The 72,089-nt window shown below is 46.2% G+C and overlaps 1 protein-coding gene across 1 annotated transcript; it reads left to right on the top strand.

Annotated features, from left to right (window-relative positions):
- The first annotated feature begins 12,751 nt into the window (after positions 1 to 12,751).
- On the top strand, positions 12,752 to 53,742 carry LOC146829987 (vomeronasal type-2 receptor 26-like). Its single transcript, XM_085604010.1, has 2 exons — positions 12,752 to 12,866; positions 52,838 to 53,742. Exons 1-2 carry the CDS (start codon positions 12,860 to 12,862, stop codon positions 53,740 to 53,742), a joined length of 912 nt encoding a protein of 303 aa, XP_085460136.1. The 5' UTR covers positions 12,752 to 12,859.
- Positions 53,743 to 72,089: the final 18,347 nt, after the last annotated feature.

The following is a 72,089-nucleotide window of genomic DNA, read 5'->3' as shown; positions in this document are numbered from 1 at the left end:
TATTGTGTGCTTTGCAAACATCTTCGTGGTGATGATACTGTGACATACTTTTAGTGTGTTATATACATAAATACATATTTTTATAACTATTGTGTGGTTCTCTTTTCGTTTAATCAATAGTATAAGTTTGCATCCTGGTAAAACAAGCTGCTCAACATTCCTTAAAGACTAAGACTGAAGGCTGCTCTCCACATCTACCACTTGGACAGCTTTCTAAGTTTATCTTTGACCTCTTAAATCACAGGGTGCCCATTTTAATTAGTGGACAGCATATACCAGGCCAACTTCAAACAGCAAGTAACTGGGAAAGTAGTTAAAGTCAAAAGTGAAGAACAACAGGCCCCCAATAAAGCTAATTTCATGGAGTATAAGTTAGATAGTGCAGTTGAAAATTCAACTAGAGGGGGAAGGTTAATATTGAGAAAGTCTGATGTCTATATAAATAATGATACATTCATGATTAACAATGAAATCTCATTTTTATTGACAAATGCGACCATTATGAACTTCACGTCAACCCTGGATCAGAAATACATAGGCAGGCTCTGAGACCCAGGTCCGAGGTCACTGATTGACATGTCACAGGTGGGGTGGCATGTAGCCGGTAGACAAACATGGGACCCCAATAAAGCACACATGGCTGGAAAGGTTCACGTTCTCCTAAAATACCATAAAGTCAGATGCCATATAAGTTTAGAGACACATAGCCATTGAGGACATAGCACACAGAGTACAAACAGTAATTACGCGCACCCCATGCCGTACATCTGGACATGCAAGGTTAAGGCCCACCTGGATTACTCATCCAATACATTAATTTATGGGGATACTCTATCGTTTGGTCTCATACCTGATGACGCTGCACATTTCGTCTGCCCTGTGGTCCTGGGCTTGGTGCTGTGGACCTGCACCTGCTGACATCTACACTCCTCGCCGCACCCGCTTCGCGGGTGCCGCTTCGTGCAGCCCGTGGTGACGCTGCGAGGCGGTTGGCAGATTTTATCTGGGGAGGAGCATCGCGCAGCAGGGACTCAATCTCCCAGGAGTCCCTGCACGGCCCCTGACACCTGGCCTGCGCACCCTGTGAGCCACGCCCCCAGATCGGCACCTTGTTAAAAGGAGCAGCCTTTCGTGACTCTTGTGGGATACTCTATCGTTTGGTCTCATACCTGAGGACGCTGCACATTTCGTCTGCCCTGTGGTCCTGGGCTTGGTGTTGTGGACCTGCACCTGCTGACATCTCCACTCCTCGCCGCACCCGCTTCGCGGGTGCCGCTTCGCGGGTGCCGCTTCGCGGGTGCCGCTTCGTGCAGCCCGTGGTATCGCTGCGAGGCGGTTGGCAGATTTTATCTGGGGAGGAGCATCGCGCAGCAGGGACTCAATCTCCCAGGAGTCCCTGCACGGCCCCTGACACCTGGCCTGCGCACCCTGTGAGCCACGCCCCCAGATCGGCACCTGGTTAAAAGGAGCAGCCTTTCGTGACTCTTGTGGGATACTCTATCGTTTGGTCTCATAGCTGAGGAGGCTGCACTTTCGTCTGCCCTGTGGTCCTGGGCTTGGTGTTGTGGAACTGCACCTGCTGACATCTCCACTCCTCGCCGCACCCGCTTCGCGGGTGCCTCTTCGTGCAGCCTGTGGTGACGCTGCTAGGCGGTTGGCAGATTTTATCTGGGGAGGAGCATCGCGCAGCAGGGACTCAATCTCCCAGGAGTCCCTGCACGGCCCCTGACACCTGGCCTGCGCACCCTGTGAGCCACGCCCCCAGATCGGCACCTGGTTAAAAGGCGCAGCCTTTCGTGACTCTTGTGGGATACTCTATCGTTTGGTCTCATACCTGATGACGCTGCACATTTCGTCTGCCCTGTGGTCCTGGGCTTGGTGCTGTGGACCTGCACCTGCTGACATCTCCACTCCTCGCCGCACCCGCTTCGCGGGTGCCGCTTCATGCAGCCCGTGTTGACGCTGCGAGGCGGTTGGCAGATTTTATCTGGGGAGGAGCATCGCGCAGCAGGGACTCAATCTCCCAGGAGTCCCTGCACGGCCCCTGACACCTGGCCTGCGCACCCTGTGAGCCACGCCCCCAGATCGGCACCTTGTTAAAAGGAGCAGCCTTTCGTGACTCTTGTGGGATACTCTATCGTTTGGTCTCATACCTGAGGAGGCTGCACATTTCATCTGCCCTGTGGTCCTGGGCTTGGTGTTGTGGACCTGCACCTGCTGACATCTCCACTCCTCACCGCACCCGCTTCGTGGGTGCCGCTTCTTGCAGCCCGTGGTGACGCTGCGAGGCGGTTGGCAGATTTTATCTGGGGAGGAGCATCGCGCAGCAGGGACTCAATCTCCCAGGAGTCCCTGCACGGCCCCTGACACCTGGCCTGCGCACCCTGTGAGCCACGCCCCCAGATCGGCACCTGGTTAAAAGGAGCAGCCTTTCGTGACTCTTGTGGGATACTCTATCGTTTGGTCTCATACCTGAGGACGCTGCACATTTCGTCTGCCCTGTGGTCCTGGGCTTGGTGTTGTGAACCTGCACCTGCTGACATCTCCACTCCTCGCCGCACCCGCTTCGCGGGTGCCGCTTCGTGCAGCCCGTGGTGACGCTGCGAGGCGGTTGGCAGATTTTATCTGGGGAGGAGCATCGCGCAGCAGGGACTCAATCTCCCAGGAGTCCCTGCACGGCCCCTGACACCTGGCCTGCGCACCCTGTGAGCCACGCCCCCAGATCGGCACCTGGTTAAAAGGAGCAGCCTTTCGTGACTCTTGTGGGATACTCTATCGTTTGGTCTCATACCTGAGGACGCTGCACATTTCGTCTGCCCTGTGGTCCTGGGCTTGGTGTTGTGGACCTGCACCTGCTGACATCTCCACTCCTCGCCGCACCCGCTTCGCGGGTGCCGCTTCGTGCAGCCCGTGGTATCGCTGCGAGGCGGTTGGCAGATTTTATCTGGGGAGGAGCATCGCGCAGCAGGGACTCAATCTCCCAGGAGTCCCTGCACGGCCCCTGACACCTGGCCTGCGCACCCTGTGAGCCACGCCCCCAGATCGGCACCTGGTTAAAAGGAGCAGCCTTTCGTGACTCTTGTGGGATACTCTATCGTTTGGTCTCATACCTGAGGAGGCTGCACTTTCGTCTGCCCTGTGGTCCTGGGCTTGGTGTTGTGGAACTGCACCTGCTGACATCTCCACTCCTCGCCGCACCCGCTTCGCGGGTGCCGCTTCGTGCAGCCTGTGGTGACGCTGCTAGGCGGTTGGCAGATTTTATCTGGGGAGGAGCATCGCGCAGCAGGGACTCAATCTCCCAGGAGTCCCTGCACGGCCCCTGACACCTGGCCTGCGCACCCTGTGAGCCACGCCCCCAGATCGGCACCTGGTTAAAAGGCGCAGCCTTTCGTGACTCTTGTGGGATACTCTATCGTTTGGTCTCATACCTGATGACGCTGCACATTTCGTCTGCCCTGTGGTCCTGGGCTTGGTGCTGTGGACCTGCACCTGCTGACATCTCCACTCCTCGCCGCACCCGCTTCGCGGGTGCCGCTTCGTGCAGCCCGTGTTGACGCTGCGAGGCGGTTGGCAGATTTTATCTGGGGAGGAGCATCGCGCAGCAGGGACTCAATCTCCCAGGAGTCCCTGCACGGCCCCTGACACCTGGCCTGCGCACCCTGTGAGCCACGCCCCCAGATCGGCACCTTGTTAAAAGGAGCAGCCTTTCGTGACTCTTGTGGGATACTCTATCGTTTGGTCTCATACCTGAGGAGGCTGCACATTTCGTCTGCCCTGTGGTCCTGGGCTTGGTGTTGTGGACCTGCACCTGCTGACATCTCCACTCCTCGCCGCACCCGCTTCGTGGGTGCCGCTTCTTGCAGCCCGTGGTGACGCTGCGAGGCGGTTGGCAGATTTTATCTGGGGAGGAGCATCGCGCAGCAGGGACTCAATCTCCCAGGAGTCCCTGCACGGCCCCTGACACCTGGCCTGCGCACCCTGTGAGCCACGCCCCCAGATCGGCACCTGGTTAAAAGGAGCAGCCTTTCGTGACTCTTGTGGGATACTCTATCGTTTGGTCTCATACCTGAGGACGCTGCACATTTCGTCTGCCCTGTGGTCCTGGGCTTGGTGTTGTGGACCTGCACCTGCTGACATCTCCACTCCTCGCCGCACCCGCTTCGCGGGTGCCGCTTCGTGCAGCCCGTGGTGACGCTGCGAGGCGGTTGGCAGATTTTATCTGGGGAGGAGCATCGCGCAGCAGGGACTCAATCTCCCAGGAGTCTCTGCATGGCCCCTGACACCTGGCCTGCGCACCCTGTGAGCCACGCCCCCAGATCGGCACCTGGTTAAAAGGAGCAGCCTTTCGTGACTCTTGTGGGATACTCTATCGTTTGGTCTCATACCTGAGGACGCTGCACATTTCGTCTGCCCTGTGGTCCTGGGCTTGGTGTTGTGGACCTGCACCTGCTGACATCTCCACTCCTCGCCGCACCCGCTTCGCGGGTGCCGCTTCGTGCAGCCCGTGGTGACACTGCGAGGCGGTTGGCAGATTTTATCTGGGGAGGAGCATCGCGCAGCAGGGACTCAATCTCCCAGGAGTCCCTGCACGGCCCCTGTTACCTGGCCTGCGCACCCTGTGAGCCACGCCCCCAGTCCTGCATATCCTATATTTCAGTAGATCTCTCTCACGCCTCGCAGGACGCAAGCGGGACGCGCCGGGAGAAGCCCGGGACAAGGGCGGGGCCGTCTGTGGCCGTCCGGGGCTGGAGGAGGCCGGGCTGGGCCATCCCCCTAAGTCGCCCAGGCAAGGTTCTGGGACGTGGTGTGTAATATCAGGTGCCCTTTATCTCTCCCTGTGCGACACATTTAGGTTACCCCCTTTATCCCTCTAAGTAGCGCGTTGCTTTAATTCCGTGACATTTGACCATCTCTAAATGCCTATGGCAATAAAGTACGAAGAGGAGGGGGTGACTGTGTGAGTGGCTCCATGGACCAATTCATAACACGTGCCTTTTCTATTGTAGAAAAAGAGATTGTCCGGACGGAGCGCGAACTCTCTCGGGAATCTCTTACCAATAAACGCTCATCCCTTGGCAATCTGGCACTAGCTCCATCTCCCGTTCATGCTCTTGTTCCCTTGATTACTGATTCTTCACCTTATAATGAGCAACGAGTAAATAGAATTAGAGCAAGCCTGGATAGACTGTCTCTTATTGCTCAGAGTGGTACTAACCTAACTGAATCAGATTGTCCCCTAACACTTCAGCTACCCCATCCAGTAGTTACGACTCCTCCCGTGTCCCAGGCCCCTGATACTCTATCCCCACAGCCTGACCCTCAAGTACATGTAGAGGGGGGAGCTGCCGCAGCTAAAAGGAAACGTGTTATCAGCCCTCGCAGGGGGAATTTGATCAAACCCCATAACAAGCTAAGGAAGAAAAATCCCCACAAGGTGGTCGTACCGGGGAAGAGCTCTGGGGTGGGGTTAGATTCCTCAAAAAACCAGCAAGCAGTAGCTGGAGCAGATATTCTCCCTCAACAGTTGATTTTAGATTCAAATTTGGCTCCGCACTTGGGTGTGTCCTTGGAGAATTTCTTGCTCCCGAAGTTTGAATGCTTAGTGAAATCATTATTACTTCCAGTCACAGACCAGCTAAAGAAACTGTCCAAGCAGGTGGATGCTTTTGAACAAACAGTCCTCGACCACTTTTTCTCGGTAAAATCTCTGATTAAACTCAACTCTAAACTCAGAGAGGATGGGCAACCCCCTTACTTGCTATCTGGGCCCCCTGCAAAGAGTCCGGGTTCAACACCACCCATAGCGGGGAAGATAAAGGTTGTAACCAGGGAAAGCATGTTGTGTGAATCCACCTTGCATCTAGAGGGGGGGAGGGAGGAACCAGGGACTTCAACTGTGGTTAACAGAACACAGCCCAAAACCACTGGTAATTTAAAAAAATCTACCAAATCTGCCATCAAGCCCACAGATCACGCAAAACAGGGAAGTATAGCTTTGGCCAAGAACATCAATACTCCTTGTAGTGCTCCTGCTGGCGGGTCATGTCCCACACTCCCAATTTCTTCTTCCTCTACTCCAGCACCTAAGGTTCAGGAAATTGGAGAGAAAGAGATTTTAACTGCACCATACCCGAGTCTTCCCCCTGGTTGCCAACCATTTGTGGTGGTTCTTACTGGGGTCCCCCCATTAAACCCAGGCAACAAAGAATCTTATACTGAGCTAAAAAATAAAACAATGTTTTGGCTCAGAGAAAATAGACCTCTACCTGATAACATCGATGGCCAGGTTATTCATGTAAGACGGGTTGGATGGGTGGGCAATAGGCCAAAGAATCAAAAGGGAGATTGTATTTTAGTCAACTTTAGAGACCCGAGAGCAGCTAGGCATATTTGTAGCCAGGAGTCCGACCATGCCCTATCTGCCATTAGCACTTGTGATCTTGGCTACTTTTATCGGCCTCCACCACCGCACTGGCCTGTTAGGCAGACATATAGAGAGGGGAGGGACTGTTGGCACCCCCGCTATGTTACTCTTGACCCCATTTTCATGTCTCGGAACCCCGGCTCCCGCTCATATTTACCGTGGCAGGATTATTGACGTGATGATCATGGAGCGGTCAATTTGAATTCTCTGGGGACCGCTGGGGCTATATACAGCCACTTGAGTGTGGCAGTATATATTAAGCCTCTTTGTGTCAGCGATCCTTCTCCGTCTCCCTTATTGACCCCTTTGCATCGCAGTCAGAATGGAATAGCCCCTACTGGGACCAGCACTGTCCTAAACGGAATCGAGTCGGCAACAACTGATGCTGGAAGTATCTCCATTCCAACCAGTCCGAACCTCGATTCCCTTCTATTCCATGAAGTGCACACCGCTAACACTGAGAACCTTAAGGTGATCAGCTGGAATGTGGCGGGCATAAGCCGTAACTTAGAGCTGGCTGATTGGAATTCTCTCATTGAATCCTTTGATATTTGTGCCTTTCAGGAGACTTGGTCCATAGAACCTCGGCACAAAGTGGGTTATATGACCTTTTATGTTGCTGCAAGTATTTCTACTACGGGAAGTGGGCGCCCGTTAGGTGGGTTACTTATCTGGGTGAGACTTTCCTCGGGTTTACACGTGAAGCAGCTTAAGACTAACTCCCCTGACCTAATGAGACTGTCTATGAGGGGTTCTCGCAGTGGCAGCCCCCTGGAGATCTTTAATATTTATACTAGAGGTCCAAAAGGAGGTCTGCCTTCCCCGACACTAGTGGCCCTGGAGGATGGGCTAAGGGAGTGCAACCCGAACTCATACATCCTAGTCATGGGGGATTTTAACTGTACGTATGAGCCACTTGCAAGGGATGATGTCCTAGACACCCTAGGCGAGGACACCCAAAGAGGTATTCCACCTCTTAATATAAGTCCAATTAAGAGATGGTCCCAACGTGCAATCCAACTAAATGCACTCACTTTGGAGTTTGGCCTAAGGGCGACCAATGGGAGATCCATCTCTGACCAGAAAGGGGCACATACCTACAATAGGATTGGACATACATCTAGGATAGATTATATCCTCTTAGATTTCCATCTTTGGTCCCACTTGGTAGACATGGAGGTTGTTGCATCCACGGATAGCGACCATAATCTGCTCTCTTTGAGTCTTACTCCCCTATGGTGCAAGAATATTAGCCGTGTAATCCCTCCTGTCACAAGGATGACCGGAGAAGTCTGCCCTTCAAATTGTGGGAGGCGGTTAAAATGGGACAAGTTTTTTCTCGATGAGGAGAAGGTCATGGGCATAAGGGCAATTATGTCAAATATTACACCAAGGTTATCATCCGCTACATTAAATGCTGACGAGGTTTCCTCCTTGTTTAGTAGTACCACTAGATTAATAGGGGACCTTTTTTCCATACCCACTCGAGTGGATGGCGTTCGGAGGGAGCCCCGCCCAAAGGGTAATCCTGGCTGGTACTCCGCCCCCTGTCGGGAAGCAAAGCGAGAACTAATCACGGCAGTGAAGATAGGGGATGGAGGATTAGTATTGGTTGCGCGGAAGAAGTATAGGTCAGTCCAACAGGTCGCCAAGAAAGACTGGGAGGACAAGTTTTGGAGTGACTTGAAAACAGCAAGCACAGAGAAAAATTCGAGGGGTTTTTGGCACCTAATTAGAGCTAAACACAGGCCCATAGATTCGCTCATTACCTGTAACATCCCCGAGGAGTCCTGGTTTGAGCATTTTTCTTCCCTCTATACTGTGAACATGGAGGATGAACCAGATTGTTTTTTTCCACCCTCTTCTGGTTGTCTTGACCCAGGGGTGGAAGTCCCTTTTACAGCTAGGGAAGTTGAACATTCTATTAAATCCCTTGTGCTGATGAAAGCTGCAGGGCCGGATGGTTTGCCTGGGGACCTTTTTCGTCTTAATCCAGGAGAGTGGGTGGTTCTTATTGCTTCCCTGCTTAATGCATCTAGGCAAGGAGCTTCACTCCCAGAGTCGTGGCTGGGTGCAGAGGTCGTCCCGATCTTCAAGAAAGGGTCTCGGGATGACCCATCTAATTATCGCCCCATAAGCTTGATAGACTCGTCTCAAAAAGTGGCAGGGAAAGTAATCTTGAGTAGGGTTCTCCAATGGGCTGAAGAGAATAAAATATTATCTGACTTTCAAGCTGGCTTCAGGGCTGGTACCGGGACCATCGAACAGTCATTTCGACTGCTAATGATCTATTGGAAGGTGGTAGTGATAGGCAAAGGCAGTCTGTATTTGGCATTTATCGACCTGCGGACTGCCTTTGACCTAGTACCCCGGGAGCGCCTGTGGCGGGTTTTGGTAAAATTAGGTATGCCCTCATACCTACTGTGCCTAATAATAAAACTTCACGAGAATAACTGTGCGCAGGTGAGGTGGGGAACCCAGGGTCAAAGGACCGCTCGCATCAAAGTCAATAGAGGTGTGCGCCAGGGGTGCGTCCTCGCACCCACACTCTTCTCACTTTATATAAACGGAGTTGTGGACCACCTCCTTAAAATTCAAGCTGATTCACCATCATTGGCAGGGAGGAAGATACCAACCCTGTTATTTGCCGATGACACCCTGCTAATCTCCAAGACCCCGGTTGGCCTTCAGAGTCTCTTGGATGGCTCTGACCAATTCTGTAAGTTACAGGTCTAAAGATTAAAACTGATAAGACCAAGTTTCTTGTCTTGAACCCTCCTAAAAAACTTGGTCGACCCCCAGTGCTTAATATGGCTCCCTTGGAAAGGGTCAAGGAATTTGACTTTTTGGGCATACGCCTCCTTGAGACCATGAAGTGGGACAGTCATCTCCTTAAAATGATCTTAAGCCACAAAAGGGTGGTGGGTGCTCTTCTGAAGGAGCAGAAAGCATCCTCTATGAAACCTATCGCCCCGGTGCTTGATATTTATGCTGCCAGAGCCGTCAGCACAGCACTTTACGGAGCAGAGTTATGGGGTGCCCACAATATGAGTCAGTTGGTGCGCTCAGAGAACAACTTTCTGAGGGACTTGATGTCCCTTCCCAAGAGCACTCCTACTCTCCCCCTTCTGCTGGACATGGGGTGCCGTCCCATCCAGGATCAGGCTAGGCTGCGCCCTCTTCTATTGTGGGCCCACCTGTGGAGGGTCCCGGAACTGGCCAGTTATGCTGAAGGCCTAAAGGAGATTTTAGGCTTGTCTGGATGGGCAAAAATAAGGTGGTTAAGGGATGTGAAAAGTTTGCTGACCGAGCTTGGCCTTGAAGGGGCTTGGCATTCTCGGTCTGCCCCTCCGAAATCAGCTTTGAAGAACTTATATTGGTCTTGGGCAACAAGCAAAAGAAATACTGATCCCAGTTTGTGTCATGCCTCTAGGGATTTCCTGCTTGTGAAGGAAGTGGCACTGCAGGAACACTACTTGGACTTTATTACAATTCCAAGGGACAGAGCTTTGTTTTTTAAATTTAGAGTTGGTGTGCTGCCGGTGAGATCATTGACCGCCCGGTGGAAACCACCGGCCCAAACTACACCTTACTGTCCCTTTTGCCCATTGGAGATAGAATCGATCCCTCATTTTTTGTTTGTATGCCCAGCCTATAAAGTGCCCCGCTCCAGGTGGCTTAAACCACTGTGTAGGGAGCTGGGCACTCGACAATGTATCGTGGCCCTGCGAATTTTAAGTTCAGATACTCGGTTGCTTTTTGTTTGTGGCTTAGCCAAATACTTAAGCTGGGCATGGCGTATTAGGACAAAATGGCTTTTACTAATTGTTCAATTATGGTTTCTGTGATTTGACCTTTTTAGCTATTTATTGTCTATGTTTTTATAGATTTTAATTCTGTAATGTATCTTACTTCTGTAAAGCTTTTAAAGATATTTTTTGTATCGAAATAAAGCCACTTTGACTGACTGATTAATTTATGACTCCAAAGACAGTGGTGCACATTCCTTACCACTGTTTATGGCAGTCAGTGAACTGTATATACACTCATCTCATACTGACTGTAAATTTAGTCAGTCCTCAGAATCTATGCGTGTAACAGTACTCCGGGCCGCACTGCTTTTTTAAATTAACTGTTCCTGTTTTTCCAAATGCCTCTTTTTTTCCGATGGGATTTCATATTCAAGCAACATTTATCTACCAATGATTCCTCACAGTGTGAGAAAATAAACATTTAAATGCGGAACTATGTCAGCACACCGGTATACTGTCTACATTTTGTGCAGTTTCTTTTTTTTCAATCAATCAATCAATCAATCAATCAATCAATCAATCAATCAATCAGCACATTTGCAAAGTGCACTACTCACCTGTGTGGGTCTCAAGGCACTGGGGGGGAGTAGCCTCCTGAAGGTCAGTAGGTCCTGGGTCTGCCTTAGGAGGATGGGGAGGGTGTTTCAGGTCTTGGCGGCGAGGTAGGGGAACGATCTTCAGCCGGTGGTCGCTCTTCAGATGCAGGGGACGATGGTGAGAGAGAGGTCGGCGGAGCCGAGCTGGCGGGTCGGGGCGTAGAAGGTGAGTTGTCTGTTGAGGTATGCTGGTCCGGTGTGGTGGAGTGCTTTGTGTGCGTGGGTGAGGAGCTTGAAGGTGATCCCTTTGTTGACGGGGAGCCAGTGCAGGTCTCTCAGGTGGGGTGAGATGTGGCTGTAGCGAAGGATGTCGAGGATGAGGTGTGCACAGGCGTTCTGTATGCGTTGCAGTAATTTCAGGAGTTTGGCCGAGGTTCCCGTCTAGAGGGTGTTTCCGTAGTCCAGCCTGCTGCTGACGAGGGCATGGGTGACCGTTCTTCTTTTTTCGGTAGGGATCCACCTGTAGATGTTGCCGGGCATTGCATAGGGTGTTGAATCAGGAGGACAAGACGGCGTTGACCTGCTTGGTCATGGAGAGTGTTGAGTCGAGGATGACCCCCAGGTTGCGTGCGTGGTCGGTGGGTGTCGTGCTACTCCCAGTGTAGTTGGCCACCAGGAGTCATCCCAGGTTGACGGGGTGGAGCCGAGGATGAGGACCTGCGTCTTGTCCGAGTTCAGCTTCAGTCGGGTAGTCTTCATCCATTCGGCGATGGCCTTCATTCCTTCGTGGAGGTTGGCTCTGGTGGTGAGGGGGTCCTTGGTGAGGGAGAGAATCAACTGGGTGTCGCCGGTGTAGGAGATGATGTTAAGGTCGTGCAGTCGGGCGACGTGGGCGAGCTGTGCCATTTAGATGTTGAACAGTGTCGGGCTGAGGGATGATTCCTTCTTAAATCTAGGTCATAATTTACATTGATTTGGTGTAGGGCAGTCCAGTAAGTCACCTAATTGAGCTTCCCGAAAGTGAAAAGGCAAGAAGACATTTGTATTTATGCAATACAGTGCAATCTTGTCCTTTCCCTCTGCACTGAAGCCATTTCAGCAGCCTCGCACCGACACAGGGAACCTCACGCCTTGGTTCAAGTTTGGCTGTGTTGTGGGCAGGATTGTTTTTAAGCAGGAAGGGACTCCTTGCTGCAGAAAAACAATCCTGGTTGTCTTTTTCCTCTTTCTATTGTGCTCTGCAGAATGTAGCACACATGGAAATAGGAATAAACGAGGAGAAATACATTTATTTTCATAATTGCTATTTCCTGTGGAGACGTAATGTTTATGTGTACTACCAGGTTTACATGATCTTGTGAATCTGGGGCAGCGTCAAAATCCATGGGTGTTGCATGGGAAAACCCACCTCATCGGCCATGAAAAGCCCACGGAGGGCAGAGTAAGGCAAATCACCAATTTGCGCTGCCTTGCTGTACTCCATATCTATGAGGCCATTCAAAACACTTTGCGTCACCTCATAGATGCGAGTTTGGAATTTCCCCCACTGGAGCATCACAGAAAGTGTAATGCACAATAAAAGCACACTCTGGAATATGTTTATGTTTTCTTATAATGAGGTATGAAATTATCTTTGACTCATAAAATATGCTTTGTTGCATAAAACCCATTTTAAATATTAGTATATTTACCCAGAAAAATACATTTTTAAAACATATATATCTGAGGTTTCAACTAAACAATACAAAATTAAATGGATAACACTTAATGATCTCCAAATCTTTGTAAAGCATACTCAAATCAATTAAAAAATCATGACATTTAAAAAATGTATTTTACTGTTTTGTGCCTAAGCAGATGAGTCTACATGGATGTAAGTGCTTGTGGTGAAAGAAGCATTGCGGGGTGGGAAGCAGCTGCCACTCAACAAATGTATCCCAGCTTCTTCTTTCTTTGACTTCACTTCACAGACTCCTCGCTCTGTCTGCAGTGAGAGCTGCCTCCCAGGGTACCGCAAAGCTCCAAGAGAAGGGAAGCCAGTCTGCTGCTTCGACTGTGTGCCATGTGCGGATGGAGAGTTTTCCAACATGACCGGTATGCAAAAGATTGATGCCCTAAAGACTCACAGTAAATAGATGTTCAATACTGGGGAAAATAGTTATGTGTCAGAAGATGACTAGTGACTGCAACACAAAACCTCAAAAGGAAATAAAACAGTTAGTATAGTATGTTAAACGTATTGTCTGCCACCGCAATTTATGTTATGTAAACTCACTTAGTTAGAAGGATAATGATATAATCTTTACAAATCATAGTCACATCTAGAAAACAGTACAACATTAAACTACCAAATACAACAGTTGTCATCATTTGTGATGATATGATGCAGAAATAGAGGGGTGGAAAAGGGTTCCCTGGTACTTACTTGAGAATTATTACAGAATATTTAGACACAGACCAAGCAAATACGGTGAACATAAGGGAAGAATCTTCACCCAACATTAAAAAATTAGAGGCCCACTCGAGTTTCTATGTAAACCTACATGCGTCCATACGGCACACGCAAATTTGTAAATGCATCAGTTTTTAGTAATAATGTAGTCTCCGATAGATGTTGCTCCTTCAATCTTGTTCTTTACAAGCACTTTATTGTAAATTCCAAATGGTTCTTCACAGTAGTCAACACATGTTTCATCATGATCACAACTTCATCATGGCTACAGATACCAAACCGATAACAGAAAAGAATTGTCTATTCTCAAACAAGCTCATTTGTGCTAATATGATGTTGAACCTCCATCAGCAGCTTGTGGCATGCTTCTTTACTCAAAACACTCCTGGTGGATTGAGTGTGATGTATAGTGTGGTAGATGTGATGTACTTTACTTGCAGGGTTGATTTGGTAAATGTCAGGATTGTGGGACAATCCTTCACTCAGGGACCCACCATAAATTCCCCAGTGAAAAAACCTTATGCTATACTTGTCTCATCACTTTCAGTAGCCTAACTACAAGATGTGTGAGATGTGCATTTCTCTTTATTCTGACACCCCTTCCTCAAGATTAAACACCGTGGGCATTGCTTATAAACTGATGTCTGAATCAGTGTTTTTAAATGCATTACATACGTGTCTCTGAAGTTAAGCCGACCTGCTCATAGCCAAGTTACCAAGCATTGAGCAAGGGAATGATTTTCTGAGACCTATTCTGGGCCCTAGACTGTGTTAGTGGCCTTTTTGCCAGTGGTAGATATATCTTTACCACTACTAATAATCCACTTTCCGACAACTCTCCTCATCACATGCACTCCATCATCCCCCGGGGGCATAGGCAGGCATCCACTTCAGTACCAGTGATGACCAGAGCAAAGGTGCTAGTATTGGCAGTGCAGATGCAGAGGCTGGCCGTCAAGGAGCTGGAGGTGGTTACCATGCAGGTATGTCTGGGTGCAGGTGGGTGAAACAAGGACAATGTGCCAGAGCACAGGTGCACACACTCACAACACGCACCCTGTTTGGTTGCTGTCCCCGCAAATACACAGTGCTGGACTGTTGCACTATCTACACCTTCTCCCACACCATGAAAGCTCCCCATGTGCCCATGCGTAATGTGTACGCCTCACTCTCCCTCTTGGATCTCTGGAGTTTGTACGTAAAACCGGGTGTAGCAGCTATGATATTCATTACTAAGCACTTTAAGTTCAGTTTTTTTATTTGCGTATCATTCCACACTTCTGCACTTCATGCTGTCTTGGCCATAGCCTGCCACATTCCAACACATCATTTCACAGTGGTACCAGCCCTCTTGTATTAGCAACCTACCACTTTAAAATGCCAAGAAGTGTGTGTGACATTTGTGTATTCTTTTAATATGTACATGAACACATAAATGGTCGTAATTTTGCCATGGTCGAGACGGGCCACTAGACTTCCATTCACACTTTGGCTGGAGTCTGTGTGATGTGGGGACTTGTGGCTTCATCAGCACTTTCCTCTGCTTTTAATTATCCTGGCTTTTTGTCACTGGTATTGTGTGGTGCGCTGGTACTGGGAGGTGCGGCCATTCCCCTGTTTTGCTATTCTCAGTGGCAAATCGCACCTAGGCACTGTGTTCAGTCACTTTTGCCCTCTCTAGCCCCATCCTGTGTTTTGTTCTTTTGGTTTACATATGCAACACCAGCGCTGGTGAGATGGACTCCTGGTGCTTCACAACTATCAATCAGTCAATCATGTGCTTGTTAAGCACGACTACTTACCCGTAAGCGTCTCAAGGTGCTGGGGAGGAGGGGTGGTGTAGGTTCCAGTCCATCAAGGAGGAGGTCTATCGATGTTTTGAGGTTTCTCTCGTGAAGATGGGGAGTGATGTCGTCTTTCTGAGGTGGAGCGGTAGGGCGTTCCAGGCTTTGGCCGCAAGGAAGGAGAAGGAGCGGCCTCCCGATCCGGTCTCCCTGGTGCGGGGGACCACGGCATAGGAAAGCTCGGCTGATCGTAGGGTCCTTTGGTGTGTGTGGAATTCGAGTCGGCTGTTCGGGTATGCTGGTACGGTGTTGTAGAGGGCTTTGTGTGCATGGGTGAGAATATTGAAGGTGATTATAGCCCCGATGGGGAGCCAGTGGAGTATGCGCATGTCCTGGGAGATGTGCCAGTGTCTTGGCAGGTTGAGGACCAGTCTTGCAGTGGCGTCCTGGATGTTTTGTATCTTGCTGGTGAGGTTTTCGTTTATCCCGGCATAGACTGCATTGCCGAAGTCAAGTCTGCTGGTAACGAGGGCATGAGTGACGGTCTTTCTGTGCTTGAAGCGGAACCATTTGAAGGCCTTACGTAGGAGGCAGAGGGTGTAGCAGCAGGAGGATGCGACTGAGTTTATCTGGTGGTCTATTTTGAGTTCGGAGTCCAGGATGATTCTGAGGTTTTGTGCGGAGTCCGTGGGGATGGGCAGGCTTCTGAGGGCGGTGGGGCCACCAGTTGTCGTTACAGGCCTCAGGTGTGGGCCCATTATGAGTACTTCAGTTATATCAGTTTTGAGTTGCAGGCAGCTGTTTTTCATCCATTTGGCAACTGCTTCCATGCCTTCTTGAAAGTTGTGTTTGACTGCGTTGGGTTCGTTGGATAGGGAGAGGATGTGTTGGGTGTCGTCTGCATATGAAACAATGTTGAGTCCATGGGTTCTGTCGATGGGGTTGAGCGGAGCCATGTAGACGCTAAATAGAGTGGGGCTGAGGGAGGATCCCTGGGAGACTCCGCAGGTGGTTGGTGTAGGGTCCGAGAGGAAAGGAGGGAGTCTGACCCGCTGCGTTCTACCGGAGAGGAAAGAGTGGATCCAGTCGAGGGCCTTGTCCCGGATCCATGCTACGAGAAGTCTGCATGTTAGGGTGCGGTGAGAGACTGTGTCGAAGGCCGCTGAGAGATCAAGGAGGATGAGGGCTACTGTTTCTCCTCTGTCTAGGAGGGAACGGATGTCGTCTGTTGAGGCGAGGAGGGCAGTTTCTATATTGTGTTTTTTTCTGAAGCCGGATTGGGAGGAATCGAGAATGCTTTGCTCTTCGGTGAAGGTGACAAGTTGACTGTTGATGGCTTTCTCAATGACTTTAGCTGGGAACGGGAGCAGTTAAATGGGTCTGTAGTTTTTGAGGTCTATGGCTTCCGTCGAGGGCTTCTTCAGGAGGGGGTTGATATTGGCGTGATTCCAGTCGTTGGGGAAGGAGGCGTTCGCTAGGGAGTGGTTGATGGTGTGAAGAAGCATCAGTGCGATGGTGTTGGCAGCTCTGTTGAAGATGTGGTGGGGACAGGGGTCCGTGGTGGTTCCGGAGAGGATTGACTTCATTGTCTTCAGTGTGTCTTCAGTGACGAGGACTGTCCAGCTGTCAGTAGTTGGCTTCAGGGTGTCGGGGTGGCTAGTGAAGGTTCAGTCCATCTCCTAAGGTTGGAAAGCCTGGTCTCATTGATGTGGTTGTGAACGGTCTCGGTGCCCACCCAAGACTCATTCATCGGCGTGCTTTTGCGTTTTGGAAGTCAGGGACGGACTGGCCTTAGTGGGCAATGGGAGTTTTCCCGGTGAGCTGGAAGGATGGGGGCTGGTTTTGGACCTGTGCAGCCCTGTTTGGTACAGGAGGTGGTTTTACTTCAGTGCTATAATATCGGCCCCGGTACCAAAAGCAGAAGAAGTCTTTCCCGCCTTCCACGGCCCCTTTCAATTGCCAGGGCTGGTTTGCATTCCGAGTCCAACCCTGTCATTAGTAATGTAAGGTGAACAAACTATTGTTGTGAAGTAAACCAGTGTATTCTGCGTGTGCTATTGTATTTGTGTTTGGCCAACAATTCCAGTTTAGACATAGCCATATGCAAATAAGTCTTGACCCTGTGCCTCATGAGAACAGTCCAGCCCGAACTGCCAAGCCTGGACCGGAACAAGCATCCTAGGACCGGTTTCACCCCCCTTCAGCCAGGATAGCTTGATTCCAGTAACATAGTGAGCCCAGGGCCCACGTCTGGGCATACCTGGTGCACCTAGGGCGAGAAAGCAAAAGACACACAATTAATGGACGAAATAGAGAACAAATCAAAACATTCACCCCCAGTCAAGAGATCTGGGTTAAATCCATCATTCTTTTGCACACCATGCCAATTCAGTTTAGACCTGGCCATATGCAAATCAGTCTTGACCCTGTGCCTCATGGCTTGGCAGTTCAGGTTGAACTGATCCCATGAGGCACAGGGTCGGATTGATTTGCATATGGCCATGTCTGAACTGGGGTGGCGGAGTGAGCTAAAGAATGATGATGGATTAAACCCAGATCAGTTGACTGGGTGTGAGTGCTTGCAATGTTCAGCACTCCAACCATTATTCTCTTAGGTTTTGCCCGAAGTTGGCAGGGTATGCCCAGACGTGGGTCCCTTGCTCACTTTGCCACAGGATTCAAGATATCCTGGCTGATGAGGGTTATGAACCTGAAACCAACCCCAGGGTGCTTGTTTCCGGTCCAGGGAAGACATGGCTTGCCAGTTTGGGCTGGACCGTTCCCATGAGTCACAGGGTCGGATTGATTTGCATATGGCCATGTCTGAACTGGGGTGGCGGAGTGAGCTAAAGAATGATGATGGATTAAACCCAGATCAGTTGACTGGGTGTGAGTGCTTGCAATGTTCAGCACTCCAACCATTATTCTCTTAGGTTTTGCCCGAAGTTGGCAGGGTATGCCCAGACGTGGGTCCCTTGCTCACTTTGCCACTGGATTCAAGATAGCCTGGCTTATGAGGGTTATGAACACAAAACCGGTCCCAAGATGATTGTTTTCGGTCCAGGGAAGATATGGTTTGGCAGTTCGGGCTGGACTGTTCCCAAGAGGCTCAGGGTCAGACTGATTTGCCTATGGCCATGTCTGAACTGGGGTGACGGAGTGAGCTAAAGAATGATGATGGATTAAACCCAGATCAGTTGACTGAGGGTGAGTGCTTGCAATGTTCAACACTCTGTCCATCATCCCCTTTGGGTTTGCTTTGTGCACCCTAAGTTGGCAGGGTATGCCCAGACGTGGGTCCCTTGCTCACTTTGCCACTGATTCAAGATAGCCTGGCTGCTGAGGGTTATGAACCCGAAAACAGTCCCAGGATGCTTGTTTCCTGTCCAGGGAAGACATGGTTAGGCAGTTCGGGCTGGACTGTTCCCATGAGACACAGGGTCAGACTGATTTGCATAATGCCATGTCTGAACTGCAGTGGCGGAGTGAACTAAAGAATGATGATGGATTAAACCCAGTTCAGTTGAATGGGGGTGAGTGCTTACAATGTTCAACACTCTGTCCATCATCCCCTTTGGGTTTGCTTTGTGCGCCCTAAGTTGGCAGGGTATGCCCAGACGTGGGTCCCTTGCTCACTTTGCCACTGGATTCAAGATAGCCTGGCTGATGAGGGTAATGAACCCGAAACCGGACCCAGGATGCTTGTTTCCGGTCCAGGGAAGACATGGCTTGGCAGTTCAGGCTGGACTGTTCCCATGAGGCACAGGGTCAGACTGATTTGCATATGGCCATGTCTGAACTGGGGTGGCGGAGTGAGTTAAAGAATGATGATGGATTAAACCCAGTTCACTTGACTGGGGGTGAGTGCTTGCAATGTTCAATACTCCGACCATTATCCCCTTTTGTTTTGATTTGTTCGCCCTAAGTTGGCGGAGTATGCCCAGACGTGAGTCCCTTGGTCACTTTGCCACTGGATTCAAGATAGCCTGGCTGTTGAGGGTTATGAACCTGAAACCGATCCCAGGAAGCTTTTTTCCGGTCCAGGGAAGCCATTGCTTGGCAGTTCGGGCTGGACTGTTCCCATGAGGTACAGGGTCAGACTGATTTGCGTATAGCCTTGCCTGAACTGGGGTGGCGGAGTGAGCAAAAGAATGATGATGGACTACACCCAGATCAGTTGACTGGGGGTGAGTGATTGCAATATTCAAAACACTCAGTCCATCATCCCCTTTGATTTTGCTTTGTTCGCCCTAAGTTGGCAGAGTATGCCCAGATGTGGGTCCCTTGCTCACTTTGCCACTATATTCAAGATAGCTTGGCTGATGAGGGTTATGAACCCGAAACCGGTCCCTGGATGCTTGTTTCAGGCACAGGGTCAGACTGATTTGCATATGGCCATGTCTGAACTTTGATGGCGGAGTGAGCTAAAGAATGATGATGGATTAAACCCAGATCAGTTAACTGGGGGTGAGTGCTTGCAATGTTCAACACTCTGTCCATCATCCCCTTTGATTTTGCATGTGTCTGAATAGCACAAACGGGGTGATATTGTGGGCAGCCATTTCTTGTTCCCATTTTGTGATAATCCATTGAGCACCTACATTTGAGGCTCAAACGGGAACTGGAACTTTCACCCTCGTCTGATCTTTTAGAAGCATTAGGTCTCCTGGTCATACGTCATGAGTTTTGGTTTTGCTTCAGGTGACCGTCGTAACTATTCTGGCACTTCACCAGTCCTCTGAGCCGTTTCCATTATCAGGGGATCAGCCCAGGTAGGGTGAAAGGGAATGGTATCAGTCATGGCTCGTTCCAGACACAGTAGGCTCGGTGAGACTCATGCGGTCAGGTAGGGGGTGGTTGGAAGGTTCTTCATTAGTAAGTGCAGGTAGGTATTAACAGCTAGTTATTAAACCACAACGTCTGGTCAAGTATAAATAAACTAATCCTTGCTCAACCCATGGCAATTTTACTGATGAACTGTTTAAAGAATGAATTATCACCAGAACAGTAAACAAGACAAAACACACAATACAAATTCAACACCAATTTATGAAACTAGAGAATATTTTAATCTTCAAAATGACACTAAAACAACACATTTCCAAGGTAGGGAACCTAGGATATCAATTTTTAAAGATTAAATGTAAAAATGTGCATTGTAGCAACTAAAGGAGAACAGCACCAACTGTTGCTATTGGGTCATGCAGGACCCTAATTAAAGATAAACTTTCAGGCCAAACTCGATGGAGCGCGGATCGAATATCATGAGCATTAGGGCCCGGTCAAGTTTTTACCTTCTGACATTGCCATTTTTATGTAGCTTTTTATCTTGATGCCACACAATAGGCTTCAGCAAGCCATTATTCAATACAGCAGAGGTGGCCTGCTGTATTGAACAATATGAAATCCATCCACCATAGAGCACCCCCTGACTCATTCCCCTACCGACTCTTCAACCTTAAAAGTGACAAGATAAGTCAACGGCTGAACAGAATCCTCAATCCTTTCATCACCACAGTCACCTTTACTGATGCATGGAAACATGCAAAGGTCAGATACCTTCTCAAGACACCTTTGGCAAACCCCACGATCTCCAAAAGTACAGCTCCATCTTACTTCTCCCGTTTTTCAGGTACAGCCCTGGAGAAGGCCATCAACCTCCAACTCACTGAACACCTGAAGAGAAACAACCTACTTCACTTCTCCCAATTGTGTTTCAGAGCCAGCCACAGCACTGAGACAGCCCTGATGACTGCAACTGATGACATCTGCACACTACTCGAAAGAGAAGAATCAGCTGTCCTGATATTTTTCAGCAGCCTTCAACACCCTCTCTCACCACACACTCATCAGCTGACTACACCAGATCAAAATCAAAGACAACACGCTCAGATGGATGGCATCGCTCCTCACGGAGCACACTCAGAGCATCCACCTACTTCCCTTCACCTCACAGTCCATATGCGGTGTCCCTCAATGTTCATTCCTCATCCTTACCCACTTCAACATCTCCATGACACTGTTAACAGACATAATTAGAGCCCACAACATCATCTCCTATGCCGACAACACCAAGCTTGTCCTCTCACTCTCAGTAGACCCACCACGACGAAAGATAACTTCCATGACTGCATGAGGGGCATCTCAGCCTGGATGAAGGACAACTGGCTGAAGCTCGACAAGACTAAAGTGCATATCTTTGGCAGAAACACTGCTCTCTGGAACAACTCCTGCTGGCTGAAATACCTTGCCTTCAACCTTGCATCATCCTAGACAGTGGAGTCTCCATGAAATGATAGATCAAAGCTGTCTTCTCAGCCTGCTTCTTCACACTCTGCATGCTCTGCAGAATCTTTAAGTTGCTGCTCATCCACACCAGAAAAACAGTGATGAAGGCCCTCAACACCTAGCTCGCCAGACTAAGAAAATGAAGTCTATGCAGGAACCGCCAACAACTCATGAGAAGGCTCCAGTCGATCCAGAAGATGGCAGCCAGATTGATTCTGAACCTGCATAAAAGGACCCACATCACTCAGCACCTGAGAGACCTCCACTGGCTTCCTGTCAAGAAGAAATGCCATTTAAAGCTCCTGACACACGCCTATAAAGCCCTCCATGATCAGGGAACTGCATATGTTCACCACTTTCATCTACCATCCAGAAAAACTCTGCTTTGTCCGACTTTCCCTCATCCAGACACCACACATCCGTGGCTGCCACACCAGAGGACTTTCCTACTCCCACCTCATGGCCAAAGTCTGGAATGCTCTCCCCTCTACCGCCGAACAGCACCATCTCTGACAGACTTCAGGAAGAGACTCAAGACCTGACTCTTTGACTGAATTCCCACAGCAAAGTGCCTGGAAACCCTTGTGGGTGATAAGTCATGCTTTACAAAAACTGATTGATTGATTCATTCATTCATTGATTAATTGATTCTTCTTGGTCCTTGTGAGCTGTCTGGGCTGGCTCCCGTACCCCTGTGCTCTCTCTCTGGTTTCTGAAAGCTTAGCCCACTGTTCCCGGGTCCAAGTTTCCAACATCTCCCTGATCTGCAGTCTGTCACCTAGCAGTCAGGGAGGCCCAGCATCTGTGCATGGGCCTTACTTTTCACCACTGACCAGTCAGAAGGTTCAAGATCATTTCCCAGTAGACATTGTATTGGGGGGCAGGAGACGCAACTATCATTTGATGGTGCTTTTTTGTGCAAGGAGTCTTTTTTAATTTTCGACTGAAAGGAACTGCTCTAGAGTCTCCAACTTTCTGTTCCTGTCTAGCCTGCTCCTCCCAGTGCTTTGTCTATCTCTAGGCACTTTTCATTTGGATTTGGAGCTTGGAGGATTACTCTTGATGTCTGCTGCATATCCCATAGGATTTAAGGACTTTGAATTTGAGATTTCACAAGTAAGATGAAAAAAGCAATGTTGTTTGTTTAAATGGGGCTATGCACCTGGATGTATGTGTACTTTTAATCAATTTTTGAAATTTATTGTGGTGGGAGGCATGCTTTTCAGTAGGGACCTGGAGATTTTTTTACATTTCATTTCTCTTCTTTTTGTAAATATTTTTTTTTCGCAGTTTACTTCATTTCTGACATGTTTTTTAAGACTTTAAATTTTTTGATTGAATTCACTATGTGACCAATTGGCCATCTCGCCAGCAGACCCAGTGGTAGTCATGGGTGCATGAAACAGCAGTTTCTATGGTGTTTACAGCATTTAAGTCAAGGATGGATTTGGATTTAAATACCATATTTGCTTTTTTGTGATAGTTCTTTTTTTTTCTTGGAAACAGTGTATAGGATTCGCGAGTGGGTGGGGTAATGGCTTTGAAGATTGTTTGTTTTAAACATTTTTTTTAGATCAATAATTTTCGTTTTTGGCTTTGCTGAATTAATCATGCTTTCGCTGTTTTCCAGTACCTCCTTTGTCTGGCCAGTGTGTGTGTTTGGGTGTTTGCCATGGGCCAACATTTGCCTTTGCTCCAGAGGCCATGTGCAGTCAGTGCACTGTCTTGGCCTAAGTCTGCATGTGCTGCTTGGTTGTTTTACAGGCCTCCTGCCTCTTGTTGTTGTGCCTTGTGCGTGACCATGTGGCAAATGGCTATTTGTGTAGATAGCCAGTGTACTTTTGCCATAGGCCTGCATGTGTTCTTTGTTCTTGGCTGTAAATATCAAAAAGAGAGAGAGGAAACTAAGTTGAGCTAGTTAATTTCCTCATTTAGACATGTGTAATCAAAAAGAACTGGCTCATAGTTAAAGCCTGAAGTTTGTGTTTGGGAAGCCAATAGGTTTCTTGAGAAAACCCTCACCCACCAACCTAGTTTTTAGGGAGAGGACGGAGAGGAAAAGGCAGGAGAAGAGGCAGACAACATGTACACTAGGGAGAGGAAGAAAGACCAGTAGGGGCAAACACCAGGAGCAAGACGAAGGAGTCCCAACCTGGGCCAAGCAGACAGAGAATATAGATGAAGCTTGTCACAAACAAGACTTAGTATTCAATCTGTCCTCTACAACCCTTACTCTCGTGGGAGAGAGAGTCCTTAATAAAGGACTCAGTTTTGTACCAACGGCAGGCCTTGACAAATTTAAGCTCCACTGTGAACTGGCTGAGTTTTTCAAGAAACTCAAACTAAAAGCATTCTTCGAAAATCAGACACCTTGCAACAGTTCGGAGACCCTAAGTAATACAGGTTTAAAATTGAAAGGACCTTTTGTCCCCCACCTACCTCAACACCAGTTGAACTCATCGCCCTTGAACAGGTGGTCTTCAACGAGATAGAGGGCACAGAAGAAAAAGACACTTTCCACAACCTGAACAAAGAGGAATTGAATGCACTAAAAAACTTATGAAACACTGACACAATTACCATCAAGCCAGCAGATAAGGGTGGAGGTACAGTCATACAGAACAAAGACGATTATACAGTGGAATGCAAATGCCTACTTAATGATAGAAGGAACTACAAAAGACTTAAAGGAGACCCGACCGAGACACTGAAAAAGAAGATCCACAATTTAGTGGAAGAAGGAGAAACATTGAACTACATCTCTAAACAGGAAGAAGAGTTTCTTTGCACAAAAAAGCAAAAGTACAATACTTCTACACAACACCTAAAATTCATAAAAACAAAAGACATCTGAAAGGCCGGCTGATCATGCCTGGCATAGGCTCCCTGCCAGAACCATTGTAACGCTTCTGTGACTTCTTTCTAAACCCTTTGGTACAAAATCATCTACTTACTTAAAGGACTCTAAGCATCTACTATTCAATCTCCCTAAAGACATACCTTTTGGCCCAGTAAACAAACACACTGGTTGGGTTAGATATAGAAGGCTTATACACAAGTCTCCCCCAAGATGTAACCCTAATGGTGATAAATAAAACCTTGGATGACACAACCCCAAGAGAATTGGTGATGAAATATGCATTCCTGGCCCTTAAAGACAATTATTTTGAGTTTGAAGGTGATTCTTTTCCTGCAAACCAACGGGACATCCATGGGCAGCACTTTTGCCCCTAGTATGGCAGGAATCTACGTGTATACCTTTGAGAAAACCAACATTGCAGATAACAACAACCCCTTTAAAAACACAGATTAGGCGTGGCTTCCGCACAAATGGATTGAGACCTGCTTTGTCGAGTCTCCGTACCACTGTGCCCTGTACTCGCTGATAATCCCGGTTGTTGGGCCTACTTGCTGGGGCAGACAGCCTGACTTAATGTGGTGTTGCTGCGGAGGTAGCCATTTCAGCAGTGGGCTGCATCGTGGGTCCTGCAGGCCCAGGCTCTCCGATCCACTGTCCCGCAACTCCCTTCGTCAGCCATCTTGGAGGGCTGCGGTGGCGGAGGCCGACTGGGTGATCGCTGGCCCTGCCCTTGTGTACCGAGAGGGACTGATCTCTGCGGGGGGAGGCCTGATACTGCAGCCTGACTGGCCTGTGCCCTGGAACGCTGATTGGGGTGCCTCCGATCCGCATTGCCCGACGAGGTGCTAGACAATCTTCCTCCCTTCCTGGACGCCCCAGCTCTGCCTGTGAACCCATTGCCTACCTGCCTGCTGCCCCCGGATGTCAGGTATTGGGGAAGCGGTGTGCGCACTTGTCGGCAGCCGGGGGGTCCCACTTGATATGGCCTCCTAACCCAGCGCCCTCGCTTGGTTTGCAGCCTGCGGTGCTCCATCCTCTGCCCTTGTGCCAGTGCCTGTACTGCCAAACAAAGGGCCAGAGATCCACTGCGAGTGAGAGCCCCCACCACAAGTGCTTGCTCTGCCAGGCCTGCTCTTGGTTATACCTTCACCCTACCTTGATTGAGGGACTGCCTGGTGGTGCCCTTGATGCATCTGGACCTACCGAGGAGTTGCAGTGGGTGAGGCCCTCCCACTCTGTCTAGGAGGGGCCTGGAGAAGACCCAGAGACTGCCCTAGCTCCTTAGCCCCACTGCATCCTCTCCTTTACTTTACTGTGGTGCTTGGCTCTTGACTGGGGCCCCCCTGGTGTATCCGGACCTTCGCCGCTGCCTTTGGGGGGGGTCCCATCTTCTGGGGGGTGCGGCAAACCTCCTTCAATATTGACCTGGCAGCTACCTCTTGCCTATGAGCGGCCGGCCTTTTGTGACTTCCCTCCTGGTTCTTGGCCCCCTCGGTGCCCGCTCTTCCTTCAATGTGGAGGACCCTTAGATAGCAGTGCGCGGTGTAGGTCTTCTGCCCTGTTTCAAACTGCTGCCACCCTCCCCGTGACCCCTCTCCAGTCTCCCTATTGCTCCTTCTCTGCTGCCGGGTCCTTGGCCCACCCTGACACTGCTACTATGCCTCCCAAGCACAGGGCTACTAAAGACACGGACTCCGTGGCCACCTGCGAGAATCCAGTTACTTTCCTCTGGTCCAAGATGAATTTGCATCCACAGAAAGGGATGTATGACGTAACAACGCGAGTCATTACAACACGTGCAGTTACATCGCAGTCGTTACAATGAACGCATGTAACCACGCGATGCCATTACAGCGCAAGTCTTTACATCGACTTGCGCTAGATGGCGTGCTAACATTAGAAAAGCGTAATTTACTATTCCAACTCCAGTCCACTTAACAGTAGGGAAGGTGTTGGGATAGTAAACTACACTATTTGTAATGTTAGCACGCCATCTAGCGCAAGTAAATGTAAAGACTTGCGTTGTAATGGCATCGCATGGTTACATGCGTTCGTTGTAACGACCGCGATGTAACAGCATCGCGTTATACTGAATGAGATGTAAACGATGTTTACCACAGAAAGCCTCCCTGCCACCCTCTGGGTTGCCCGCCACAGATGCACCGGTCACTCAGGCCTTTATGTCATCCTTCCTACAGGAAATTAAGATGAGATTGGCTCCCTCCGTCAAGACTTCAAGGCTGGGCTCCAAGACATCTGCAGAGAGATTACAGAGATAGGTGACAGAGTTGATGGTTTTGAACGCATGATGGATACCAGGTCGGAAGATTTTGAAACTCTCTGGAAGAAGGTGGCTGAACTTGAGGACCAATATATTACTCTACAACTGAAGCAGGAGGATTTGGAAAACCGCAGTTGGCGGAAAACCTGCACATCAGGGGGGTTCCCATGGGGACGGAGGGGATGGATAACCTGATGTACACAGAGGACCTCTTGCATGCCATCTGGGAGAATGAGGGTGACTCTCCACCTATGCTTGACCAAACATTATCACAAGAGTGCCTTTCTTTGCTGACAAGGAAGCCATACTCACAAAAGTGCAGGGGATCAAGTCGGTTTCCTACAATGGTCTGTCAATACAAATTTTCCAAGATCTGGCACCATCTACACTCTGTCGGAGGAAGGAATTCATACCTGTAATGGACAAATTGAAAGACCTTGAAGTTAAATATCAGTGGGACCACCCCTTTGCCATGATGTTCACTTGGGAGGGAAGAAGGCGTGTTCTTCTGTCCCTGCGTGAGGCGCAGTGGCTTCTTCATCTTCCTATGGACCCTGATGATGACGAACTCTCATCTTCTCGAGCGCGACGGTCTGGCGCTCTTTGTCCGGAATGGTCCACTGTTCCTCCACCCAGTTCTAGACGCCGATCGCAGGGCCTCGAATCATCGCAAACTAAACAGGACATCATCAGCCACATTCGCTCTCTGAGTTGCTCACCACCTCTTCTGGTCTCACCACCTCTAAATGCATGACTTTTTGCCGCATGGCCTCATTGGTGATCTACACCTGCCGGTTTTTGTAACTACGGCCCGGTGACCTGATTGAACTTTGCTTGGTTTTCTACTTAGCGGGGCGCAGATGGTGGAGATCTTCAATGTCCTATGTGTCAGCCACCCCCCAACTTTGGAGTCCTACGGGAGAGTGACTCCTCTGGAATAGCCCACCTGCAGGATCCCGGGCTGTCCCAGTTAGACTCTGTACTTACCTGGCCCAGTTGGCCGTTTGTTTCTTTGTTCTCTCTATTCTTTCCCTCGCTCCCTCCCTTTCTTCTTGTGCACCATCTTTCCTTGGATTTGTCTGTGATGGGAGCTGTGCTGTTGCAATCCTCTGGGGGTGTGATATGGGATTTCTCTAGGACTTATGGGCCCAGTAGAGTATCTGCCTATGTCTTTCTCTCCTTCTCTGTGCTACTTTCCTTGACTGTTTGCCCTTTCTCCATAGATGCGCGATCTTGGGTGGCTGCCCTCTCCCAATTCTTGGGGGATGATTTTCTGGGGGTTGCTGGGGCATGCCTTGCCGGTGGTGGGGACTGGGCTGTTCTTCGTATCCGTTCAATGCGTTGGCTGGTGGATGAGGGGCTCCGGGGAGTCGTAAGCCCCGGGCGAGTGGAAGCAGTGCGAGGTATTCCCCTTTTTGTATCATGATGACCTCTGTTAAATTCCTCTCTCTTAATGTGAAGGGGCTGAACTCCCCTAACAAGCTTCGCCAGATATCTGCTCCAACATGATCCTGACATGGTTTTCCTTCAGGACACCCACCTGCTCTCCACTGACACCCGCCTTATGTCTCACCCCAAGTACGGCATTCAATATTGGGCATGCTCTCCTTCCAAGACGAGCGGAGTGGCCATTCTTTTTAAGGCAGGCTGGTTTGAAGCGACCCCCAAGTGTACAGCTGATGACGGGGGAGATGTCTCAAAGTCCACATGGTCTGGGGTCGGGGTTCTTGCACTTTTGTTAACATATATGCACCTAACCAGAATCAGGATGTATTTCTTCGTTTGCACCTGGGTACCCTCCACCGCTCTCTCTCTACCCCTGTCGTCCTTGGAGGCGATTTTAATTTGGCTGGAACCCTCACTGGGATCGTACTGCACAGGCGCATCATGCTGCTGGGGCGATGTCAGCGACACTGCGGGATGCCATCACCAACTTTGGTCTAGTCGACGCTAGGAGACACTTACACCCAGACTCTCGTGATTACTCCTTTTTCTCTCACGTGCATCGCTCATACTCACGCATTGACTACTTCTTTCTCTTGATCCCCTTGATCCATATACTATGCAGCGTGGATATCTCTGACATATCTATCTCGGGTCATCCGCACGTCTTGCTTGCACTCCAACCTCCTGATGCTGGTAGAGAACCTCTCCCTCGGTCGAGACTGCCCCCCGAGGCCTTCCGAGATCCTGTGGATGTGGCAGACATCCGCAAGGAGAATGAGGCCTTCTTTATCACCAATTCCCTCTCTGATACCCCTGAAGACGTCCGTTGGGACGCCTTCAAATCCACGATTCGGGGAGTCATCACATCGATCTCCATCGCCCAGTCTAGCTTTAGAATGTAAGGACAATCTCCATACATCCCTTTGCAACAAGCAGCTCCTCGCTAATCTTCGTGGTCAGCTACGCTTACACCGCACCAATAAGGCGGAGTGACTATTAGTCAATCTCAAAAAAAATTCTACATGGGTGGGGATATGGTTGGGGCATGCCTTGCACGGTGCCTTTGGGCACAGACTGCCTGATCCCACATCGCTAGGCTTCAACGACCGGATGGTTCTCGGGCCATCTCAGAGGTGGATAAGAGTCTCGCACTGGAAGCCTTCTATAGGAATCTCTACTTGTATGCTCCCTGTTTTTCAGACTTTGTCAAGGCTTTCTTCGATTAATGCCCTTGGAATCCAATTGATCCCTATTTCATGAAGCTGCTTGATGATCCTATTTCCCATGAGGAAATTGCTAAAGCGTTAAAGCAGCTCCCGATGGGCAAAACTCCAGGCCCTGATGGCCTGCCGCTTGCTTTCTATCACATTTTCTATCCGAAACTACAGGACCATATGCTCCACCTCTTCAATAGCTTCACTGATCTCTCGGGCCTCTCCTCTATGATGAATGAGGTAGAAATAGTGCTTATCTCCAACTCTGGGAAGGACCTGACCCTGCCCACTTCCTTTCGCCCTATAGCCTTGTTAAACACGGATGCTAAGATATTTACAAAAATCCTGGAGAATCGATTGGAACCACATCTTCCGGTTCACATTGACCCTGATCAAGTAGGGTTTATCCGCCTCCCTCTTCCCTGATGATCTTCTCCTGTCCCTGTCCTCCCCATCGACTTCCCTTACTGCAGTGATGACACTCCTGGATTCCTTTGAAGCTACTTCCGGTTATCGGATCAACTGTACAAAATCCCATGCTCTTAATCTTACGCTTTCGGCCCTGGAGGTCCAGGGACTGCTGGACCTGATCCTACTACAGTGGACCGATGTTTCGATTCACTATCTGGGCCTTCATCTGACCCCCTCACTTGCGTCTTGGACCTTGGCTAATTGGCCCAGATATCAGAAGTCTATACGGGAGGAAATGCATAGATGGGAAGGCCGCCCTCTGGCATGTGTAGGACGACTTAACGCTATCAAAATGTCACTCCTTCCTAAAATTCTCTATCTTTTCCAATCTCTCCACATCCCCGTACCACGAGCAGACATCGTGGCCCCTGTTTCTCCTAGCCTTACAACCTCAGGCTTTTGATGCATGGACTGTGGAGGGTCGACGAGTCATGCAGGACTTCTTCCAGGACACCGCCCTCCATACTTTTGAACAGTGGAAACAAACCTTTCACCTCTCGGAAAGCGCACACATGCAATACTATCAGTTGAGGCACTGGCTCAGCTCCCTGACATATGTTCAGAAAGTAACTCGACAGCTTACTCCCTTTGAATACTTGGTCTGTCAGTTTGCGGGGTCACGGTGCTTGATTTCCAAAACGTTCTTGGTCCTGCAGCACGCTCAGCAACTCCCACCTCATAGTTATCAAACACGTTGTACTTCCGACCTGGTCCTTGACATCTCCCGGGAGGAGTGGGCCGACTGTGGAGGGACATTCCTAAGGTTTACCGCAGTATACCTTTGATGAAGGTGTCAGGGTGGTAGATGGGATGTCTTGCACATCTGGTGGTCCTGCCCTGGTCTCACGTTGTTTTGGAAGGAGGTTCTCAGTCACATATAAAGGGGTGGTTGGTTTCCTGGTCCCATCTACCCTGTCATCAGCGATCTTGGGCATTCAACCTGTCACACTGAAAGCCATGACTAACGTTGAATGGCATTTGATCCTTCATTTGCTGGGGATGGCAAGACAATCCATTGCCCCCTGTTGGAAAAAACCCCATCCTCCTCCCATTGCCGCGTGGTTCCTTCGGCTGTGGGATGTCCTGCCCTTAGAACTACTCACGGCGCGGCTTAATCACATCGACAAACAATTTGAGCGCATTTGGCGGCCACTTATATGCCATCTCACCAAGACCGAGCATTCTCGCCTCATGCCCCCTCGGCTGCATGCCCTGCAGCTGTTTGAAGTTTTCCTGGAGCCCTACTCTCGGGGTCTGAAACCAGAATCCCCAGAATGACTCACTTGAACTAGCAGGCAGGTATTTCTGCCCCAGAGTGTACTGGCCCCCATCCTGGGCCTCGACCCCCCAAAGCACATCCAACTCCGACTGTCCCCACTTCGGAGGGGCAAATTCCCTTGCTAGCCAACCCCTTTTCTCTCTGTTCCTCCATTTCTTCTGATTTCCTTTTCTTTCTTTCCCCTGTTGTATGTTTTTGCTTTTTTTCAATATGGTAGAGGCTGTTTAATGGTGTTGCAGCACGAGGTCTCTCCTCTTCGTGAGGTGAGGGTTTCATACTGTATCTGTATCTATGATGCTACCCCACTCTTCCACTGAAAGCCCATACTATGGACTGGCTTTTGTTTTTTTGTTCCTCCCCTATGCTTTTCCTAGACTTAGGACCTTCGGCCCCGTTGTTTGTGATCTGGAAGGGTCCTATGTTTTACATCGCACTTGTTCCACTATACTATATGTGGGTGGGGGGTTGCTTTGATGGGCTACTTCCACTTTGATGTCTTGTTTTATCAGTCTTGCCTATGTTGCCTATCCATTGGTGTTCTTACTGCAATATGTGCCTCTTATATGCTTTTTTTCAATACACAGATGTTAAAAAAAAATGATGGTGATGTTTCATCAACAACATTCTGATGATAGTTGGAAGGCCAAGTGGAGACCCTAAAAACATTTATAACATGGCTTAATGGATGTGACCCATACTTGAACTTCACTAGTACAGCAGACAAGAAAAAACTCACATTCTTGGATTTAACCATTGAGGCAAAAGATGGCTACCTTAAAACAAATAAGTTTTACAAACCAACATCAAGAAATACACTCCTCAGATTCGACAGCTTCCAGCCACGATCTGCATTAGAAGGAACTGCAGCAACCCAGAGGACTACTGGGACCTATCAGAAGATTTATCTTCGAAACTGTTAAATCGGGGTTATCCCAACAGAATAATAGAGAGGTCCAGAAAGAGCGCCAGGAACCAGAATAGGGATGTACTGTTGGAAGAAAACCAGAGGTGAGATACAAGAATCCCTTTAACTTGTGTGACCACCTACAACACGATTTCCAACAAAATTACCAAAATCATTAACAAGCATTGGAAAATACTAAATGCGGGCAAACTGAAGTGGGAAAACCCTTTTTTTTCATTTAAACGAACAGACAGCCTAAATGATCGCCTGATCTCGACATTCCCTAGACTGACTACAAAAACTAAAGAAGCATCAGTCCTTAATGTGTGGAGCCTTCCTAGTGTCACAGGCCACTTTGGAGGATGCAGCGTATGCCACCTAACTACAGCCACCAAAACCCTGGAACTTGAACCAGGCAAGACCTGGTGCTTGAGGAAATATACCAATTGAAACTCTACACATGTGATATACATGATCGAGTGCCAATGTGGCCTAAGATGTATCGGCATGACAAGCAGAAAAATAAAAATACGAATTTGGGAACACAGAAGTAATACGAGCTGCAATAGGAACACCACCAGAATTACTGACCATTTCCTCAAATCGGGACACGCACTGAACAACATGAAATGGGTTGTCATAGAGCAGATTGATGTCACATCTGAAACAGCAGAGAAACTGTTACTAAGAGAGGAAAACGTTGGATCTACCGTCTCTCGAGCCACAAAAAGGGATTGAATGACAACATCCCTTGTAACTCGCTTCATGAAGCATAAAACCACTAAGAAGAGCAAAAGAGACACACGTCCCCATATGAGAGCCTTACCCTATAGCTTTCTGACAGCCCCTCCCTCAGATTGTCGGACACATAACACCAGAAAATAAACATCCAATTACCTTATGCACAGCCCATAGGGATCCTACTACCAATAAAATAAATAATAAACATGCTGCTTGCCTACTTATAAGTTAGGCTCTTGGCCAAAACCATAGATGCATTCTATCCAAACCTATTTCTCAATATACTGAAACTGCTCTTTTGCTCCCCTTTTTATTTCCCCAAATTCTTTTTTTTTATTTACCCAAATCTACCAGCATTTATACAGACTCAACTGACATTAAAAATGTTGAGCTTATCCTGTCAGTACAGACGCATGGAAGACAGCCCCGATAGTCTTTCTTTCAGGTCCCACGACAAAACCACGCCCAGTGTGATGACATCATGACAGGAACACTGGGGACAGGCCTTGGGAAACCTAGCCGGCGCACATCTTCGGGATCCCAAAAGAAGGCTGCCACAGGTATAAGTGGAGGGCAGTGGACCTTGATGATGTAAGTAGAGCCCCTGGTCTCACCTACCGGGACTGCACCGCGCTGTGTGTCACTAAGCAGACACCAGCATGCTCATCCTTTACCCTTGCAATTTCAGCGTGTGACTACAGGCACTGGCCCCTGGCGGGATCCATGCTGTAAACGTTAAAACCGGCAGTAGTAAGCATATAGTTATGTTTTTTAGACAAACACACCGCTCTGCTGTAGGCACAGGGTTCTGTCCTCACCGATTACAATACCTAAACTTTCTTCTCCTCATATATTACGATGCATGCATGTATGTACATCTTGTCACCACCCCATAGAATCTAATATAGCTCAAGCCTGACTCTGCGTATGGCACACAAGTGCATGCCTGTCTCTGGTTGTATAGTATATGTTCCATGTGTGACATGGCGATTATTGTTTGTGTTTTTGTTCTTTTTTTCTTTACAGGATTCACAAAGAAACAGAAGGAGGAAACTAGTAGTTTCCCTCCAACGCATAGCACCTTAGCGAATGCACACTTTTTTGCACCTCAGTCTTGGGAACCTCCCACTGACTTAGTCAGGCACTTTCTTTCACCCCTGCTCCTGACGAAAGCCAGCATAGGATACAGTCTGGCTGAAACATGCAGACCTATATTTAGGATACTTGAGACAAAACATAATACTCTACACATATCTGCCAATCTTTTTAAACCCTGTCATAGGGCCCCACTATTAAAGTTACTTCCACTATCTGAAGGGGACCCTATAGATAGTTTTAACATCACTTATCACTGCACCAATCACAACACAAAATAACCCACTCCGCTGTAGCTCAGGTGTTGAAGCACACCCATGGTGCACTCGCGCTTTGGGTGGGACCCGATGATGAAGCATGCCTACAACTCGTTTGGTGGGTGAGGGTTTTCTTTAGAAATTAATTGGTTTCCCAAACACAAACTACAGGCTTTAACTATGAGCCAATTCTTCATGATTAAACACTTTGCTCTTGGCCTCCACTTTTCTGTTGTAACCATTTGGCTGGTGGCCATTTTGTGTAGGCAGCCAGTGTGCTTTTGCCATAGCCCACCATGCATTCTTTGTTCTAGGTCTCCAACTTCTTGTTGTGACCATGTGGCTGATGGACATTTTGTGTAGGCAGCCACTGTGCTTTTGCCATAGCCCACCATGCATTTTTTGTTCTAGGTCTCCATCTTCTTGTTGTGACCATGTGGCTGGTGGACATTTTGCGGATCCAGCCAGTGAGCTTTCTCAATAGGCCTGAATGTCTTGACTCTTCTCCTTCTTCCCTATGAATTCCTTCCTGTTGAGTGTTGTTATTGATGACTGTGTGGCACTGGTTGACAGCCATTATGTGCATCCAGACAAATTCAGCAATTTTTTGCCATAGGTTGCATAGATGGTTGAGACAACAACACATCACTCACAGAACTTCCAGAAAGAAGGCCTGTGCATTGCGTGACGTGTGAGTGACCCACACATCAGACATCTCTTCAACTTTTGAAGGTATGTGCCACTGTTAAGTGACAGCTTCAAGATGGCCCAAAGAAAGATGCCACTGCTAAGCCACAAACTGCTACTAAGGAAGGAGCCTACTACCACCCCCACCACTGGCATGTCGTCGCAGATGTTTTTGGAAAAACATAAAACTGTGGGCCCGATTCACAAAAGTAATCTGGGACAAAATCCTAACTTTACAACTTTGGTATTCATAAAAGGCATTTAGGAGTGGTTAAGTTAACTGTACTACTCCTAAATGCTTTTTGTGAATACTGAAAGTTGTAAAGTTAGGATTTTTCACAGTTTAGGAGTAGTAAAGTTAGGAATCCTAACTTTACTACACCTACATGCCTTTTGTATATACCGAAAGTTGTAAAGTTAGGATTTTATCTCAGATTACTTTTGTGAATTAGGCCCTGTGACTGGTGCACTGGCCACTGGGAAGCAAGCTGCACCCCAAACCCATGTCTGTCGCAGAGGCAGCCAGTTTAATCACTGCAACGCCGATGAGCAGTAATGTTGACATTGAGTTCTGTCTATTATAAAGTAGTATCATTGGAGGATACTCAGAGATGTGGACAACAATAAGAACAATAGCCACAACCGCCAATAGTATATACGAGGTAGGAGCAGTTCAAGAGATTGATCTTCATGCTGGGGAAGTAGAGGGATCTGCTCCAGAAGATCCATTGCCTTCCAGATCTACAGCTGGAAAAAGGAGGGTTAGTGGTACATCATCTTCTTCTTCAAGCTCTCTTCTGATGATCTACATGCCACTTGGAGTTCCGCCTCAATCTAAGAGTGAGAAACGCCACGAGATGACTCAGATGAGGCTAGAGAAAAAGAAGGTTCTAGAAAGCCTTAGAGTTATGGAGGCAGATGTAGAAGAGGAAGATGACGATGAGCAAGTCATCATGGATGTTAGCCCAGCCCCAGTGGAGACCGACGTTACCGCATAGCAACTTCCCGGGGGGATATGGCAGTGGTACCACTTATCCAATACCCACCAGCTGCCATAAGTGTAAAGTCCTGGCAGCATCTACATCCACAGCTACTTCAGTAGAAGAAGGTATTGCAGAGCCAGAGAGTAAAACATTAAAATGCCCACCTACTACCAGTTCATCTGGCATTGCTAGTGGCACCAGCATCAGAAAGCTGCGATCCTCAGCTTGTGTTTTCTTTTCTGTTAGCCTGAAGAAGGAGAACATTGCCATATGCTTCTTTACGGAGCAAGTGTGAGCTTGGTACATACTATGGTATCAGTGGCCAAACGGCCCATTAGAGAAAGCACCATACGATCCGGTGGGAGGAACACCTTAACAGCCAAAAACCTGCAAGTGTTGTTGGAGAAGGGGGTGAAAGCCACCTGAACAGGGAATCTGAATCCTATCTAATATTGGTGGAAGGAGAAGAAGAGTAAGACATCTTCATTACACAAAGCAGCCCTCTCCCCAGCAGTGCTGTAGTATCACCCACATCAGCAACATCGCAATGGAACAAGACTCAGGTCGAGACTCCAAGGCAACAGAAGACAGTGACTGCCCCGTTGGAAAACACATTGAGCCTACCACCACCTGGCCTCAAGAAGTCACCTGCATCAGTGGCATCAGGAAAGAAAAACATTCAGGCTTCTATTCCTCCCATGTTTAGGCCAGAGGGTCAGTATGAATGCAACCGCCCAATAGTATGTTTGTACAACGTGAAAGTTTCTAAAATGTTAGTGCTGGACCATCACTCCCTTTTTCTTTTGTGGAAGGGGAAGGTTTTAATGAACTTATGGCAGTCGTCTGTAACCCTGGGCGTAGTTCCGGAAGTAGCACTTTGCGAAGCTACGCAAAGTGCAGTTCGCACTACGCGAGCTACGCGTAGCACTTCGCGAACTGCGTAGCACCTTGTTCGCACTGTGCCAGATGTCGTTTTCAATGATTGCACAGTGCGGACAAGCAACCGGCACTGTGCAATCATTGAAAATGGCATCTTGCACAGTGCGAGCTGTAGTTTCCTGCTGCTCGAGTAGATTTTTACTCGAGCGGCAGCTTTCTCAACGCGAACTGGTAGTTTCTCATTGCGAGCGGTCGCGAGCATACGCGACCACTCGCAATGAGAAACCTGACCTCCTCTCGTTGGGAGTCTTACCGGGAGGTTTATTTTCCATGCTTGCGATCGCCAACTTGATGTTGCTGATCGCGAACAAGGAAAAAGTCTCGCCGGGATGTCATTTTGCTTGCTCGCAGTCGCCAACTTGACGTTGAGGACCGCGAGCAAGCAAAAAATAACCGCAGCACTACGCAACACCACGCTACGCGTGTTCGCACTGTGCTAGGTGCAGTTCGCGTAGTGCGAAGTAGCGCGAAGTTCGCAAACTACGCGAGCGTAGCGTAGTGCTTTGCCCAGGCTTAGTCGTCTGCTGAAAATTAAAGGTTCCCAAATGGTCCTATTTTGACAGAGTTGCTGTTCAAGTGCCACATCACAATGTGCTTGAATTGCTTGGACAAGCTTTACAGCAGAGTGGTGTCCAGACATGTGGACCAGTTTTCTAGTGACTGATTACATGTCCATCACTGCACACTGGATCTCTTTTGTCGGGGCTTGAGAAAAAATATCTGCAAGTGTGGACACTGCAGAGGTTTTAATGGAGCTAGGAAGCATGTCACAGTAGCGATGTTCGCAATGGAGAAATCTCATACAGCTGCAAACATTTTGGAAGACATTAACAACAAGGACTTTGAATGGCTGCGACCAAGAGGGCTTAAGATTGGATTTGTTGACACAGATACTGGCAGTAATATCATAAAGGCCATAGCCAATGATGGTTATTTCAGGGTCCTGTGTTTGGCGCAGTGCATCAACATCATTGTACAGGACTTTCTGAAAAAATAAGACCAAGTAAGCGACTTACTGTCCACCTGCAGAAGAATCTGCACTAATTTGAGCCATTCTTTTAAAGCCCAGAAACAGCTGAGGGTCATTCAGCATGATAATAGAATTCCGGTTAAAGCACTTATACAGGAGGTGCCACCATGCTGGAACTCCACATATTGCATGCATGAATGCCTGTTTGAGCAGTATAAACCTAATGAATATGTCATGCAAAGAGGAGATGCAATTGTAAAAGGCATGATCATTGAAATGGACCAATGGGGACTGGTCAAATGCCGGACAGTGATGTTGCTTCCTTTTGAGGTGTTCACACGGGAAGACAGCAAAGAGGACAATACCATGAGCCAAGCTACCCCATTGTTGTACATGCTACAGGAGCAGCTAAAGGAGGATTCTGCAATGTACACAGGTGTGGATGGGAAAAAAGATGCGTAGGACTTGGTACACTGCTTAATCCTTCACTTGTTTGCTAAACAAGGATACAAAGAGACATTGTGTCTCCCAAACATTACATCTCTGCCACAATTCTTGACCCACGGTACAAAGCATTACTGTCCGCTTTTATTCCTTTTTCAGAAGGGGATGTTTAAAAATACAAAACATGGATTACTGAGCAAGGCAGTGAGCTAGAAAATGAACAACAGGGAAGTTCTGTGATGCAGCCTTCACATTCAGATCCTGAGGGCAGTGCTTTTTGCTGACAGCAGCCAAAACCATTGACAAGAACACCATCAACAACACCAAGATCAGGAGCATCAGCCTTCAAATCTACAACTGAATGGTTTCTACTGGCAGGGCTTAAGGTCCAGTGCAGAGGCAAAGGCAAAAGAGGTTGAGCAAAGTGGAGCACCAGCATTGAACAGTGAGCGAATGGTCCAGGACTTTCTGGATGACTCAACAGAAGTCTACCTTGATCAGAATCCATTTGTTCATTGGTATGAGAAGAGGCACCAATGGCCAGTCTTCCGCAGTCTGGCAATAATCTATCTGGCTTGCCCTGTAGCCAGTGTCTTCCCTGAGCGAGTTTTCAGTGCTGCTGGTGCCGTTGCCAGTCTCTCTCCCCAAAATGTGGTGAGATTAACCATAATCAAAATGAATCAGCACTTTATACCACCAGATTACACCATGCATGCAGTACCACAGGAGGGAAATGACAGAAACTCAGGTCATGGAAGTAGAGTGTTAGATGACCTACTTCTGGGTGAACCACCAGAGTTTGAGGATAGGCTCTACTTCCCTGACTACTAGGCTTTATTATTTTGATGCCTCTAAAAAATATATAGTTGGGAAACATTATTTACTTTAGTATTTGTGCCTGTCTAACTGTCTGCTTGAGCAATTCATCCCCACCTTCTTACTCTTAGACACATTTTTATTGCTGGATTGGAGTTGCAACTTTGTGCAGTCAGAGAAGAAGTCTGACTACCGACTCTTCCTCCAAAGCCATTGGCCCTCAAGTCAGACATTGGATTGATAATACAAACTAATGTGTAACTGCTTCCAACCCTGGGCTGAAATTTTTAATGTTTTCCTACCCTAGAGGGACTGCCTCACCCAAATGTGACATTCATAATTATATTTACACTGGCAATTCACTGCTTCGTAAACAAATAGAGGGTCTGCTCTCTGCAATGTACCACCAAATGATCAAAGTGAGCACAGTAGAAGAATGGGTAAATGCTGCCATGCATTTTTAATAATAATAATAATAATACATTTCAAAAAGCGTGACAGCTACCTCAAACAGAGGTGTCCCGGCGCTAACGCAGTCAAGCAGGGCAGATAGAATGTGAGGGGACTAGCCTTGGCTGAATAACCATGTATTTAGCGCTTTCCTGAACTCCAGTTCAGATTGGATTAATCAAAGTCTATCTGGAAGGGAATTCCATAATCTGGTTGTTCTTCGTCCCTTCCGGGACTGTGCGAATTGAGGAACTCACAACAGTTTCTGGGAGTTCGATCTTAAAGAGCGTTTTTGTTGATAGGGGCGAATACGTTTCCTAATGTAGCTGGGACAGATACCTCTCTGGGTCCTGAAAGCTATTGTCAAGGCCTTGAATTCTATCTGTTTAGCAACCGGCAACCAATGGAGCTGTTTGATATGCGGAGAGATTAATTGCCCAAAAGGCACTCTTCTGATTAATCTCGCAGCCACATTCTGCACCATCTGCAGTCTCCTAATTAGATATGCAGGCAGTCTCAGGTAAAGACTATTTGCGTAATGCAGCCTTGAGATCATTGTAGCAAGGACAACCGATCTTCGACAGCTCTCAGGAAGTAAGTGTACAAATGTTCTCAAACCTCTCAAAATGCCGAAGCAGGAGGATGCAATAAAGCATATTTGGATTGAGAAGATGAGGTTGGATTCCCATTTTACGCCCAGACTTTTTGCTGTGGTTGAAGGGCAAGGGGGAGACCCATTTCCTCCGGCCACCACAGTCCTATCGTCGGTGGGGGATTTTTGCTAAAAAATAGGACCTCGGTTTTCTCTGCATTTAGCTTTAGCTTATTATTGTTCATCCAGCTGGATATATCCCTCAGGCATCCCCTGAACCTCGCAAAGGAATTTGTCAATTGGTCCTTGAAGGAGAACACCAGCTGGGTGTCATCCGCATAGGAGATAGTTTTTATTCCCCATTTCACAATGAGCTAAATAGTGGAGCCAGGTAGATATTAAAAAGTAAAAGGCTCAGTGCTGACCCCTGTGATACCCCACACCATAGGGGTTTGGCTTCCGATTTGAAAGGGTGAAGAGTGACCCTTTGCGTGCGGTTGCTGAGATAAGACTTTATCCAGGTGAGTACCGTCCCCTCCACTCCCGCCCACTTAAGCCTAGCCAGTAGAATTGGGTGCTTCATCATGTCGAGGACGGCGGACAAAGCCTGCCGAAAGCCGGACTGCGTTTCATGCAAAATGTTGGCAATAAAATTGGCAAGTTGATGTTGGACCAGTCTTTCCAGCATCTTAGCCGGTACAGGGAGAAGAGAGATTGGGCGATAGCTTTTAAGATCGCCCTGATCAGCATTGGGCTTCATCAAAGGGGGTAGGAGCATAGCATGTTTCCATGACTCTGGAAAGATGCGAGTAGTAAGTGAGCTATTTAATATAAGCATTGTATGCTGAGTGATTGTTGTGATGTGTGAACTTGTTGTGATATGTCATCATCAATAGTTTGAGAATAGATTGAAAAGAGATGAAATGATTCATGTGCTGGCAGCCAGTGTGATACTGGGTGTTTATTTGCTACACTTAATGTGTAAGTGATGAATTTGAGATTCCCAAAATGTTGGTGGCCTAACGGCAGCTGATCAATAATTTCAAATTTCCCCCTGATGATAATTTTTTTCCTTTCCCCTTTGAACGATAGGATAGTGAGATTCCTTCACCAGGTCCAACTCCACTCCACACAGTCCAAACTCCACACTGCTTTGTTTTTTTATTGTTTATTGTTTTTATTTTATATTCTTTATATTTATACTCCTCAAACACTCTGACCCGAACAGTCCCTTAGATTATGCAAAGTTTACAAACACAAATCTAGTCTACACAAAAGTACCTCAATCTTTCCATTCTTGTTGTTCAATAACAAAATTGTACCACTACAAGTCGACCTATTGCACTGAGTTCGGAGACTGTAGGTAGAGATGATGGAATGACTCAGGGCGTGGGTATGGGCGTGAACGCGACTATTGCGAGGACGGCCACCAGATAAAGATGGAAGCTTTCAAATTTACTGAAACCAACTGATTTTGATGATGATGACTTTGAAGTCGCCTAAAGGTAAACAACAGCACCAGACCTATATAAGTCTGTGTAGTGGTGGTAGTGAGTGGGGTGACTGACAGCAGTGCATTGATTTTCTAATTGATAGGAAAAATGGCTCCAATTCATCATTTAATCGGAAGCTAAGTGGTGATTGAGTGGGGGGCCTGTTGTTGAGGTAACTGCCGGAAACAGATAATTAGCCAATTTATTTTTTTATATACAGACCCTGGCCTTTACCCTGTGCCATACTGGAAAAACAATGTAACATACTCACACTTACCTTACCGAATCACATCCGCCAGGCACCCATGATTGATGGACAGTCAGAGAGGAATGCAGAGGCATCACCCAAATTGGCAATACAGTATCTTTTTTTCTCCTTAATCATTACAATTTGTGTGTTGTTTATGTTTGTTACTTCACTCCTATAGATATTTAAATGTTATTGGATATTTTTCAAAGTTCGGTACAACAGTTACAGAACATAATGTAACTTGGGTCTCTCTGGGGGCAGAATGACAATTTGATTTGGTTTACCTGTACTAATACTCATCATCATGCATTTCCTTTTCCTCCCATAACAGATTTTTGATAGTTGGCTGCCAAGATGAATGTGTTGTCCTTGTGTAGTGTTTGCCTTTGTCAAACATTTCCCTCAAACCCTCGTTCCCATCCATTCATCGAACCCCTAACCCTCTACCTCTGGGCTGTGAGATTTATTGAGGAAGTGGAACCTCACTTCTGTATCTGGTGCTTTCACTAGTATTCGATGACTAGTCACAAACATGCAGCTACTCTCTACAACCACCACATGACACCTTGGGAAACCATGCAGCCATCGCTTTGCAGGTAAGAAAAGTACTTTGAGGGATTGTTGAGCAACAATAATCTATATACTAGGGAAATGAACACACCCCCACACCCCCACACCCCCTCTGAGTCCTTAAGAGTTCATAATAGTTGCAGACTGCAGAGACTAGGAGGAGACAAGTGAGGGTACTGCATAACTATCTGTTGGTGTGTTAAGCTATCGGCAGAATTTGAAAACTGGCTGCGGGCTGCGGGCTGCATGTGCAAAGTGAAAGAGTAACCCCAAAAATATATGTACAATCATAAAAAGAATATTTCCATAACAAATGAACTAAAGCCCACAACACCTGGACCACCCGTCTCGATAACCCCAACCAATGTCCAAAGTAAAGAAAGTCCAAATTCAAACAAATGTCTGTAATAAATGCCAAAAAAACCAAGAGTTTCCCAACTCCCACATTCCCACTCTCTCCCCAACAAGACGCAACAACCAAACAAAAGATTAAAAAAGGGGCAAGAAAGACCTAGTGGTTGGCTAGGAGCTTCCTCTTCAAACGGCCAAACTACTCCTCTATCCTGAAGCGCAAAAGGCTCCATTGATTCAATAGGGGGGTGCAGTAGTGGTTGATGAATGGCGGCGGGTAGCTGTCTGACCCAGCGCCGTATAACTTGAGGCACAGGGCCTGGCTGGGACCCTGGGCATTGATGGCTACACCTGCTGCACCTCCTCCTCCTCCTCGGCCACCAGCTGCTGATATTCGGCCCTGATGGCCTCCAGCTTCCATTGCCGGGTCCTGTCTGCTCTCTCCTGCCTGTTGGATAATGGTGGGTTGGCAGGAGTAGCTATACCGAGATAAAAAAATTCAATAGTCTTAGCAAAACAGTAATACATAAAATGATATAGTTTCACAGTAGCACTAGCGGTACATAACATTTGCTTGTATCCTCGATTCTTCGGTTCATTCGATTTTGATGTGATTACAGTTCCAGGCATTAAGCACTATGAGAATACAAGTATTCTTCTTCTTCCTCATTTAGCTACATTAATGTAGGCATGCCAGCTCAATTTGATCCCTGGACAGACAGTTATTTTCCGTTATACTTTACTACTGTCTACAGGTGGGGCAGATGTACCTCACAATTATCTATTTTCCTATCATTGCAGGGACATTGAGCATTTAACTCTGTTGAGTTAAATGCTCAATGTCACTTTCACCCTGACTACAACATGGCTGATGAATAGCTACTAATATATGAATGATAATCGGCATGATGTGAGGTACTACTATTGTAGCAATACCAAAGGGGATGGTGGACGAAGTGTTGAACATTGCAAGCACTGACCCCCAGTCAACTTATCTGGGTTTAATCCATCATCATTCTGTAGCTCACTCCGTCACCCCAGTTCAGACATGGCCAAATGCAAATCTGTCTGACCCTGTGCCTCATGGGAACAGTCCAGCCCGAACTGCCAAGCCATGTCTTCCCTGGACCGGATCAATCATCCTGGGACCGAAGCTTTCTGGCTAAAAAGCCGTCATCAGCCAGGTTAGCTTGAATCCTTTGGTTTTGCTTCGTACTACTATTGAAGCCGGTACACCACTCCTGGCTGACACTGCCAAAATACCAAGGGTAGAGAGTGGGCCTCGGAGGGAGGCGATTGATGATGAAGGGGGGTAGGGGTACATAAATGTTGTGCTTGAAAACTACTTTGGGTCAAGTGAGTTGTCTCAAATACAACCTCACTCAAACCTTTTAAACATGAATGGCCCTGCACTCAAGACAACACGTAAATAGTAAGTGATGGTAAATTATTGTCCATAATCAAGCATGATTTAAAATACAGCATGCAATGGACAAGACTGCTGCATTTTAAATGTATCTATGGATTAAAAGATTAAAAGGAACTGCTTTCCACAATCAAAACAACCATTGCTCTTTTCATTTGGGAAGACACTGATTGATTCCTTAATGCTTGATTATGGACAGTAATTTGCCTTCACTTGCTATTTACTTGTTGTCTTGAGTGCAGGGCCATTCATGTTTAGTTTGTTTTAGTGTTTTTTTACCACTTTCCTTGGGAGGTCACATCCTAGGCTTATTGCACCTTGTTCTATCCATAATTGTAGCAACATTACATGATAACGACTGGTGCAGGATTCTTTGCCCTGATCCTCCTTTTTTGTGTTTTTCACTCAAACCTTTGAATCAAAAAACATCATAAAATAAAACATTCCTTGTTTACTCTTCAACCAGGGAATTTTTTCATTTTTTATGCATTTTTCTTCTAGAATTATTTTTATTCTTCACTCTTGGCTTTGCTACTCACAGTTTAAGTTTTATATTTTCTTAATCCAGCCTTCCCTATGAATTCTAGTGCCATCCATTCATCCAAACATGGCTATCATTCTCAACAAACTTTTTACCAACATACATTTGTCATTTTAACCACCCATGCGTCCTTGCATTGACCCATGAAACCGCCCGGAGGATTCTTTTCACCCATACACTTTCACCCATGCGGGCAGGCATTTCTCTCACCTTTCACCCATCTTTCACCCATGCATGCATCCTATCAGCCACTTATTCATCCTTTCACCCTCGCATACTTCTCTGCCTGTCACATTACATTTCACCCATCCTACCTCCTTCCATCCTTCTTTCCCATCAAGTGATCAAGGTAATGAAAATGTCTCTGATGAGTTGAAGATAGAAGAGGCCACCATTAGTTACTCAACTCCCGCTGTATATGCTATGGCCTAGTAAACAGGGGGTGTCTTCAACTGTTCACAACTTAGAGGCTGATTACGATGTAGTGCGGAAAGCATCCAAATGACAGTCAAATTTTCCTAGACCGTGTCGGAACCCATCCACCTGACTCGGTAGGACCGATAACGATGCTCGCGTTCACAAGGAAATCTGTTGGTTCATACCAAATCGGTTCCGACTGGCGCTAAGAGAATCCAACTCAGTCAGAGCCAATACGTACAGATCTATGGGCAGTGTTTCCAACCGAACGATTCTGCAGCCTTTCCAACTCGGTCGGTCCGACACTAAAAGGCTGTCAGAAACTGACTCTGGGGGCCCCTAGTAGGCTCCCTTCATCCTGTAATCTCCAGTCAGGGGCTGTGGGGGTACCCAAGTGGCCCGTTGTAAAACCATGTACTGTGTGGCAGGCACCATGGGTCACCTGTGACAGGGTGCAAGATTTTCACCATAGCAGCCTGTATTGTTGGTCAGAAAACAGCCTCCCAGTAAAGTCACTGGGAGTCCTTCTTAATAGTGAAAGCCAAAAGCGAAACAGAGTGACAGACTTATTGGATAGCACCTCACTCTATTGCTGTAAATACGATTTTTAGAGTCGTGCACAACTTCTTCAGCACTTGTCACCCTTCTGTGCCACTGAGTACAGATTACAATTTTTGTTGAACAAGGAGGTGCACCGAAAAGATCATATTATTATATTATCAAGAAACGGCGATAAAATTATCCACAATTTTACTCTGGAAACAAAACGTGTTGGCTGTTTTTGGGTGATTTAAAATAAAGAATTTTGGGGCATATTATCAAGCACTGTTTTAAAATTATCACCGCTTTAGCGGCAGAAAACTGCCGCTAAAGCGGCGATAATGGGCTTGATAATATGCCCTTGAGAATTCCCATAGAAGCCCATGTTCTGGTGTCAACATGGGCTTCTATGGAAATTCTCTGTGGCATATTATCAAGCCCATTATCGCCGCTTTAGCGTCAGTTTTCTGCCGCTAAAGCGGCGATAATTTTAAAACAGTGCTTGATAATATGCCCCCAAATTCTTTATTTTAAATCACCCAAAAACAGCCAACACGTTTTGTTTCCAGAGTAAAATTGTGGAACTTTATCAGGGCTGTAACAAATATCTGATGGACATAACTGATCACATAAACAAATTACAACACAGACAATGACATCACCTACTAACGAAATGTTAAACAGAAAACTGTCTGAACCTGAGGACGCACTATACAACAGTTTGGTGACAAGGGTTTATAAGAAACCCACCGATAGGAATAATGCTCTTCATTATAATAGTTTTCGTTCACCTACCCTCAAGAACCGCTTGCCATTGTCTCAATTAATCAGGGTTAGACGAATTTGCTCTGATGACACTCAGGGTAGAGCAAACATTGAGGAACTATGAAAACAATACCTGAAAAGAGATTATCCATCTGAAATTGTAGAGGTAGCTAAACAAAAGGCTGTTAATCTAGATCGTACTCATCTCTTGAGCAAATCAGTTAAACCACAGTCCACTAGAGAGGTATGTGTTTTAAAATACTCCACAGCTGCTACAGCGATTAAACGCTGTATCCAAAAACGATCAGAGATCATTGAGCAGGAGGATGACTTTAGGGAAGTCTTCAGGGGTCGTCCAATTATTGCTTTCTCCAGATCAAAAAACATTAAGGAGATTTTAAATAAGCAGGTGACAACCCACATTCACACGATCACATTGGGTATGCGTAAGTGCCATAATTGCGGTCACTGTGGCAATGTGATCGCAGGTGACAAATTCGCACACCCACATACAGAATTAAACTACGACACACATCTGACTGTAATACGAGTATGGTCATTTATGCCATCAAGTGTTCGTGCGGGCTTTTATACTTTGGCCGCACAACTAGGAAAGTGAAAATCAGATTAACCGAACATAAAAGCATGATCCGTACGGGCAATTTCAAATCATGTCTAGAAGTACATTGGGCCGAAAAAAAACATACCATACCTCAGTTGCGTTTCACTGTATTAGGGCAGGTGTCCGTTTTACCGCATGTTGATGCTGCCAGATATCTGGCACAAAGAGAAACGTTTTGGATTAGGTTTTTAAATACCATGAGTCCTTGTGGGTTGAATGACAAAATTGAATTTAAATGTTTTTTATAATTACAACTTTATTGTTCAAATACGTCATGGGTTGTTTTCAGCATTAGATATCAATCTATTTATGTTGTTCCTTGTTGTTTATGTTAATATTTACCACATCATCACGATTTTTGTATGATATATTTACATAGCATTTACCTTTTAGTTTAGAACCGCGCAGAATGTTCAAAAGTACATATAGAGGATTATGGAGGGAATTTTGACTCTACGTATGCACTTTTTAAATTACTTGAGGTTATTTCTATTTCTCTTTTAATTTTTAACCTTTAACCTTCATTTTACTTCTGGGGTCGGGTTCATTTTCACTATTTTCACTATTTACCATTTATTCGTGCTTTTGTTTGCCTTCCAGGCAGGGCTGTTACACAGTACACGCGCGCTCATTATTTTTCATTTCTTTACACTTTATCACTAACAGAGTTTGCATTTTGTGCACTTAGTTCTATAATATACATGTGGAAACACTGTTCACATGTCATTGATAGAGTCAGTTGTGGAATCTGTTTTCCTTCCTGAATCCTGATACATGAAGATCGACGGCGATAGTAGGGAGTCTGTTGTTCATGTTTAGTAATCCATGACGTCACACGCTGTTTTTTGAATATAACTAACTTGAGATGCACTTCTTACCGTGAATATACTTTTAAAGGTAGGAATACAAAATGTTTTCAGTCTGTTCAGACTGCTATATAAACTTGGTCATTCGGAGTAATTCGTTTTTTTAACTCCATAGCTCAACGCGTCTTGCAAGGTTTAGCTATCGTGGAAGTTTACAGAGTACCACTTCTCCGAGTTGTGAAGTAGGTTTCATTTCGGTCTGGCATGTTTTTTACATTTTTTCACATTCGATTCACATGATTATTTTAATAATTTTTGTTTGTCACTTTCTTAGCGTCGAATTCACGCACTTCATTTTGTGCAGTTTTTGATGGCATACGTTTAGGTGAGTCTTTCATGACTTTCTTTTTGGGGTCACGAGGGCAGAGGTGTGTCTGCGTTCAATTTTGTTTCCACAGTCGCTCTTCGCTATCTACATGGTTTCTTTTGAGCACGGGTTATTGGTACATTTGTTTATTCTGTGCATTTAAACACTTTTTCAATAAACATAGCATACGCTGAGGCAGTGATTTGCCTCTTCCCCTTTCACTGGTTTTCACCGCTTTCTTTCATTTCATTTTTGGAATATTGGCTTGGCCTGTCAATTCAATATATAATTGCTGCAATTTGTCATATTAAATGTGTATTTGTTCCACCATTCTCAAATTAGTTTGAACATTGTAAATACTTGCTCTGTATATATTTTTCACAGCATTCCCCTGACGAAGGTGTTTCACACCGAAATTCATTGGGAACTGTTTTGATGTCGCTTTATGCAATCAAGATATGAAAGACGAAAAAGAAAATAAAGAAGGATACAGTGATTGGAACTGTTAATCTTTGTGTTTGTGCAGTTACTATTGTGATTTATGCATTCACGTTGTTTCTCTGCAATTTTCACTTGCTTTGGGCTACATATTCTCATTGAAAAATATTGTTTACATTCCATCATTTATACATTGTGAAGAGAATTTGTTTACTTGAACATTTTTATGTAATTTTGATTATGAGACATAACAAATCTTGTGAAGTTGAAAGCACAAATAGAGCTTTTGTATAGTGCGTCCTCAGGTTTAGACAGTTTTCTGTTTGACATTTATGAATTTTGATTACCTGACAGGGGCCAGTCAGGTTTTGCTGAGGGCAGCACCGCCAATAATCTATAGAATAAATGCACTATAATCAACTAGACTTGTGTTTCATTTGTCATAAATAGGGTGTGCAGGTTATCTACATACTTTTTTGAGATCACATACTAACGTACATTTTTTCATCATTTGACAAGGATATACATTACAAGGCACTTAAGAGATACTATAAAGACATAGCTAATAAAAAAAAATACACAAACTAGTTTTATGGTTGTGTATGACAATAAATACGTGTACAGGATGAATCACATAAATACTCCCACACGAAGACAGGATTTTTTTTTATAAATCCATAATAATTGAATGAATCGCTATATTAAATATAAAAAACAATTTGAGATAGTGTAGAAGAAGATAAACAGAAAAATATGTAAACATCTGATAAGAAAAAGTGACAGACCCTATGACATATAATCCATATATCAAGTTTAATCTTGACATGATATTAACATAGGTGAGAGGAGTAGAGAAACCGATACATGTAGGAAGGAGACAGGAAGGTGGAAGGGGAAACAAGTGAGAGGGTAAGACAGCTGGGAGTTGATGGGGACCAGTGAAAATGGTGTGATAAAAAAGCAGGCTGGTGCGAGACATGCTCGGAGTGAGTGCAAGAGAAAGGCACTAAGGATGAAGCGACAGACTCGAAAGAGACAATCGCTTGAGGTTGAGAGGATAGGCAGATAGAAGATAGATCATAGACTGATGAAGTAGATGTGGAGACATTTTAGGGAGAGGCAATAAAGAGGCAGACAGGTAAGAGACAGATGAAAGAGAGACAATGGGGGATGTACAGGTGAGAGAAGGTTGTTAGAAAGAGGAGCAGACAGGTCAGGTCAAGTCAGCTGAGAAAGGGAGGTAGGAAGATAGGACAAATGCAAGAGAGATACAGAAAGAGGCGAAAGTAAAATATAGGTAGGTAGATAGATGAGAACTGTCTCTGAGAGAGCAGGGGAGACATGTCTGAGATAATAAAGAGATCAACGGTTGTGAAACAGATGGCTAATGAAGGAGACATTTAAAAAAAGGATTGATACCAGAGGGAGACAGGTGATATAGAAAATGAAGAGTAGGCAGATGATAACATGGAGAAGAAAGAGAAAGGAAGGCAGTAAAGAGGAAGAGATGGGCCAGGGAGAGCAGTGATATGAGAGATGACGCAGGAGAGTGGACAACAACAGAACAGGATAAGAGAGATGTGAAGCACTGCAATAGGGAATATGGGAGGAAAGGATTGGAAATAAGAGAAGGGGAGAGATAGAAGAGAGAGATAGGACACGGAAAGCAGTCTATATGGCACAGTATGATGGTTGAGTGGCACACTAGCATGATCATGGACAGTAGAACAATAATGATGAACACCAGAGCATTCCATATTTTTCATTGGAATTTCAGGCTTTTTTTTTAAATTAGACGCTGCACTTATTTAATGGTTGTGAACTGGGGTGAAATTACTTCCTAGGATAACTTCAGAACAAAGGTTAAATGATGTCCCTTCCTGTGATGTCATTGGGGTCGAAGTTTGTGTGATGTCACTGCTGCTTTCTCTGGAATTTTGGTGAATTGGCATCAATGTGTGCCATGCAGAGGTACAGGTGAGTATTAGGACCTGGAATGAGAGGGAAAATGAAGAGCAATTTGAGATGACCAACAGAGTCCTCATTGTTAAAGCTCCCAGAGAGTCACCAGAGAGTCACCAGGGGCTTCCCTAGAGACATAATCACCAAACTGACGTCCTCGACACAATCAAGGGCATACAATTAAGTGAGGCCAGGAACCTGGATGTGATTAACTTTTTGGGGCAAACTGTGAACCCTTATCAAGCTATCTTGCAGCTACAAATGTTTAGACATGTAGTTGGGATGAAAGGATGAGTCATTAAAAGATCATTGGACCATTGTGCTATTTTGGAGATGGCAGGCTAGACTTTACATCTGAGTGTGATGTGTTCCTCATCTTTCTTTTAAGGACTACATGAGGCATTCTGTTAAATGTTTGAGAAAAAAGAAATTGTTAATCGAGTGCTGGGTCCTATTTGAATGGACTGTACGTCCCATGCGGTCTCCACAGTAGAGGGAGTGGTGGACTTTGAGAATCAACAGGAAGATTCTTCCTTTTATTCCTCTCATCTACAGAAAAACAGTCACTTCCTCATTAATACTTATGAAACAGGATTACTGTAACAGACTTTTTGTTAAACTCCAAAAACAATCTGTGAGGAAGCTCCAAAGCATGCAGGATGCTGCGGCCAGGCATATTTTTGATCTTCCCAAGTTCCATCCGGTTTCAGGCTCCATTAAGGATCTTCACTGGCTGTCAGTAAATAAACCTCTTAAATTCAAGGCATCATGCCTCACCTATAAAGCCTTGCATGATCTAGGTCCTAGTTACCTCAATAATTCCCCTCCTGGTACATACCCAACCTTCGATCAAAAAACTCCCTGACAGTCACTAGCCCCAGTTTTAAGAGACTCAAATGGAGAGGCAGTTGTTTTTCTTCTGAAGCCCCAGCTCTCTAGAACAATCTGCCTATAAATATTAAAGCAGATCCCACATTATTGTGTTTTAGGAAACTAGCAATAACCTGGCTTTTTAACCTCTATCTTCCCTCTGCTCTCACCTACACTGCTATTCGAAACTAGCGCCAAGACACCCATGGGTATTCAAGCACTTTAGAAACATTTTAACATAACAAAACATAACATAACATAACCAACCATCACCATTTCACTATTCCACATAGCCCTCATCTGCACTACAGGGTATCTAGTCCCAGCGGTACACAATCCTCTATACATCCATCTATCAATAAACACAGAGGAGGTGATATACTGTCCTTTTCAGAAGGTATATGACCAGATGAAAATGTCTAGGCCCGATTCCAATTCGGGGTCTCACTCATGGCAGTTAAGATTTGGCCTTGACAGTGGAGTATTCAAACAAGGGGAGGAAGGTGGGGTTTGTACCATATATGAGTTTCAGTATAATATTTGTGCAGTAGTCTCTGTAGTAACGACATTCTCATTTGGCCAGTCTACGTTCAAGAAAATCAGTCACAGTGATGTTCTCTCACTACCCTGCTTCCAGGCACATTTCAGTGTGTGTTAAAGCAGTTGTTGTATGCTTTGTCTACTTCTAGAATCAAAGTAATCTACATAATATCTCCCGTATCCCCAGCCATCGGATCATTTTCCTATTGAGCGTCAGCACTACCTCCAGCAGTTTAGGTACAGGCCCTTAGCATTATTTGTACTCAGCAGGATTGCAGTCCAGGTTCTGCTGGAGTGCTGACTTTCTGTTAAGAATTATCCATAGCAATAAGTTGTTGACCTGGACGGTGTAATGTGCAAGCAGGCAGGGAGATTCCTGCTGTGTTTGGTGTGTGTATATTTGGAATCTGTAGTGACAGTTCTTCACTGCCTCATACTCCATGAGGCCTACCTCACAAAAGCGGGAGGAGCAGCAATGTCTTTTTCTTCACTGCTCCACTGTTGATCACTCCATAAGTGAATATGGCAGTCGGCACAGGCTTCACACACATTGTGTCATCCCATCACCAGCTCTGTCCCTGGTGCTGCTCCACATTACTGTGCAGAATGTTTCTGGGGGGTTTGCATCACTCATTTAATTCATCTGACCACACTGCTCGATCACAGTACCCCCTTAGTGTGATGCAGTAGCAAAGGTGGGGACATGTATCATCCTGTGGCCAGCTAGGATTCTGCAGGTCCTCAGAAGGGATGGTAGCCCATATCCTCACCTCCACTTAATGGAGTTGATTTTCTTAAGGATTTTGGTCTCCTGGGATGGTGCATTTAAGTCATAGGACGTGTAATATCAGCATTATATACTGATGCAATTGAATAGATCCACATCCTCTTTTCTGGTCATAGTCTAGTGTTAAATCATCTAATGTCAAAGAGAGGTGAAATGTGTGGTCATTAAGTGATCACATTTGAGTAGCAAGAGCCTAACTCACACCCTGCACCTATCATCTAAAATTGTCAAAAAGCTACCTTCTGTATTAAAAGTAAAATATTTTTTAAATAAGTTGGGAATAAATGCTTTATTGCACAATCAAATACACATTTCTAAAAAGCTTGAACCCGTACAAATGACTGATTGTGTTTGCATTTTATTGTAGACATGGAAAACTGTATGCAGTGCCCTGAGGACCAGTGGCCGGATGTCAAGAAGGTTGGATGCCTCCTAAAGGACATTGTTTTCCTCTCATACAGTGACATACTCGGCATGATTTTGGCCACTGTGGCCATGATCTTCTCTGCTATCACTGCTGCAGTGCTGGGAATCTTTCTCAAACACCGGGACACACCAATAGTGAAGGCCAATAACCGAGATCTCAGCTATGCACTCCTCACTGCCCTAATGTTGGCCTTTCTCTGCTCCCTCCTATTCATTGGACGCCCTGCAGCATGGACCTGTTTGATTCAACAAGCTGCATTTGGGATCATTTTTACAGTTGCTGTGTCTTGTGTTTTAGCAAAAACTGTGAATGTTGTCATTGCCTTTAATGCCACCAGGCCTGGGAGCAGATTAAATAGATGGCTGGGATCACGGGTGTCCGGCTCTATTGTCCTCTTGTCTGCACTGGGAGAAGTGACAATCTGTCTGTCTTGGTTACTCACCTCTCCACCTCACCCTGGCACTGACACACAGTCTGAGACTGGGAAGAAAATCCTGCAGTGTGACCAGGGTTCGGTGACAGCTTTTTACTGTGTGATTGGTTACATGGGGCTGTTGGCCTTTGCCAGCTTCATAGTAGCTTTCTTAGCAAGGAACCTCCCGGATAAATTCAATGAGGCCAAGCTCATCACATTCAGCATGCTGGTGTTCTGCAGTGTCTGGGTCTCTTTCTTCCCTGCATACGTCAGCACTAAAGGCAGGTACATGGTGGCCGTGGAGATCTTCGCCATCTTAGCTTCCAGCGCTGGACTGCTGGGCTGTTTGTTCATTCCCAAATGTTACATCATACTGTTCAGGCCGCATATCAACACCAGAGAACATTTAACTTTACATTGTCATTTATAGTTTAATATTTGAGTTCAAAATTTACCCAATTTAATATTAAAATGTTGTTTTTCTGGAGGGTTTGAAAGAAATGTATCAATTCGTTTGTATAACCATTTGACTGTCTGCAGGAAAGCATTAATACTTCCAGTGATAAAAGATAGTTTTTAAGGACATCCACTATGGATGATTTTGAGTCCTTCCTGTACTAGCATAGTTCCACTGGTTTTACTACTACTAGTTGGCCTGCAGCACTGATTGTGCCACCCAGAGGATGTGGTGTAACGGCTAGAGTGGCCCACCTTGCAGCTGGGGAACTGGGTTTGAGTCTCAGCGGGAGGCTCAATACCCTGTGATTCTGGGCAAATGATTGGGGTCTCCCCATGCCTAAAAATGAATGTGCCCATCTGTAATACAACTGGTGCTCAGGTAAAGTTCTCTGATACTTTGAGTTGAGTTCACGTTATATAAAATTGAAAAAACAAATAAGCCCTTTTAAACCTTTCTCAGGCTTGCCACTACAAAGCCTGTCTGTGTAGTTTGGCTGCCACCTCGACTTAACATTTAAAACCCTTAGCCTTGCCGTAAATTCACTTTTTATTTCATATGGTAACCCGGAGGTACCCCAAGGAGTATATGATAATCATGTGCTTTTACATTGTACATGGCCTGATAGTAAAAAACTACTAAACTTATTTTTCACTATTGTTAGGCCTACCCTTCTTATAGGATAATTGTGGATTCTTTGCATTTAACAAGCTTTAATTTCTAATTGGGAGCAGATAAATTAATCATGTTTGGTAACTATGAAATTGCAAAGATAAACTCTCTTTAATGGTAGAGTAAGATTTTTCATTACAATTTTGAAAATGCCACTTTTGGAATGTTTGTATGAGCAAGTCACCAAAACTGAAATTATGAAGTTAATACTTTAGATTCTGGGTCAAGTTAATGAATTCTCATGGCCTGTGGATTTATTCAAAGCTATTCTCTCTTTTTATGCAAATATTTCATGAGCACTTAAACATATCTTTCAGACCACAATTAAAATATCAGGCACATTTTTGCATTGGGCAAAAATAAGTAAAAACAGCATTACAAAACATATTATACAATAAATTAACCATTAACTACAAAACTCAAAAGTTTTCACAAAGTACTTTCCACTTGAAAACTAGTCTAAGTCAATCAATCAATCAATCAAAGCATTTATAGAGCGCGCTACTCACCCGTGAGGGTCTCAAGGCGTTAGAGGGGGGATGGAGCAGCTACTGATCGAACAGCCAGGTCTTGACGAGTCTCCTGAAGGTCAGCAGGTTCTGGGTCTGTCGCAGGTGGATGGGGACAGTGTTCCAGGTCTTGGCGGCGAGGTGGGAGAATGATCTGCTGCCAGAGGTCGTTCGGCAGATGCGTGGGATGCTGGCGAGGGTGAGGTCCGCGGAGCGAAGCTGGTGGTTCGGGGTGTAGAAGGTGAGTTGTTTATTGAGGTATGCCGGTCCGACGTTGTGGAGGGATTGTGGGCATGGGTGAGGAGCTTGAAGGTGATCCTCGTGTTGATCTGGAGCCAGTGCAGGTCTCTCAGGTGGACAGTGATGTGGCTGTGGTGGGGGATTCCAAGGATGAGGCCTGCGGAGGTGTTTTGTATGCGTGGGATTCTTTTCTGGAGGTTGGCCGTGCTTCCTGCGTAGAGGGCGTTGCCGTAGTCCAGCCTGCAGATGACGAGGGCTTGGGTGACCATCCTCCTGGTGTCAGTGGGGATCCATCTGTAGATCTTGTGAAGCATGCGGAGGGTGTTGAAGCAGGAGGAGGAGACAGCATTGACTTGCTGGGCCGTAGAGAGCGTTGAGTCCAGGATGAAACTCAGGTTGCACACGTGGTTGGTGGGTATCGAGGCAGCTCCCAACATCCCCTCGTGGAGCTTGGATTTGGTTTTGGCCGGCTCCTTGGTGAGGGAGAGGATTAGCTTGGTGTTTTTGGCATGTGAGATGATGTTGAGGTGGTGTGCTCGGACGTTGGTGAGAGGTGCCATGTAGATGTTGAAAAGGGTCGGGTTGAGGGATGATCTTTGGGGTACACCGCCGGTGATCGTGGTGGCTTCAGATCTGAAAGGGGAAAGATGGACTCTCTGGGTTCTTCCAGTGAGGAAGGAGGTGATGCAGTTTAGGGTTTTGTCATGGATCCCTGAGTCATGGAGGCATGTACGTAGGGTGTGGTGGCAGAATGTGTTGAAGGCGGCCGAGAGGTCTAGGAGGATGAGGGCTGCGGTTTTGCCATTGTCCAGTAGGGTCCTGATGAGGACGCTTTCAGTGCTGTGGTTGCTGTGGAAGCCATATTGGGTGGAGTCCAGGATGTTGTTCTCCTCCAGGAAGTCGGTTAGTTGCCTGTTGAAGATCTTCTCAGTGATTTTCCCCAGGAACGGGAGCAAGAAGATGGGTCGAAAGTTTTTGAGGCCCTTAGGGTCTGCCTTAGGTTTCTTGAGCAGGGCGTTGATCTCGGAGTGTTTCCAGCTCTCCGGAAAGGTGGCGGTCTCGAAGGAGCTGTTGATGATCTTTCGGAGTTGGGGTGCGATGATGGAGCTTGCAGGGGTCGTAAGGAGAACCGGAGTGGATGGTGTTCATGATTTTGATGGTGTCTTCGTCATTGACATTGTTCCAGGAGAGCAGGAGGTTGGTGTGTTTGGTGGGTGTTGGGTCGGGGATGTCAGCGTCTGACGTCGGTGTCTGGGTGTCGAAGCTGTTGTGGATGTCTGCGATCTTGCGGTGGAAGAAGGTGGCCAGGTAGTCGCAGAGTTCTTGCGACGGCGGGATGTCATTCGTGCTGGAGATGGGGAGGCGAGTTCTTTCACGATGTTGAAGAGCTCTTTGCTGTTGTGTGCATTGTTGTCGATGTGTTCCTTGAAGGAGCTCCTTTTGGCGGATTGGATGAGTTAGTGGTGCTTGCGTCTGGCATTCTTGAGGGATGCGTGGTTGTCTGGTGTCTGGTCTTGGTGCCACTGCTTCTCGATTCTTCGGCAGGTTTGTTTGGAAGACTGGAGGTAGGCGTTGAACCAGATGGCTCTCGTGTCGGTGTGCCTGTTGGGGGCTTTCTTGATTGGGGCAAGGGTGTTGGCACAGTCGTCGATCCATTGTCTGAAGTTGTGGGCCACTGCACTTGTGTCAGAGAGCTCAGTTGGAGGGTCTTGGGCGAGGGTGGTGAGGAGCTGGTCTTCGGTGACTTTGTTCCAGCTGCGGTGTGGGAATCATTGCAGTTGGATGTTCATGGTGTGTTTCTCGAAGGAGAAGTGGATGCAGTGGTCGTCGGTCCAGTGGAGTTCAGTGGTGTGGCTGAAGGTGACGTGGTTGCTGGCGGAGAAGATGCGTGTGTCCAGCGGAGTGGGTAGGCGTCGTGATGAGCTGTTTGAGTGCAAGGTTGGCTAGGTTGTCAATCAGGGTTGTGGAGTTGCTGTTGTTGGGGTTCTTGAGGTGGAAGTTCAGGTCTCCGAGGAGGATGTAGTCTGTGGAGGCGAGGGCGTGCGAGCTGATGAGGTAGGCGATGGAGTTGCTGAGCTGCGGTCGGGGTCCCGGCAGTCTGTAGACAAGGGTCCCTCTGAGGGTGGTGTTGTGATTGACGTGGATCTGGAAGTGTAGGTATTCAGCCATGCTGAAGGAGTCTTCGATGTAGGTTGAAATTCTGATGGTGTTCCTGTGGACGATGGCGATTTCTCCTCCCGGATTGTTGTTTCGATCTCTGCGGGTGATCTTTTAGCCGTATGGCTATGGCTATGTCAGGCACCGAGGAGGCGGTCATCCAAGTCTCTGCCAGGAAGGTAACATCCAGGGAGGATGAATCGAGCAGGTCCCAGAGTCCGACGGCGTGCTTGTGGACTGAGCGTGTGTTGAGTAGTATGCATCTGAGACTGTTGTGGCCTATTTTGGTGGGAAGGGCAGGACGTGCCGGTGTGCACTGGCTGGTGTAGTAGGTGAAGGGTCCATGGGTGAACTTCAGGGTGGCCTGGAAGTAGGTGGAGGATCAGCCGGCGGTGAGTGTTGGCATCGTAGCAGCATCGAGTATTGCGGCGTACGCGGGGGCCAGGGGGTCTGGCGCTGAGCACGTACCATGCGCAGACGGGCGCAGACGGGATTGCCTTAGGCGCGCCTTTGCCGTGCCCGCTGAGCGTGTCACTCAGCGATCGCCATATAAAGGGGAGGGGGCGGGAGCAGAGGTCGGGAGGTGGGAGCGGGGCTCAGTAGGAGGTGGAGCCGCAGGGGCATCAGAGGCGGGAAAGTGGGCAGAGGCGGGGGGAGTCAAAAAACACCAGGGAACAGTGGCGAGGGGCCAAGTAATGAGTTTAACACCCAAGTAGAATTAAAAAAGCCCAAAAGAAGAATAAAACAGTGCGGGCAATGCAGGGGCAGCAGGAAAGCAGAGAAGGATAAAACAGACACAGAGCAGGCAGAGAGCAGGACCTGACGAGCAGCAGGCTCGAACCCTGTACGGCGGGAGGACTCTTGTGCTGGCACGGTGCACGGAGCGGCTGAGCTGCTGGGGAGGGTCCTGGCCTTGTCCAGGAGGGCAAGGTTTCACGCTCGCACCCCCCAGCGGTCGCTATATAAAGGGGTGGGGGGCAGGAGCAGAGGTCGGTAGGTGGGAGCTGGGCTAATTAGGGGGCGGGGCAACAGGGCAGCAGCGGCGGGAAAGCAGGCAGAGGAGTCAAAAAACACCAGGGAACAGTGGCGAGGGGCCAAGTAATAAATCAATAATCAATGACATGGAGAGCTTATAACCATTTTTATTGTTTGGAAAATGAACCTCTTGATTGAAACGTCTCATGGGCTTAGAAATTCACTCTATTAGAGTAGGCCTTCTAATTCTTTTTGATTGGCTGCTATAAGTTTTCTGGTCAAAATATAGCTCTCCCCAAGTGTGTCCATCAATGAGATTCACACCCATTTTTCGTTTTGGGTTTTCCTCAAGACCCTGACTAGTTAGGTTTTGAGAAACAATAAATCAAATTTCTTTTAGAACACTAGTTGCTCTTAAGTTCTATTCTTTATTGTGTCTCTTCAGCCACTCTGATTTTTCAATTACCTCATTCTACTTTTAGTTCAACATATGTGTTAGGCATAATAGGGTGAGGTTTTTAACACAAGTGTGCATGGGAAGACACACAACTACATGGGAGAAAAAATGTACAATACATTAAAAAATAGATAATGTATTACTGCTTAATGTTATTGATTCTCTCTCCCACGGCTCAGACCAATGCAAAAAGGAAAAAGTCCAAAACACTGGTCTGTATGATTTGCATGCATGCCTTACTTAAATGGTTTAAACAAAAGAACTTCAGACACAGCAATAAAGGCCAGTTATACTTGTGGGGATTATCACAAAACACTGACCGACCCACATTGGGAATTCTAATGGCTGAAACATGTTGACTTCAGATGTATAGGGCCACCACTCCCCTATGACATCCCACTGTTTTTAACTATGCCAATTGACCAACCATTAAAAAAGTAGTAGGAACCAGCAGGCACATTTAATTTCTTCTCACCTTTCCTACAACCACATATCCAAGGTACTCCACTTGTTAACGTGTTGAGGTCATCTCCCCACACTAAGTGAGCTGGACGAGGGTCCGATGATGAAGCAAGCCATAGGTGGTACCTGTGGGCGAGGACCCTACAATATATCCCACAAGGGCACAGTGATTTTCACAGATTTACCTGGGTGAACAATCTTACACTCGAGTGAGATAGCTTCAACGCAACGTTCTGTCTTGTGGATTGTAATAGGATCCAACAAAATAAGGTAACCCTCCTAAAGGATCGTTGTATATGAAAAGGGAAACTGGAGGTAAAACCTTACACATACTTCTCACCCCTCCTAATTGTTTTACTTAATAGGGCATTTTCCACCACATTTGGAAGGATTGGCTTCTGTCTTCTCAAGTTTTTCTACTTCTGTAAGAAGGAGTTTAATATTAAGAGAAATGTAATTAAGTCAACCCTGCTCGCGCTTCTATTCCTATTTCTTAGTAGTCTATTTTCCCGTGGTGGAGTGCTTTTTGGGCTGTTGCATGCAGCGGGAATGGTGGATTCCAAAGCTTATCATTTTTTATAAAAAACATTTAGAAAAGGGTGCTCTTCTGTCTTTCCATTTTATTAAGTACTTTTGCTGTTTTTTTAATTCAATTGACTTGCTCTTTAGGAGCTGGCCATGTGTTTTTTGACCATGTGTGGGGTGCATTTTTCATTAAAAGCTCACCTCATTTTAAAGTTACACAAGCGGATATGATTAAAAACCCACTGTGATGGTATTTTCCTGTCCTTCGTCCTTTGTGCCTGCAGCCTCCCTTGGGTCACATGGTGTAGCTGACAGTAGGACTTTGTGAATTCGTCCTGGAGAGTCACACAATAGAGGGACTAGATGTGCCTCAATTGGACATCCGCTGGCAGGATGGGGGTGCGAAGCTGAGCACAGCTCGACTTATACCCAAATAGCATGTGCTCCACCTTCACACAAAGTGCCTAGTGACCCTGTGTTGTCACTGTAACCAGCTTGGAAAGGAAGTCAGGAGTCAGGAAGGTCCATGCACTGCCAAGAACCCTTCCAGATGCTTCTCCAACCTTGCAGAAGATGGGCACTAGGGTATAAAAATAATACCTTCAGACCCACTATTCAGTTCAATACTGGACCTAACGTAGGAATCTTAGAGGATTGCCTGCTGCTTTGACCTGCTGTGCACTCTGCCAGACTGCTGCTGGACCTTTAAAGTCTCCTCTGCTGTCTGCCTTGACTCCTCAAAGGCCAGCCCTGTGGTTGAGCCCTGCATTTTCCCCTGCACCCAGGACTTTCAGAAGTGACTCCAAGGGCTAGTTTGCTGGCTTCTTGTTCAGAGCTACAGGGACATAAAAAGGGTCCCACCATCTTGATCCTGCACCTGAACCCAGCCTGAGTGAGTCACACTAGTCCTGAACCCTTACCAAGATGGCCAATTTCCAAAACTGAGGACTTAGACAAAAATTGGCCAAAACATTCTCTGGGAACAAGGAGGAGACAAGGACCCACCTGCTCGCCTACCCACTTGAGGTACACCCTCGGTCATATTGGCTTCTTCGGCTACGGTCTTCTCTGCAGCAGCAAATCCATTTGAACAGTTCTTTTCCAAAGGGGTATCCAACCTTGTGAAACTGTCTTTGGCTACAGCCCCCGGCTCTGTCCCACTGGAGTTTTTCGAATTCTGTTTTGGCGATTAAGTCCAAGCGTAGAAACCTTCACCACAGCTTCAACCTAGGCTATCCACTGACTTGCACTGCTGAACTTCACCTCTTCAGACATGTTTCTTCCAGAAGGTAAGTTCTGATCATGCCCTATGCACTTCTTGCATCCAAACTGTGCTCCATCACGGCCTGCCTTAACTTTTGACTTTGACCTGATATCACTTAACTAGATATCTCCAGTTGGTGCTTTGATCTCTTAGGTGCTAGATTTCATGTAAAACTTTAAAAATGCATAACTCCGTTTGAACTGATTGGATGTTTGTTGTTTTGGTGTCAATAAATGTATAATATATTTTTCTCAATTGTTTTGGGATTTTTCTTGTGTTGTATTTTTGCATTATTACTGAGTCTGTGCTGCAATAAATACATATTGCCTCTGAGTTAAGTCTGAATGCTTTTTGTGCCAAGGGACCCAGGGTTAGGAATAGGTAAATTTAGTAACTTTTTGGACATTCCGCCTGGAAGGGATTGTGGATGTTGCTTGACTAGGGCTCACACCCCAGTCACCCAACAACCCAATTCCTCACACCCAGTTTAATCCTTCAAGAAATGCTGAAATCTTGGCAGGGGTATGCATCCTGCAATGTGAAATAGTTGCATTCTACTTCTTATTTTGTAGTCTAATATTGACATGCATCTGCTTTCTGCATACATCTTAAAAAAACATTGTTGCAATGATCAGAGTATAGTGTCAATACATGTATTACTTTCATTAATTCAATTTCAATATTAATATTAAAATTAAACCTATAAAACCATTATCATTCTGGTGGAAAAATCTCTCAGTTTCCCCAGGACTGGAATAGAAACCACATGGTGTATGGACTCAGATTGCCAAATTTTTTTAACTAAACTAAATATGAAAAATGTTTATGTTAAATCTGAATGTAAGTATATTTTATATAGGGGTGGGCGGAATTTGCGTAATCGCGTTACGCAAATCTCCGCGAAACGATAAAAAATCTCCGCGAACATGCAGAAATTCCGCGAACACGCGGAATTGCTTGTTCGTGATGCTTTTTTCCTGTTCACAGTTGCTGTTTGCGTGCTCGGGGAGAAATATCTCGTGAACACGCATTTTGAGAACGCGAACAAGAAAAAATTTCGCGAAGTCTCGGAAAGCAGAATTTTGGCCAATTTCGCGTTCTTCGCGGAACGCGAAATTACCGAAATTCCGCAAATTCCGCGAGCGGAACGGAATTTACCGCCCAGGCCTAATTTTATATAATACATAATGAAACAACACTACCGCTGCAGTACAATAACTTTGAATTGAAACTGTAATAAATGGAAATATATAAGGTTAAAATTAAGACAATACAATAACAACTTAATTAAAGTTATTTTGACACAATTTATTCTACAACTTTTTTTTAAATAGGCTATTAATAAAACAAGTTGTAATTAAATATAAGATATGTACTATTTTTCATGCATTTTATTAATTGTTTGTATGTATTTATACTTTAGACTATGTTAAATAATTGAATTTCATTTAACATTACTTTCTAAGGAGTTTTATTTTAAGACTCTACTCCCATTATTTTCTATGGACTTACTCCTGTTTTTTTTTTTACCAGTAGTACTTTTGGGATTCATAAACTGTAAGAAATGGGGTTTCTGGTTGGCAGAGGTATGCACCCTTTCGAGGCAGGAACCACAATCCTAGTCAGGGTAAGTCACAAACACATCCTAATTTAACCTGTGCTCACCCTCTGGTATGCTGGCACGGAGCAGTCAGGCACAACGTAAGAGTTAATGCGTAAAGTATTTGTGCCAATGAATAAAAGAAGGCAGGCCCGTTCTAAGCTTAATTAACCCTCCACAGGATGATGAGCAAAAACCTATATCTTTTTTTAGATAACCATCACCCACCATGGTTGCCCCTTGATGGCATGCTTTATCATCAAGTTCTTCCCTCCCTGCTTTGAAATGAGGCATGCTGCAACCTATGAGGTACGTGGGAGCACTGAATACAACATTATGATGATAGAATTAAATAGGAGTTACATGAGTATTGTGTAGAAGGTTAAATATACCTGTCTAGTAGGTTGGTGAACCCTTTAACCTAGCCTCAAGGTGGTATGATGAAAAAACAGGGAGAAAGTGTGAAGTATATGTGATGATGTACCTGCCTTCCTACGGGTCCACATATAAGTGTCCAAAATGTTGCCTCATGGGTCATTGAGTCATTGTAGTCACACTAACACCAAAGTGGCACCTCAGTGTTTTAACCCAGGTGGATGCACCTAGGTGAACACACCAAGGTGCCTTATGACTTCAAGCGTCCTTACCATCGGAAGACCCATGAGGTAACATTTTGGCCACTTATATGTATTAAGCAGTATGCCAAGTAGGTATTAAGTAACAATACAGGTGCGGCGATCAATCCATATTTACTATTTTAGCACACAGTGTGTGTGCTGGAGTTATATTTAAGCACTGCCTTTGGGGTGGAATCAGGGAGATATTTTCCTTGGTCCTGATAAAAAGCCTTGGAAAAAGGCTTGAAACATGTAGACCCATGGGACGGCAAGCAGATTATCACCTAGACTTCCCAATTTCTCCCTTTTTTTTGGTCATTCCGCCTAGAGGAAAGATTAAAGGATTCACCAACCAATTAGGTAGGTATTGATAACCTTCTACATAAGACCCCTGCCACTCCTCTTTACTCCCATCTCATTATCATACTATTTAGTGTTCCCGGGTACCTTGTAGGTGACAGCATAACATCATTTTCTCATCATCCTGTGGAGGGTGAATTTGGTGGATTAATTTGAGCCAGAACGGACAGGCCATCTTTTGTTTGTTGGAACTTAATCAGTAGGAGGACGGGCTTTTTCATCAAGTTTACCTCTTACTTCCCCCTGGTTTTTTATATAAAGTATTTGTGCAACACATCAAAAACACCGTGCAAGACGATTCCACACCAAGTTAGAAAAATAGCTCTTACTTTAATACATAAAACAAGACCAAAACAACAAAAATCCAATAAGAAGTTAAGATATGGATTTTAAAGGAGTAAAAGTGAAACTTTGAAGCAATAATTGCCTATGGGGTTATCTGGTCACACTGAACCGGTGCAAAGTCACATGTTCAGGCCGACCACGGTGGAGCACGTGCCAGATACAGGGACCTTACAAGGCCCACTGAGCAAAAGCACTTCGATCCTGGTTGCGACTAACTCTGAGGTTAGCCAGCAAGCCCTTGGAATCACTCTGGGATTAGTGGTGGAGGTCAAGTCTTTTCCAAGTCAGACACAGAAGAAGGCAGCAGGGCAACACATTAAGATAGCAGTCGTCAAGAGCAGTAGTCCAGCAGAGTGACAGTCCTTAAGCACATCATTTCTTCTTCCTGACAGAGTGGTTTCAGGTCTAGAAGTGTACTGAGTTGTCAGGTTCAGAGGTCCTGTGCTTTTGGAGTGGGGTTAACCTCAAAAATAGGTCTTTGAAGTACAAGTACACAGAGGTCCTTTCTTCCTGCCCTGACTCCAGACACGCTACAGGGGGTATGCAATTCTTTCTGTGCAGACAGGACATGGCCTATTCAGGTGTAAGCATGAGTTTGTCCTCTCTCCCATCCTGCCAAGAAGATGCCTAAAATCACACCCAGACCTCCTTCATGTGAGGCTGTCTAGAGGGAATACTCAAAGTCCAGCTGTCACTCTGCCCAGCCAGTGATCAAGAATGGACAGTAGACACCAAATGGCTGAAAGCAGGAAAATGCCTAATGTTTTAAGTTATATTTTCTAAATAGTAAGCATACATCCAACTCTAACATTAAAAAGGATTTATCATTGCCATCCCATAGGTATTAAACATGTCAACTCTACCTTCACTCAATTAGGAATGACAGGTTATTAAATGTAATTAGTAATCCCCAATGTTAACTTATGAGAGGGGTAAGCCTCTCAGTAGTGCAAAACAAGTTTCTTGAGTTTTTCACTCCCAGGACATGTAAAATTGAAAAATCACATGTCCTACCCTTTAGTTATGCAGTACCCTACCCTAAGGGCTATTTAGGGCCTACCTAAGGAGTACCCTATATCTTTTAAAAGGGGAGTTCAAGACTCAGAAAGGGGTTTTAAATGCCAAGTCGACATGGCAGTGTAAACTAAATAGACAGGCTCTGCAATGGCAGTCCTGAGACACGTTTAAGGGCTAATTGAGTTGGTGGCAGAAGCAATGACACAGTTCCACTGGTAGCAATTAATTTACACAGTTCCTAAGCACATGTAGTGCCCTTTACCAGGGACGTTTAGGAACATTAAATATGACAATTGCGAATACATAAATCAAACCATGTTTAGGGGAGAGAACACATGCAATTAGCACTGGTCAGCAAAAATATGAAGCAAGCAGGCAAAATGTTTGGGAAAGACCATCCTAAGGCTATCAGGTCTAACGCAAACGTAAAGTGTAACCTTCTACTAAATCATACGTGACCTCTCTCCACCCCCAAGTGATTGCTATCAGCTTGTCATGTGTTTCCTGCATGGTCTGTTGTGCTTTTCCCTATGTTAGCCTAATTGTTCACGTTGTTGGCCGCACTTTCATTTGCACACTTTACTATATAAGCATGCTTGCCTTTGTGAAGCATTGTAATTTCACAATGAACCTGAATATGTTTTAATTTTTTGTTCTTTTTCTGGTATTTCATCTGATTTAGTCTGAATTCCACAGACAAGGTCTCACTCACAACAATGCCCCTTGATATTCTCCCTGGTCAGACATTGGCACCTAGACACAACACAGGAATGCAGCTGCTGTTTGTGAGCACACATGTCTTGTCATATAACTGAGCACAAGAGGTTAAGCAAACACGGAGCGAGTGTTCTGAGACGAGATTCTACGTCAGCTGAGATGTGGATAGTCTATCTGTGTATATTAAGGTACGGGGTCCGCCACTTATCCCAGCAATCTTTGACATATCATTTAGTTTCGGTAGAAGGGGAGGTGGAATTATGCTACTCTGTCTTATAACATGAAAGGATTTTTCTGGCATACGGTTTATTGACCATACCAACAGCATTTGTGTTTTAACCTCTTCCATGCTCATGACGTCTCCCGGCCGTCATGAGTCACGATGGGCGTGTGCAGACGACGGCCGGGAGACGTCATGACCACGCCCGCGATTGGAATGTCAGCAGTGCGGCAGCGCTGCAGCGGAATTTGCGCCACAGCGAAGAGGTTAATTGTGGAACAACTACTGCATTTTAGAGCATGATAGTTCAAATAAATATTATAAAAGTCCTACTTGTGTCATGGTTATCTTATTGTGGATGGTTGTGAGTGAAAAGGTGAAAGGGTGTGTCCTGTTACCGTGATTCCTGGGAGGGTCGAGAGTGCTGTTTTCTAGGGGGCTAATTCACTTGCTTCTCTGATAAGGTTGGATCGCTCTTCTAACGTTGGCCCCTCTAACCCACTTGTTTCAAGTCTGTAGTGATCTGATTACTACCAAAAACAGGCCTAGCAGAGCCACCAGGTCTCTTGTTCACTGCTAGCCTTTGGGCTTTGCCACTGCTTATTTGCTTGGATTTTTGTGAGCCTTCATTGATGGAGCTTCCAGGTCCTCAACAGCTTAAGTAACAAACAACAGTGTTGGCCCTGGCCCTCTCTGCAGGGTCGTGCCAGATTTCTGCCTTTCCCTTGCCTTCCTTTGCTGACCCTTTCTTGGTACCTTTTAAGACTGTACTCTTCCATGCTTTTCAGGGGTGAGCTGTTTGTGCTCTCTTCCAGAAACATAGTAAATTTAGCCTACACCTGATTGATGCATTTAATGTGCTTATCAGTCCCTAGTAAATAGTATTACAGGGACCTAGGGCATGTCAACTTAAGCTGCTAGTGGGTCGCAGAACTCATTGTGCCACCCACTAAAGTAGCATCTCTAATCATGTCTCAAGCCTCCCAGTGCAGCCAGTAGCGTAGTTTGAAACTGCCATTTTAACCTCACAAAAGCAACCTTTTACCACACACCTTTAGAACCTCTCATCACAACACTCCTGGACCGGTGTCCTACTTTCTACAGAAGGAAGACTGAACCTGATGGCTTTGAGCCCAGGCACCCTAGATGTGACTCCAAGTGTCAGTTAGCTGACTTTTAGTTTGAGCTACAGAGACACAATAATCTTCCAGAGGCCTCCCGACAACTACCCAGAAGACTAGCACCAACTGGGCCTGCCTTAGCCCTGCTTCTGGCTTCTGTTGGCATGAGTCCTGATCCCCAAGAGCTGTCCCCAAGTTCTGAGCCCTTGGCTGGCATCTGAGTGGAAACTACAGGCTTCCAGAGCCTCCTCCCAACTGCCCAAATAACTATCACCAATTCAACCTGCCCAAGCCCTGCTGCTGGCCTCTGTTGGCATGAGTCCTCACACCTAAGAGGTGCCTTCTTAGGTTCAGGACCCTCGACTGGCATCAGAGCATACACCTCCTGAACTCAAGATGTACATACAGACATCTTGGGCCGAGAAGCAGTACTCGCACTGACAACAACCTCCTCACTGGCTCCACCAATGAGAACGTCAGCTCCTTGCATGGACTTGAGAAGGCAACTCTTCAGTGGGATACACCTGATCCCCATATCCAACCCTTGCTCCATGGTGGTCAGCCTGAACTTTACCACGGTCCACAGCCACCAGATAACCGAAAATCATGCGTTCTGTTCTCTTTGTGCTATTTTCAGCTAAAACTCACATGTCTGGCTTTACTCTTATTGTATTTATTACGTTTAATTCAATTGCTCTACATTGGTTCGAGATTTTTCTTGTCTTGTGTTTTCACTTTAGTAGTGATTGAGTGCTGCATAAACACTTTACGCATTGCCACTAAATTAAGCCCGACTGTTTTGTGCCAAGCTACCAGTGGGTTAAGCACGGGGATATTTAGCGACTTTTGTAGTTCACTCTGACAAGAATTGTGTTTTTTATTTGAGTGGCACTGCCACATACCTCAACTAACAACTCTATTCTTGCACACGGCTAACAGGAAAAATATTTTTTCGTCTCAAAAAGCCCACATTGGCGCAGTAGTGCTCTGTTTTGTATGTAAAAGAGGAGAATGCTGTCCTCACAGTAAAGTTAGCCAATGGCTGAAGAGGGCAAACCCATTGCCACAAACGGTATGGTCCGGTGAGCAGAAGAAAAATGTACATAACACACAACTGATCAATGGATTAATTAAGCTGGCTGAAAGCCCCCCTCAGTATATTATTTATATAAATATATCCTTTTTTATCAAATCACAAAGTCTTCGCTAATGCCACACCTAAAATACTGACAGTCCTTCCTCCCAGCTAATTACTGGCCTGTCTCTCAAAAGCACCCCTCTGCCATCCTCTTGCTTCTCAGCCTCACTGTAGCATTAAACACTATGCAGCAATCACAATGAAGAGAGGGGGACAAGGAGCTTGTTAAAAGAAGGACCTGGACCAATGCTCCTGAAGACACATGTAACAAATGTAGGTGGTACCAGTTCCTATGGAAAATGGAACAGCAGCAACCTGTTACGGTTGTGCCAAACTAGAGAAGACAGGGTGTGTTTCTCCACAAGGGGTGAAAAGTGGAGGGGTGGGGAGAGATACTGCAATATATGTGTGCCCTCACACACCTTGTCAGGTGTAGAGCGTCATCATTGGGCACTGCTCCTCGTGGGGGTGGCGCTGCAGTCCCTCACGGGCCCTACAGGAGGGCTCTCTGTCGGAGTTCTTTTTAAGGAGTAGCCGCAGTTGTGCTTGGGGGTGTGTGGGCCCAGTGGTTGTGGTGATTGACCTTAAAATAACCCGTTGGTACCCCAATCAGTTTATTAGTGAGGCCTCTGGGTTAAGTTAAACAACTGTGCGGGGATGGAGATGCACTTTATGCTGATTAGTAAGGGAATCTTCGCAGCGAATCTTCGCAGCGCTGCGGGATCCATTAGGGACCCATATAGAGCGCGAAACATGTCAACCATTTTTTTCCACTATTAGAACAGCACCACACGGGTTGAGAGTAGAGGGACCATATATGCGAAGATTCCCTTTCTAATCAGCATAAAGTGCATCTCCATTCCCGCACAATTTTTTAACTTAACCCAGAGGTCTCACTAATAAACTGATTGGGGTACCGACGGGTTATTTTAACGTCACTCACCATAACCACTTGGCCCACACACCCCCAAGCACAACTGCGGCTACTCCTTAAAAAGATCTCCGACAGAGAGCCCTCCTGTAGGGCCCGTGAGGGACTGCAGCGCCCCCCCCACGAGGAGCAGTGCCCAATGATGACGCTCTACACCTGACAAGGTGTGTGAGGGCACACATATATTGGAGTATCTCTCCCCACCCCTCCACTTTTCACCCCTTATGGAGAAACACCCCCTTTCTTCTCTAGTTTGGCACAACCATAACAGGTTGCCGCTGTTTCATTTTTCTTAGGAACTGGTACCACCTACATTTGTTGCATTAAATTCTATCTCATTGTACAACCAACTGTAACCAATATTACGACCACAGAATTAGCTCTCTCCACTCACTTCAGATGATGTTTAGATTTTGTCTGAGATGCAGAAAAAGTCCAAATAATGCTTGGCTCCATGCTGGAGCACAGACCTGAACCAACTCACATCTGCACTGGAAATTAATCAAGGTGCTTTTTGGATGTGTTAGTATTACAGAAAAAGGTGCAGAAACAGGGGCACCTGCACCCTAGTAAGGAATCCAACAGCACCAAACACCGTGTGAGGGCACAGTGATAACTTCCAGGATATCTCCCACCCACACTTTATGACATCTATCAACTGAAGTCATTTCTGAACACAAGACACGTATGTGATCCCAGGGCAGGGTGGCATTAGAGAATGCCACCAATTTTGATTTTCCATAATTTCCTGCACAGGTGAATAATTATCTACGAAAAAGATTTCCTGGCATTTCTGTGATGCAAAGTTCAAGAATGTGTGAGAAACACTACCCAGAGATATCCCACATCGACCAAATAAAAATAGTATCACACATGTTTGGGTGGGGCTAACAGAACTGACAGGAAGAGACGAGATATGTGGCCGAGTCATTTTGATCACCATATGGTTACAATTTCTACCTATTTATGTCCCTTGCATGAGGTCCATTCACCTCTGTAGGGTAACATTTTCATCTGTGTTGATTCACTGGATGGGAGGAATTTTGTCATTTGCCTAAAGTTCTTGAGTTTTCTTTCTCAGAAAAAGAAAGCCCTTTTGATTGTTTTCCCCATACTTTGACATTTGCAGGTGATTCTGGGAAATAAAACAATTCAGGATTCATGCAAGGCCTGAGTTCCCCTGTGCCTGTGGTGTTCAGAGATGTCTGGGGTGTGTACGTTCTCCTTGATGCCGGTCGACCCTGCATCCAAAAGTACACACCACACCACACAGCACTTGTGAAACACAGATTGTGTGTCAAGCTTTGGATTTGTGCCTGCCTGAGGGATATCGAAGGAAATTCCTGTGTCCTGGGTAAAAAGTGACAATAATATGCCAAATATGGTACTCAGCATGATCTTCTGCCAGCCAATCAGGGAGAGGGAAGTCTCAAACCAAGCTTTAGAAAACCCTTCAATGGGTTAATTTAAAAACTATGGGGTATATCAGCAACAACCGGCGATAATTATCGCTAAGCGCACTTAGCGCTAGGATAATTACCGCCGGCTAGCGTGGATTTTTATTGCTGAGATAGCGTGCTATTAGCAACACTTATCTCAAAAGCGATATAAATCCTAGCGCTAACTGCCTAACGTGAGATTATCGCTGGAAAACCAGCGATAATCCCACGAAGTTTGGCGATAGGTTGCTGACAGGGCCTCACATACTTAGCCATGATATCCACCTTCCATAAGATATTATGGCTAAATCAGTTTCAAAGCTGGTGTAAGGAAAGTAGCGATAGCAGGGGTTATTGCTCCTTTTCTTGTCGATATGCTGCTTTGCGTGAGGCTTGATACTAGGAGAAATGTCGCTTAGCGACATTTCTCCCGTTATCCTGGGGAGGAACGCCCACTTTGCATCTCATTAGAGATGCAAAGATGGGCGGTTTCACGCGATAGCGTGACCTTGCTAATATATCGATCAAATTATCACACCTTTTCGGCCGAAAACGGCTGCAAAAGCGCCACCTTGTAGTTATGCCCCTAGATGACTGTGGTTCCCAGAAGACCAGTGAAAATGAAGGTGGGAGTCAAGCCGTGGAATTATATGTTCCTGCACGAGGGTAACTGGAGGGATTTACTATGCTTTGGGTCCAATTGCTACAACTGTGACAAACATTATGTCAATAGTGTTCTCTAAACCAGCCTGTCAGTAAAGGGAGGTTCGCCTTGCACCAAAGGATTCGTTAGGTCATACAGAATTACAAATATACAGTGATTACGTTCCCATATTGTCTTGAGTTTGATATCCGTCATGAAAGGAGCAGAGCCCCATAAACAGTGATTCTGGGTGAAATGCAATTTACACCAGCGTAATTCGCGTAATTTGGGGAATTTGGTATTACACCTGTTACACAAAATTTTAGGAAAAAACACTATTACTCCTCTTCGCGTAACTATGCACCCATCATGGTAAAAGTTTATGACAAAAGCATGTGAATAACAGAATGCGAGCAGCTGTTGTTTGCAGTGCTTTTGTTAAATGCATCCTCACTCCAAAATTGACACTAGGACTCATTTCATGCTAAATATAGCGTGGAATTACTGCTTCATTTCGTATAATGGCGCATAATTTTACTGAAATTTTGTGTAATTACAAAAAAGCTAATTATACAAATTTCACACCCCTAATTTGTAGTAATAGTACATAACTTATTCTGCAGACATCTTTCCTTTGGAAAACATGTACATATTTGATGCTGCCGACAGCAGACACACAGGGCAGCATATATTTTGTTAACGTACTGGGATTTGAGAAATGTAGCAAAATACTGGGCAAATTTGTAACACAAATAAAAATATCACCACATTTGAAATTATATCTTCTTGATGCAGTGAGATGTTAATGAAGGGTTTGCGTAAATATGCAGCCCTGAATGTGCCCCTGAATATAACCATGCAGTTTGTGTTTGTGTACAACATGCTGAACAAGGTGCCTGTGCCCAAATAAC

This window comes from Triturus cristatus, chromosome 5_1, assembly GCF_964204655.1.
Source record: "Triturus cristatus chromosome 5_1, aTriCri1.1, whole genome shotgun sequence".
In the NCBI taxonomy this organism is placed as follows: Eukaryota; Metazoa; Chordata; class Amphibia; order Caudata; family Salamandridae; genus Triturus; species Triturus cristatus.
The sequence above is the reverse complement of the archived record's forward strand: the minus strand, read 5'-3'. Positions and strand labels throughout refer to the sequence as shown.